Raw genomic sequence first — 72089 nt, 5'->3', positions numbered from 1 at the left:
TTCTCGGGAGACACCATCTAGCCAATAGGAGCTATCACCCTTCTGGTGACCACCATGACCGATTTCTTGGTGGTAAAAGTTCTCTCTTCATACAAAGTCATATTGGGAAGACCAACACTCAACCATCTCAGGGAAGTGACGTCCACATACCACCTTAAGATGAAGTTCTCAATCGATAGCAGGGTGGGGGAATCATGTGGTGAACAGGCTCTAGCCCAGGAGTGCTATGTGCAAGAGTTAAGAAAGGTTCAAAGTGAAGTTTGTGTTGTAATAGAGCAGAACAAGGCATCTGCACAACCCCTTGCACCACCGTTGGAGGTGACTTTAGAAAAGGATGTGGAGGTTAAGGACAATTAGAGTTAGCAACATGCTGAAGTCAATGAACCATTGGAGCTTGTGACATTATATGCAGACCTCCCAGGAACTACCACACGCATTGGGACACAAGTCCCGCCACTGGATAGGAAGACCCTGAAATAACTGATGATAGAACACAGGATGTCTTTGCGTGGAGCCACAAAGAAATGTCTGGTATAGACAACGATGTCATTGAACACTACTTGGGTGTGGACCTTATGCACAAGGCAGTTCGCTAGAAAAGAAGATCGTTCAGTACGGAGAAGTATGCTGCCATTAGCGAGGAGGTAGAAAGGTTATTTGTAGCTGGTTTTATTAAGGAAGCCCACTATCTAGAATGGCTGTCCAAAACTTGCCCAAAGGACAGCTTCCCATTACCATGCATCGACGTTATCGTGGATGCAATGGAAGGACATCATATGTTGAGCTTCATGGATGCATACTTGGGTTATAACCAGATACGGATGCATGCAGCAGATGAGGAAAAATCCTCATTCGTAACAGACTGAGGATTGTATTGCTACCAGGTCATGCCTTTCGAGTTGAAGAATGCAGGGGCAACCTACCAGAGGTTGGTAAATTGGATGTTGAAGGAACAAATCAGGAAGTCCATGGAGGTTTATGTAGACGATTTGTTGATAAAAAGAAAAGAGCCCGCCCTACACCTTAACAATTTGCAAATGGCGTTCGGGATCTTACGCCACTATAAAATGAGGTTGAACCCAACAAAGTGTGCCTTTGGAGTCCAGTAGGGGAAGTTCTTGGGTTTCATTGTGTTTGAGAGAGGAATTGAAGCCTCCCGAGAAAAGATAGAAGCCATACTCAACATGAAGCTGTCGAGAAGTCTGAATGAAACTCGGCGACTGGCAAGTAGAGTGGCCACCCTGGGAAGATTCATAGCCATGTCAACAGACAAGTGCCTTCCTTTTTTCCAAGTACTGTGGAAAGTGCATCCCTGGAATGAAGAGTGTGATAAGGTGTTCGGGAAGTTGAAGCAGTACCTGGCTAGTCGGCCCCTTTTGAAGCGGCTAGAGAAAGGTGATGTGCTTAGTGCATACCTAGCACTATCCCCGCATGCCGTGTCCACCGTCCTGGTAAAAGAAGAAGGGATCACACAACATCCCATGTACTACGTAAGTTTGGCTCTCAGAGGAGCAGAAATAGGGTACCCTCGAATGGAAATGCTAGCCTTTGCCTTGGTAACGGCGGTTAGAAAGCTCCGCCTGTACTTCTAAGCCCACACAATAAAGGTGTTTACGAAAGCCCCATTAGCAAAAACCCTAGGAAGCCAGATAGCACAGGAAGACTAATAGGATGGGGAATCGAGTTGAGCGAGTTTGATCTAGAGTTTGAACCAAGAAGGGCAGTTAAGGGTTAAGCATTGGCAAACTTTGTGATGGAGTTCTTGGGTTTTCCCCACGAAGACACGGTAGCCCCATTGGGAAAGCCGTGGGAACTTTTCATAGATGGCTTATCCTGCCGAGCAGGCAGGGGCCTAGGAATACATCTGTTAAGCCCTAATGGCCAGGAATGGTATTACATGGCCACACTGGCATTCAAAGTGACAAACAACAAAGCTGAGTATGAAGCACTTATAGTGGGACTTTATATAGTTGCCAAGATAGGGGCAATCGAAATAGAGGCAAAATCAGATTCGTAGGTAGTAGTAAGTCAGGTGTTGGGCATGTACGCTACAAAAAACGAGAAATTGAAAAAATATCTAGCAAAAGCCTGGGAGGTGTGCGATCTCTTCTCATATTTTACTATAACTCAAATACCAAGTGCAGGCAATGAAGTCGCAGATAAATTGGCACGAACAGCGTCGAGAATGGAGGAGACACCCCTCCCGTGGCGAATCTAAAGAAGAGTCATCGAGGTCTCCACCATTGGCACAGAAGTAGGCGTCTTGGGCTCCAACATCCCAGATTGGGCAAGCAGGGTGGTTGAGTACTTAGACGAAGGAAAACTACTTGAAGCAAAGGAAAAGGCACGGAGGATGAGAAGGAAATTGGCAAGATTCCTGCTCATAGACGGAGTTCTTTATAAGAGGGGATTCTTTGCCCCATTGCTACAATGCATTTCCACATAAGAGGTACAGTATGCATTAGCAGAGATACATAAAGAAATATGTGGAAATCATTTCGATGGAAGGGCCTTATCTTGGCCTTATCTTGGGCACCGACAGTTGTAGAGGAGGCACCACCACTAGTGTCGCCCCCAACGATCTCCCTGGGGCTAGAAACCACCCCAAGTGAGGATGCCTCAACAAGCTTCAGAGGTGAAGCTGCCACCTTTTCTGATGGACCTCCAAGGCATGTCAGTGAAAGGGTGGGCAGTGTGTAAGTCAGGTCGGCCTTAATAAGGTGGGCATCCTCTTGCAGAAAATTGCCCCACTCCTCCTCGAAGGAGTCAGTATCTCCCCCAAAAGATGAGGCGTGGAGGGGAGGAAGAGAAAGTCCTTCACCACTGCCAATTGGCGAATGAGTGCTTCCCTCAGAGACAATGGCTGGTGGGGTCTCTGGGGTGGTTTGCTTTACCCCGATCTCGCCGCCTGCATCCTCGCGGCATGAGGGGATGTACTTTGCTGCATCGATATGGTCACCCTCTTGGAGTGAGGAAGCTCCGTCCAACCCCATCTGTGAACAAGGCATTGGCCACCTCTCCATGAATAGCACCAGTCAAGGGGGGGAAGAGAGCCCTCACACCCATGATAGAATCTAGATTGAGGGCGGCCACCACTTCAGAGTCCAGCTTGCCCTCCCTCACTGGACCCTCTAAAGCAGGAAACTTGAATGCAGGTTCAGATGCCAGAAGGAGTGCCTACGGGGTGGGCACGACTCGGAGGGAAGCAGCCAAGTCAAAGAGGGCCAAGCTGGCTAAACCCTCAATGTCCCTCAGACCGGAGGAACGCGACTGGGCGGGGGACAAGTGGGGTGATGTGAGAGCGACAGTAGCTGGTGGGGTGGACGTTTGGACCTATTCACCCCTTGATGGTGTGGCAGTCTCCTCTAACTACGGCGTAAAGAGCATAGTGGCGATTGGCTATGCGAGCGGGTGAACTTGAACGTCCTCCAAAGGCGTTTGGACCTGGGCGCCCTTTGAAGGGGAGGCAAAAGGGGAGAAGAATCTTCAAAATGAGTCATTTTTTGTTGGCTTTCATCCTCGTTCTTTTTCTTGCTCCTTTTCTCCCTTTTCTCGGCAGTCTCCTCCTTCTTAGATTGCCTCTTTTTCTCTTTCTTCCCTTGAGCAGCGTGGTCACACCTCCTACTCTTTTCATAGAGTTTTGGTAGAGGATGGGGAATAGTTACCAAAATCATGAATGAACACCCTTGAACATAGGATCGATTGGGAGACATCAAGAATCAATCATATAAATGGGCGTCAACAAGAAATAGGTCCAGAGATCATCGAGATGAGCGTCAGCTCAAGAATAGACAGTTTCAATTTGGGCGAGTTCTCAGTGAGATAAAGGCTCCATGGTGGCCCACAAGCTCTTGTCATCAGGTAAAGGGTGCCAGATCGCCCTAACTGGAAAATCCCTGAAGATCTCTTCTTGGGCGGGAAACTCCTAGCCCTAACCAGTAATAAAAAAGAACTTGGATATCCAAGCTTTGGCGTTGGAATAATGAGTCTCAAACTAGGCCAACGTTTGCCCGTTGTCTTTCTGGCAAAAGCTGACGACATTGCCCTTGGTGGTAGCCCTCACATTATAAAAGGTCAAAAATTCCCAGGCATTCAAGTTAGGATGGAGGTTACCAAGGGGCTCCAGGACCATGCGAAAGATGATGATGCAAGCACAGAGATACACCTTTAATGCAAAGGGGTGTAGTTGAGCCGGTGCCAAATTAAAGAGATCTAGGATATCATGAAGAGGCCGACAAAAGGGGAGCCTCAACCCATGCGACAAGTGGGATACAATTATGGCCACTTTACCAGCAAAGCCCTCGTCATCACAGTATCCAGATGAGGGGACCTCCATCACAGTAGTTTCAGGGATACGATATTCCTCTCGAATCCTTGGAAATGCTTTTCACGGAGGCCTGAGAGCCACCCGTATCCATCAAAGGTCGTGCCTTCAGGGACTTGGAAGGGTTGTACAGAGCCTTCACCTTGGTCAGCCATGGAAACTGGAGGAGATAAAGGAATCAAGGAAACGAAGGAAGACAAAGTAGGCAAGAAGCAAAAGCAAGAAAGGAAGCAGAGAGAAAGAAAATATGGTGGAGGAAAAATTAAAAGAGACAAAGAAGGGATATTTAAAGAAGAGTAAATACAGAACGCCAATGGACGTAGACATCATGGCCTGATACTGAAGCAGAAAAGTAACCGTCGCATGAAAGCTCCCCTCCCTTTCTGCCATGACAGCGGAAACATAGGGGCTCCTCAATTTATGAAAAAGAGAAACGGCATAGGAAAAGAATATGAAAGGTTAGTGGGCAACTAAAGATCATGGATGGGCCAGGCTTGTACCCATAGTTATTTGCTTTCCACACGCCCAAGCCCATGGTAAACCGTCAAAAGATATAAGGTTTGGAAGCAAAGAGGAGGCCCATGGTGAGGTTCAAAACATTTACAAGGCGGTAGGAATAATCAATATAAATTCCCTCTTCCCAGGGGCGAAGAGAATTAGTAGGGTAGCTTGAGGACCTATTTAAATCGAGAGCCCATTCTATTATAAAAGCCCAAAGTAAGAGAAGCTCATAGGAGAGGTCCTTGGCTGATTGAAGGGAATAAGGGAGTCCAAAGTGCATCGAAATTGTACATGCACCGCGTCATCTTTCACGAAAAAATAGAGACCTCATGCAGTTGCATGATCATTCAAGGTATTAAGTGATGATTCGCACTAATAAATTCTGAATAAGATAAGTATTGTGCATGAGCCTATATATATCAGGTAACCCTTAATAGTAGGGAGTAAAACTCTCTTCTTGATTTCTGAATTCTTTGGTTGCATTTGCTGACTTAAAACCATTGGAGTTCTTCCAGGTGGATCACATCGGAGCCTCTTAACAGTACGTGATCGAATAGTTGCAAAGGGGAAGTGGGACATGTCCTTAACAATTGGGTTTTTCTTTTTTTTTTTCAAAATTAGAACTTAAAAAATGTTTGTTGTAATCGTTGTCAGAACATATTATTATGATTGATGTGGATGATGGGTGTGGATGATTTTGGATGTGGTTGTGGTTGATAGATGATGGGTGTGGATGTTTATTGTAGACTTGAAGTAATTAGTTGGATGTGGATGATGGATGATGCATTGATGGGAGTGAATGTTTATTGCAATGATTAGTCATTTTTAAATTTGTTTTAATTTTTTGAAGCATGTTAGTAACTTAGTATGTTACTTGTTATTATTTAGTTTTATTTTTTGTTTTGTTTTTAGTAAAAAGTAAATTATTTACTTTAGATTGTGATTTTTGAAAAAAATTAAATTTAAAAGCACACACAAAAAAATCTTTTTTAAAAAGTGTTCCAAATATGAAGTTGAAAACAGTAAAAAAAAAAAAAAAAAAAAAAAACCCCTAATCCGACTCCACTCCGACAAGTCGGAGTTGGAGCGGAGGATGAACATGTCAAAGTCGAAGTCGGAGGATGTCCATACTGACTCCGACTAGGTCGGTGCTCAACCCTACTTTACATTAAGAAAGCTTGTATGGATTTCTTATATATTAATATATCGCTAAAGATGGACGATTAATATGACTAATGGTACTTATTATTAAGGATGGTGGCTTAATAGTTCTTGAGTTACTCCCAAATAGTCATATAACTACCAGTATCAACTTTCAAAAATTTATTGAATTCTTTAATGGGGATGGGGTCTGGGCTATATATGGCTCAAATTTGACTTCATGGAGCACCTACAACTTCTTCCCATCTAAGTTTATACTATGATGACATCTAAATAAAAAGGTCACAATTGGATCTAATGATCAATATTGAATGGCTGTTATTTATTTGTGCGATCCGACAGCTGAGATTAAAAATATGTTTATCGACAGTCATAATCTATATTTAACTGCTAAAAACTGCTTATTCGAAAGTCACATATCTTGACTGAAGAGGTATATTAATGTTATTATAAAGATACACCTAATCAGAAAATCATATAAATAATTGCTTTGTCTCTTTCTTTCGTTGTTCTTTGTCAATGGTCATTAAGTTATTGCCAGAACAGCAAATCTTAGGGTGTTTTGGTTTGACTTCATTAAGTGTATAATGCAATCAAACAACAGAATAGCTTTTTTGTGCTTCATTATATCAAGCAAAGATACAACTTCGTTTCTCTTTTCAGCCACCTCTCCAACAATTACAATCATTATGTTTTTCATTCCTTAACAGATTGTGTGACTTTCAATGTGTTAGCTAGCAGAGCTAAAAGGTTCCCTTGAAAATTGAGAACATTTGTGTGTGAATATGCTTTGACCCATATTTTCAAGGGTAACCCATATCCTTAACACAAGGGTTCCCAATATTACTACTCAAAACTCAAGCAGCTCGAATTCTATAATAGAAATACTTTAGCCATAAAATAATTACACAAAAGTAATTCTACAAATTGACGCCGTTTAATGTGATTTATCAAATTGTAAAGTAGATTTAACAGATCATATAAAATTATATTAATTTATGAGATTCCTTTATATAATCTTTTTATGACTATAGCATTCCTTATTCTATATTGATTATTGACTAGGGCTATTCATATGGGCCGAGTTTACCCAATCCAATCCAGAACTCGAGAAAATCAGATTCCAGTTACGGGTTCCAGCCCGCAATAAATTCGGGCCGGTACCCGCATCTTTAAATTCAGGTCTATCCAGCCCGAATGCAGTTTTAAAGCCTGGGTACCGGATTTAAAACAGGTATCGAGTTTAATATAAAAGCAAAATGTTCATCAACTTACGCGTGATGGTGATGCCCTAGCCGCTGCCCCCCCCCCCCCCCCCCCGCCCCCCACCACACCCCCCAGGTTCACTCAGACTGCTCTATCTCCTCTCTCTGCTCTGCTATGCCCTAGCCCCTACCGAAATCTATCTAAATCTGTCTCTCATATGCTCTATCTTCCTCTCTGCTATCTGTGATGCCAAACGGTGGAAGTGCTTGGCAAGATCTACTCTATCTCTCTTTGTGCTATCTGCGATGCCGAACGGTGGAAGTGTTTGGCTAGATCTGCTCTTTTCTTTTTGGGTTCTATTACGTTTAGGTATGTATTCTTTCTTCTCTCTTTGTTGATTTTGGTTTGTTTCAATGAGAATTTTTTGAAGGTTTGAGGAGTATTTTTATGGGTTAGATCTGTTTAGTTGAACAAAGGAAAAATAAACATTTTTCTAAGCACTAGAAGATTGGGTTTGTTGCTATGTACATGTTTAGATCTGATTAGTTGCAAAATGCTAGAGTCGTGGGTATCGAATCCAAGAAGGTTTTTGCCCTTCTGCTGCCCTGCTCAAAGATAGCATACTCCACAACAAACCCGAGTAGATTTTTCTTCGATCTTGATGTTTTTTAGTTGATATTTGAATTAGTTTATATGATTTTTATTGGTGGGATAACCAATTTCACTCGAGTCAGAAATTGGGCTGGTGCTAGCTCTGCCATCTAGCCTTCTTCATCCATTCCTTGGCATAGATTCATTTTTTTTCTGGCAGCATATAAACTAATTTTAGGCGCCATGTATCATTTTGAGAAATTAATTATTTATCTAATTCATGTGATGTAGATACACTAAACGAATTCAGGGTTTAATCAAATGAAAGATATGTCGTGTTTATATGATTTCTGAGATTTCTCGTAATAGTCTTGCTATATGTATAATGCCTTAATAGGCTTTGTTGAACCCAAGATTTCAAGTTTCGTGTAATTATATATTTACATATGGATTTTGATGATAACAAATGAATTCAAATAATAAATGAGTCTCAAGCTCAAGTTATCTACACAATGAAATCAAGCACATCAAGGAACCAAGCATGAGCAAGAGGGGAACAAGTTCACATTAAAGTCATAGAGTAATGTTGTAAATCTCTTAAAAATTTGAAATTAGGATTAAGGCCTAAAAATTAATATTTTATCATAAAACATTAAAATACATTTTCAACATGTGCATGAATATTTTGAAAATTATGAAAGATGATTAATTGTCATCTTTCACATGTGCATTACATGATTAAAGGTTTGAACTTTGAAAATATTAAAGATGATTGATTGTCATCTTTCACATGTGCATGTTTTATTTGAATATTTTCAAAAGTGATTGATTTTTTTTTTTTTACTTATGCAAAAGGTAGATGTTTTTGTCTGAAAAATTTGAAAAGTAAAGTGTGTTCATTTTGTCATATGCAAAAAGTAAAAAGATTAGGTTTGAAATATTTGAAAAGTAAAGTGTGCTCCTTTTGTCATATGTCAAAAGTAAAAGATTAGGTTTGAAGTTTTTAAAAAATGAATAATGTTGTCTTTGACAATTGAAAAAGAAGAACCTTTTATTTGAATTTTTTGAAAAAGTGAATGATGTTGTCTTTGACATGTGAATATTTTTAAATTTGAATATGAAGTCTCATATGCCTATAACTATAAATAGATCATTTGAGAGCTTCACATTTACAACATCCAGAGCATACAACATTCATTCAAAGCTTTCATTCTCTCTTCTCTAAGCATTGAGCCTTAATCCTTATTCATTTTGATAGAGATATAGTTTGCGTTGTATTGTTCTTATTTCACTTATTGATGAGTGTTTTCTGATAACCTACCCACTATCAGCTCTTGTATCAGTAAAAGGGTGTGTATAACCCTTGTGCGTGTAGAAAGTGTTCTATACAGGGAATAGTTGAATCACCATGTGTAAGGTGATTGCAAGTGTAGAGGGTGTTCTACACGGATCCTTTGTGGCGGTGTTGTTCAAAGGTATAATAGATTTCTATCTCCACCTGAAGGAGGTTGAATAGTGAATTTGGGGATCCTCAAGGGGTAGCTTGAGGCGAGGACGTAGGCAGTGGGGCTGAACCTCGTTAACATAATGAGTTTGCTTCTCTCTTACCCTTACACTTTATATTTATTGCTGTTTCGTATTTTATTTATATTTTATATTTTATATTTTATATTTTATATTTGATTTATAATTGTTATTTTTTTTAAATACAACTCAATTCATCCCCCCTCTTGTGTTAGTCATCTGGGCAATAGGCTTGCATTGTGAACGGAGTCTACCAGGCTAAACTGGTGCTCAAATCATGGAAGCCATGACTATTAAGTATTCTCTACCTGTCTGTAAACAGGTTTAAGTTTTTGTTACCCTTGGGATTACCGATTACTCTCTTGTATAAACAGGTTTAGTTTTTGTTATGTATTTCCAACATCGACATTTAATTTAGTCTTATCAGAGTTCGTTTCAAGGCTTTAGGCCTATTTACCTGTACATATAACTCAGCTGCATGAAATATCCATTAGGAAATGTAACAAAGTGTAATGGTTTTCTTTGAGATTCTGAGCACCACCACCAAAAGTCTGGGCATTGATTTTCTTACCTATTTCTCTTTCCCTCATCTTTCAATTCAAACACAAACCACTAATCTCATGAAACAAGGATGGCTACACACAACTGAACAGAACAACCAAGCCGAAAGAAAATATGGGACTCGAATGATCAACTGACCCTTTTGGTTTTTTTCTCTCTCTGCAATGTTGTGTTAACTTCGAGTGTTCCCATTTCTTTAGACAAAATCTCTCCACATCCCTTATCATCTCTACCATTGACATAAATATGTTATGAATTAGAAAGCATGAAAGCACTAGGTTTTTGATTGATTTTTCTGTACTTAATTTGAATGGAAGCATTAGGACTACCAGTACCTAAGACTGTAGGTTGCATCTCCCAGCTCAAATAGAAGATGTCAGGTAATACATTGACCTTAATGTAGTTGAGCAAAAAAAGATGAAGGGTCCTAGTTTTTTCTTAAATCGTGTGCGCAATGGGCGAATGTATATTTGTGTTCATATATGTTTCCAATTTATTTGATAGAAAAGAAAATAAATTAATGTGCTCATTTAATTTGCATGCTAACAAACATTGCCAGAAAATTTGCACTTCCAAAATATATATATATTATTTTTCTTGCTAAGTAATATGGTTTTGTGATTTTAGGAGATTAAAAAAATTGTTGTCTTTGAAGGTGCGTTCAAGAAGATTTTCAGCATCATCAAAGAGGAAGGAGGTCTAGAAGATTTTTCAAAGTTGTGTTTTGTAATTCATATATTGTAATTTTGTGTTTGTTAATGTAATGTAATGTATAAATACTAAATAATCTAATATGTAGTTTGCATTGTATGTTGCATGTAATATGGATATATTTTCTTTTACATACATTTAGTTAGAAAGGTAATTAGTTTCTAACTTTAGTTTCTTTTACATGATTTTCTGAAATATATGCTTTTAAACAAAAAAAAATGTCTTTATTTTTGGTAAAATTTGAACAATGTTCAATGCTATTATGCTTTCCAACATGATTTCTTAAAATAGACATAGGTAAAAAAAAACGTTTTCGACATTATTTTTTTATTAGAGAAAAATTTAACCAAATGTTTGAGGTTTCTGTTATTCCAAAAAAAAAAAATCAGGTTCAACCCGGAATCCAGAATACGGGTTTTGAAAAATCCAGATCTACCCAAGTTCTGGATCTGACCAAGGTTAAGCCGGTTCGGATTTCGGCTTGGATATACACAAATTTTTTGATTGGAACCCAGATAAACAGTCCTATTATTGACTACATATTCAAGCCATAACACATGGTCTCAATTTTATAGGCTTGGACATATGAGATCAAAGGACTTTTATGCTTAACCCAAATTTTAATTTCCAGACCACAGCCCAAACCCTACAAGCCCAAAATCAAACGAGAAAAAGTATTTACCCTCTCATGTACAAAATTCAGCCGCATCCCAGCCCAATAATCAAAGCTGTCCTCTCCTAGGTGATGCGCTCGCAGCGTCGCACGGAGTAAAATGAAGGCTTAAGACCATCTTTGGGGTTTAGAAATAATAATTAAAACTATCGGCTTAGAGCATTGGCATTAGCTTCATCAAAAGCCAATGTAAATGCATAAATTGATGAACGTTTACGAAATACCGCTGCATTGGTCTCGGTAACCTTCAAATTTGAAGTTTTGACATACAGTAATTCTTCCGTTTCCTTCAAATTTGAAGGAGCACTGCACATTCATCTTTAACTTATTTTATTCCTCATTTAATGCCCAACCACTGGTTTTATTCCTCATTTGTTGGTTCTTTAAATTATTATATATATATATATATATATATATGATTATTAGGTAGAAGAAGGGTTGGCAAAATGTGTTTGTTGGTAATTAGGTTGAGGAAAAAAATTAGTTGGAAATCAATAATTTAAATATCATATTAAATTATTAATGTACATATAGTTAGTTTAATTTTAAAATATGAAAAAAAAATTATATTATTATTAATATATATTTTAATTAATCCAATGTGAGATTATGGATAGGGTCAAAAGTAGATATTTTAGTTGAAACAGGTTAGATTAGATTATGCAAATGTAAATCTAATAAAAAATTTTAATTAATAGAATTTAAAAATGCTTTATATTGGATTATTTAATTTTAAAGATTTTGACTTTTAACTACAATCAAATTAAAGTTTTTAACTAAATTTAATTGTTACTGTATTACAATTAAATGAATAAAAAATAATATATTTATATACTCTCTTTATTCTCTCTCTACATTCTCATCTTTTCTCCAGTATTATTTCTTCATATTATTTAATAAAAGATAATAATATATTTCTATATAAGCTCTTAATTTAGAAAATAAATTAATAAAAAATAATTGAAAAAAATAGATTATTAAATTTATAATATTTTATTATAATTTTGTCTAATAGATAAATAATTCAATATAAAAATAAGTTTTAAATAAAATATTCAAATACAAAATCGTGTCATATTATATAAACTAAGGATCCTCTAAGTAATATATTATTCATAGTTTCTTTGTAGAACACAGATGGAGGTAGCGAGGGTTTAAGGAAAACCTGTCCTGACTTGTTTCTCGGCGGGTCTGTGAGAGAAGTTAGGAAGATGCCTCGTACGACCACATTAGAATGCCCTGGTTGCCCTCCTCTTCGAGCAGTAACCTTCGACGCACTTGGTCTCATCAAAGGTTAATAATTTTGTCGTTACATTTCTCTAAACCAATCGAAGTCCACTTTCTTTCTCCTTTTTTTTTTTCTCGGTGCATTCCTATGCTTATATACATAGGTTTATGTATACATAAATATCATGCTTTGAATAATAGTTATCGAAGCCCATGGCAAACAAGGAGCTGTTCCTAAGGTAGTTGAGAGGTGGGGTGAACCGGACTCCTCGAAATGTGTGGTCGCCGCTTCTATCGTTGACCGTAAAATCGATCCGGTACGTCTTGAGTATTACGAATTCTTGAGTTAATTGAATATTGAATTTTAAGCATGTGTATATCGGCAATATGTTTCGGTTTATTTGTTTCTTAAACATTTTAGTTCCGATTGTTAGATTTTTTTTTTATTGGTTAATGGTTCAAGGAGTTAATGTAGAATTGGGTTTTAAAAAAAACAATTATATAGATTGCGTTTCTGAGCATTTATATCATGACAGCTGTTTTGATTTTCACTGGGTTTCTTTTGCTGTTGAAGGTTTTGCATTTGAGTTGCTTGTTATGAAGCTAATAGAGTTCAGTTCATTTTAGTAAGTTAACAAATAATATGCGACTTCAACATTTGCGTTAACTCTGGAAAAGGATCTTACAAATTGCATTTGTAATTGTTCTCGAGTTTTCGGTTTTAAAGCATTGCACACTCATGCCACTGTATGTGTGAATGCTCTAACCATTCCCTTGCCTAAATGTGGTGATGATGATTAATGGCTGGCTTGCCAAAACAGTGGCGCATAGGTTCCTTTTATTGCTCAAAGTTTTAGCTTGTATGAGGACGATATAAACTTTCAAACTACATGTGGGTGTGAATTAAGAATGTTTATCAATCAACTTTTAAAAATGTGATTCAGGTTCTTAAATCCTTTACTCTGCTACAGTTCTTCCATCATTCACTCTGAATATTAATGTTGTCAACGGTTCTCTTATTAATTTTCTTTCCCATTGCAGTTATTAGCAGTGGCAAGAAAAACTGGTATGGTGAGTTTCCTTCCAGGACTATGAATATTTGGGACCACATTTTGGTTTTTAGGCTTATTGGAGTGTCCTCTGATTATTTGTGTTCTTTATTTCTACTACAGATTGAAGTTCTAAGCCCGATTAGTGGGGATCTTCGTTTCATGGTTTCTAATGTTGACGATGCTAGTCTTCGACCCGAAGAGGATGCTGTTGTTGGTTTACATTTATTTGCGACACAGAAATCAGAGTCAACATCCAGGTACTGCAAAATCGTAGGCTTTTGGGGTTTTGTTACCTGGTTCTACCATATGTTTTTGTATTATTGGTTTCCAGAAGTTGCTTTCTTCATATGTGCATTAACTTCTGATCTTTGGGAATTCATGATCAACCATTAGGTCTTGTGCTTTGCTCTCTTGTACAACAAAAGGAAATACAAGTATGAGGTCAATTCAAGTTCCTGATTCACCAGAAGGTTCTGCATCTATTGGTTCTTCTAGAACTTGGAGTGTCTGTGCTTCTGGCAATATCTCATGTTCTAAAGTGGATGGTAGTGAAAATTATGCTTTATTTGGTGGGTGAGTGCTCTAGGGCCCGTAACTTTACATTGTGGAGTATAAAAGTTTGAATATTAACTACGTCTTCATTCAGTACTCAGATATCATAGCGTTTACAAGCTTATTGATCTAAAAAATAATGTTTTTCTTTTGACTCATCACAGGAAGGGTGTTGAAGTTAACGTGTGGGATCTTGAAAACTGTGCTAAGATCTGGACTGCTAAATCTGTGAGCCTTTCCATGATGTGTTATTGAAAGAAAGTCACAAATTGATATTTTTTTAACATGCATTTTCCTCGCATTTATTTCAATTACTTCTACCCTGTGCAGCCTCCTAAGAACAATCTTGGTATTTTTACCCCAACTTGGTTTACAGCTGCAACATTCCTGAGTAAGGATGACCACCGTAAAATAGTGGCTGGCACCAACAGTCATCAGGTACACTTTCAAGCAAATTATTCTTTCATGCTGGAGTGGATTACTTGATATTTCAAGCAGAATAGTGTCTGAGCAAATGGAGATTGAGGTGACGTTTGGATAGTGAGTTGAGATAAAAGTTGAAAGTTGAATAAAATATTTTAAGAATATTATTTTTTAAATTATTATTGTTTTGGGATTTGAAAAAGTTGAATTGTCTATTATATTTTGTATGGAAATTTAAAAAAGTTGTAGTGATGCAATGAGATGAGATTAAATAAGATGAAATACTTTCACTATTCAAATGGGGCCTGATTCTATCGGGCATTGGGGTTTCACCTATACTTGAGTTTTCTCCAAATGAAAGAATATTAAATGCCTACATATTTTTTATCATGAAATATTAAACTAATAAGGGCTGGTAAAACCATTATCTTATGAATAAAACTTTTTTATTACATATAAAAAATGGCTGGTAAAAAACCACTGATGGTTATACAGTCTATATAGGGAATGGATCTGGTTGATTCTGTGATATACATTTTTTTATTGCCTTACCATTTTCAGAACTTTAAATGTCTTCATATTGTATTCATCCTTGTTGTTCTGTAGGAGGAAGTGCAATATCTTGTTGTCTACTCTAGTTGCTCTATCTCAATTGTGATTGTCTTGCCACCCAGAGACTTATATTCGTTGTTCTTAACAGGTTCGCCTCTATGATATTTCTGCTCAGCGAAGACCTGTTATCTCATTTGATTTCAGGGAGACTCCCATCAAAGCAGTAGCCGAAGATTTAAATGGTTATACAGTCTATATAGGGAATGGGTCTGGTGACCTTGCTTCTGTTGACATGCGAACAGGTAAGTACCGTACCATCATGTAGTTGCAATTTATTTACATTCGGAGGATGGATTTAACACTCTCTCAATGCAATCAGTTAGTATAGGTGTCCTCTTCTTTTAAATAATTGGTTCTCTTGGACTAGAAAAAGCAGTATTTTCTTTACCATATGCATTTGTATACTTCTTGTGTACTTGTCTTAAAAAAATTTTCTTGCCCATACAAAAAATTTCTTTACCATGGCTCATGTGCATTGATGCTTATCCTATCCTTTCCAAATGCTTGCCATATAGTAATACAAATTGTTACTTAAAAAGATTATATTCAATCGGGATTTTTTTTTTTTTTGGGGGGGGGGGGGTTGGGGCAAGGGGGTGGGGGGTCAGTGGTTCAGTGTCTATGTGGGTGGGTGCACATGAAGTGGGTTCATTCTTTTGTATTAATAAATTTTCTTTTTTCCTCCATGTACACTCAGATGGTGATGTATGAACTCATGCCCTTATGCTTGCTTATATGTGTGGAAAATGGTATTTAAGTTCTAAATCCAAAACATGAGGCACCTACATCTTATGGCTAATATGATCATTTTCATTTAGCTTCACTTCAATTGTTCTCTTCAACTTACATGTATTCTGTGTTCTTTAAACAACAACCTGATAGTTTCATCAACATAGGCAAACATTTAAATGAGTATTGAAGTGCAATGAAAGTAAACTCAAGTCATCTCTAGAATTTTATTATCTCTTGTTTAGATTATGTATGCGTTTCTGATCTACTCAAGTTTATATGGATGTTTATGTCAGTAATGACCCCACATTGGTCCTTTTCCTGTTTATATGTGAGAGAATTCTTTTTGAACTTCAAACATGTTAATCGTGTTATGTATAGATTTTTCTGTACTCATAAAAGAAATGTATTGTATTGTTTTCTAACTATTGCATTGCATAAAGTATCTGTTGAAATTGATATTTTGCATTTGCTAATTTTATTCTCACATTGGTTACTTTGAGTGATCTTTCCTGTAATTTTATCGATAACGAAAGTATTTCATTGCAGGGAAATTGTTGGGGTGCTTTTTGGGCAAATGTTCTGGAAGCATCAGATCTATAGCCAGGCACCCGGACTTTCCAGTGATAGCATCATGTGGTGAGGATGCTATATGGTTTTTCTTCTGTGTTAATTTACGTAGGAACTCATAGTGAAACACATTCATGCAAACCCCATTCACGCACAAAAACACACATACACAGACAGAGAGAGAGAGTTTAAGAAGAAGTTTAGTTATCTGGAGAAGCAGGAAAGAAAAATAGGAAATGTTGCTCTTAGTTTATACTTGAATGACTAGTTATATTATCTCCTAATCGGTGACACTTTCTCAAAGTCATTCTTTTTTTTATATATTTTAACTGAAAAGGGTGTAAGCAGTTAACACTTCATTTTTGCTTTGCTAAACATTGATTAAATCATGCTTTAGCCTTTTGAAGTTAGAGTACATTTTTTGAGAAACAAGTTTTCTTGGCTACAAAAACTAAGAACTTGACTGATTTGTAGGACTGGACAGTTATGTACGCGTTTGGGATGTGAAGACAAGACAACTTCTTTCTGCGGTATGTATAATATAAATTTCCTGACCAGATTTACAATTTTGTCGTTTTGTTATCGGTCCATTGTTTTGGCATGTCTGCACTGTCTGTCCCGAAGGTCAAAACTCTTGATTCTGTTTCGAGGCCAATAACAAATTCCGTGCTCTGATATAAATGAATCTTAAAACTTGTATTAGAGCTAATGATTGATGTTTTAACCATGTCATCTTTCTTCTTTTCAAGGTATCAGTTAAGCCATTATCTAAGAATTTATCCGTTTCCTTGTGGTTATTAGGCCAATGGGAATGTATTACTTTCCTTCTTTTATAGACAGATTCAGTTCATTGCTTCTACCCCACATTTCAATTATATGTTAATTAATATGTTGCCATCATTTCTGTAATTTGGCTCTTGTTGAAGAGGCATTCTCCATCTGTGTTTGAAGAATCAAAAGCGAGATGGCCAATCAACATGATATTGTCATAAATTCTTGGTTAGTTCAAGATGGAAAGCTTGGAGCAAAAATGTTCAATGGCTAATATATGCTCACCAATCAAACACTAAGGGCATGTTTAGGGTTGCGTTAGGAGTTTTAATAAGTGCTTAAATTGCCTTAAAAGCTCTTTAATAGAAAAATTAGGTTGTTTGGATGTTACATGTTAAAGTACTTTTTTTTTTTTCAAATAAATTAAAAAGTACATTTAAGGAAAAGTATCATTCTAATGCTTTTACTCAAACATACTTTTCCAAATAATCCGCAATATAGTTCAAATTTTAAAAAGACTATCAATGGGCGAAAATGCTCATACAGCTTTAAGATAATTATAACTTTCAAACTTTTAAAGATATGATCATAATTTTAAAAAATCAAATAATCGTCATTTATACATCGGAAAGCACTTATTTAATTTGTTTCCAAACAAATGTAATATGTTTGAAAGTGCTTTAAATATATGGTTACCAAACAATAAATAACTTCTTAATAGTAGAAATTATTACTTAAGCTATAAATTATAAGCTATATTTCGTACCGTAATCCCAAACATGGACTAAGCATTCTAAAACTGGCTCTTGGTCCATCAGTCTGCTGACAGTTATGTTCACACTAGGGTCTATTGCTGTCTGCTTTGAGTTGTGCGTCCTTCCACTTTCATGGTTGGAATATGTTACCTCTCTAAGTTAGGTGGACACTTTCACAGAGATTGTGCAGTGATCAGAGTTTGATTTTCATTTGTGGTTATATAAGCAAAAAATATTATGGAGTTTACAGCTATGAGTTTCCTTGTTTCAGTCTGGTATCCCTGTAAGTAAACTGCATTTGTTTGCATCTAATCATTTTAATCTTTATTGTTGGGTGTAGGTTTTCCTGAAGCAGCACCTTACCAATGTTGTCTTCGATTCCAATTTTGATGGTGAAGGTTAGTTTTCCGATTGTCCAGTTATGGTAGCATTCTTAACCCTTGCACGGTATTTTATACTGTGTTGCTCTATAATTAAATGATTAGCGGTATTCTGCTGTGTGAAACATGAAGTGATTGCATTTTCATTTGATGACTAGAACTTATAGTTGTTCTTTTGGTAAAATGACTGGAGATATTTTATTTTCATTTGAGGTCTAGGTACTACATAGCTAATATTATTTAACAAGGCTTTATACCTTAAAAGAATTAATAGGCTTTCTAAGGATCAGATATGCTTTCAGTTTACTTTTCAAAAAGATATGCTTTTAGTTTGATAGTAACATATGATGCCAGTTTCTGAAGTTGCTTGGCCCTGATGTTTGTACACCTTTGTCTTGTGATTTACATGATGGTCTAAGCCTCCTACTTATACATTTCTTGTTTCTAAAAGCAGGAGTTAAACCTTCTGTGGCAGATCCATCTCTAGATGCCAAACAAATTGCAAGTGAGACTGAAATTAGAGATAAGGAAGAAACATTGCCTGTGAAAAGAAAGAAGGCTTTAAAAAAAGATGGAGCGAGCAAGAAGAAAAATGCAACAAATGAAAATGAAGCAAGCAAGGAGGTATCCATAGAAAACGATGGACTCAATAAGAAGGCATCAAAAGAAAACGAGAGCAGCAAGATGCTAAAATCCAAGACAAGAAGCAAAAGATCAAAACACGAGGTTCTTGACGATGCATCATGATTCAGACGAATTCCATGCTTGTGTAAATTGCAGTGGCAGAGTCAAACCTGACATGCATTGTGATTAAGGAGGCACAATGAAAGAAACCAAAGAGTGGAGGACAGCTGTTGTGAATCCAATTTTTGCCAAGAAATACATGAGGGGTAAAGTGATGATATTGTAATTCGTTCGGCTACGAGGTGAAAATACTGCTTAGCGTTTAAACCATGCCGAGGAAAGATGTTAATTTATTTGGTATGGTGACGTGTCCTAAGATTCCAGACTACATATATGCAAAACAAGATTTTTGGTCAATAGCTCCATCTTCATTTTGCTTGATTATTTAGGACAATGTTTCATCCTTGCTTGCTTACCTTTAAGCATCTAAGTGCAGATTAAGTTGGTTGGCTGCTAATGGAGGTTAAAATATTACTTATCCAAGTGGAATTTGAATTTTTTGTCAAATCTTACCGGCCTATGATACTTAGAAAGTTAAATGTTCATCATTTATTCCTTCTTTGATGGGAATTGGAATACACGAAAGGTAACAAAACCACTCTTTTTTGGTACCACAATTACTTATAAAGAGAGAAGATATTTGCAGTTGTGAATTGTGTAACCACCGTGTAATTACTTTAAAAAAAATGAATAAAACATGAGACTCATATGAAAAAATTAAATTTTTAATAGTGGACTCCACTCATTTAGAGCTCAAACTTGTAAGTTAAGCATCAATTTCCACATCCGATGATAAAAACATCATAGTACAAATAAAGATAATAGGCAAAAGATTCACTTAATAGTGATTTGCTCAATAATGCTTACACTGTCAGAAAAGATTAAATGCAACTTGCTTCAAATGAGTATGAGTTCTGCAGAAACCGCAAACCAAAAGCAAGAGCATAGGTATGGAAAACATGGTGGCAGCAAGTTACTGAGATGCAGCTCTCTTTCTTGTCTGACAAGAGCCTATCAAAAAAAGAAGCCACACAAAACTAACTTCATTATTGAAGTTATTGAACTGCAAATGTTTGGTTAAAAAACAATGTTTACTATCAAATTGACTTTCTGGTACAAGAAAGTAAAACTAACGAAAGGAACTCTGAAGTTGCATATGCATACAAGCATACCATTTGAGCTGTCCCTGGGCCTTGGAACAGTTTATTAAGAATTTGGATAGGGCAAAGATGCCTCAGATTCAAAGAAGACTATTTGAACAAATGAAAATAAGAGTTGATGTAATAGTACTTGAATAAAATGATATCTGAAGCTCAAACAAAGAACAAAATAAAGGTGCGACAGAGATTTCTAATCATTTTTCTTTCTCCACCCCCGCCTAACCCTCCCACTCTTTTTTGGGGCTACATAATGAACTGAAATAGACTTTCTTGAGTTCGGAAATGAATGGTGATTTCAATGGAAGAAGGTCATATCTGTTTGAAATTATGCTAATAATTTGATTCGATTCACATTTCAGCGCTTTTCATTTACACTGAAAACTTACGTCACAAGGGTACAGGCTTACAGCATCTTTCTCGAACATCTTTAAGTAAGACAAAATTATATAGGAGAAACAGAGAAGGTGAAATTATAGTAATCCAACTTTAATTGCAAGCTAGTTGTTACTTACCCCTGACCCCCATCAAGAAAGTTGATAGAGTTGGACGGTCTCATTCGAGGCATGGCATGTCAGAAGTAGATAATTGTGGGGCTTTACATCCACGCAAATCTCATGAACAATGCCGAGTAGATACACATTGCTACAAGCACCCAATTAACAGCGAGATTAGAATCTTGACCAGATAATATACATGCCAAGAAAATCTGTCTCGTACCTCCTGCTTCCCTTGACCTCTAAGGAAGAACACCACCGAATGCAAATGAAGTCAGAACAGTGTAGTGCAAGATTGCACACACTGTCACACAGAATCAAGAACGTGAACACAAGAATGAACCAAGAATCTAATATAATTCCTGACAGAGATTTTTGAGCAACCTCTAAGCTCCACACATTCCCTCTGTAACACTTACAAGAATTCCGGGGTAAGTTAAGCGGATATAACAAGATTGCTAATGAGAGATAATGTTACAAAAAATGCTATAAAAACATTTCATGTAAATATTAGAAGAACACGTATATGAATGGAGAGGAATCACCCTCACTCTTACAACTATGTGCATCCTCAAAACTTGGCGAGCAATCACCCTCTTCATGAAAAAATATATATGTAGGCATGGAGAAGAATCAAACTCTCAGGACGTTGCCCTCTCTTTACGCAAATATATTAATAAAAAACACATTAGTAATATTATGACAAGGACTTACCCATCTCCATATGAGTAGAAAAGCTATAAGAACTAGTATTCAGTCTATTTTACCCAAGTAACATTTTTTCACCACATAGTTGCTTGTCACTTAGATATATGCTCATTGGCTTTGTGCATAGGTATTCATTCGCCACACAAGCACACACGTTTTCTCAAAGGCACACGCACACACACACACACTGAAACTTATTGCACCAAGGATAATTATTTATGATTGTAGAATGGGGGAGAAGTTACAGAAATAATGCAATGCTTCTTACACACAACATTAACCCTACATTACCAAGCATTGTTGTAGAAGCTAATATACCTTTATACATCGGAAGTTCTCTCGTTGGCTCTCTACACCTTACTTTCGGCAACTGTCGCATTCTCGAGCTCCTTAGCAAATAAAGTCTCAAAAGTGAGATCTTGTCCCATGTTGATCCTTTAAGTAGAGTGGGATTGCCAAATGCCCTTTCTAACGTATCTCTGACTCTAAGCATGCTTGGATAGGAGTCAATCATCATTGTTTTGTCATACTGTAGGATGACAAAAATAGGTGACCAGGGTATGGTTCACACACCCTACAGTCTACCATTTCCTAAGTCCTCCCTTAAAAGAGGGTTCTCCATGTGGCATCGGGCCATACTTCTCAGTCCTGAAGACATAACTTGTCACGCATTCATTTTTCATTGTAGAGCCACTCTATATGTGACCTTTCAAATGAAGCGTAGGCTTCTACTTCCATGTTATCTTAGAAAGTCTCCATGTCTGGTTTGGGTCTAACCGTTGCTCTTCTTTCTAGTGAGTATCTCACCCGAGCTCACATGTCCCTTTAAGTCGTTGTTCTCGTCCTCACCTTATATGACTTTTTTAGCTCGTCCACCATGGTCAAGATGCTCATCTCCATCTCGCTCTAGGACATGTCAACCGGCCTCTCATAAGGTGCTTACTCGCCTAGATGTTGGACAAGCTTGCTTGCCCAAGTGATAGAAATAGAGGTCTGTCTCCTCTATCAGTTATTTGTATTTTGTGGAGATATCATTTTTAGTCAGACAACAAATCATGTTCAGTCTATCATACCTGGATGTAATTGATGAACAATTTGTGCTTTATAACATTATTTGGAAAGTAGTAATGAATATTATTGTTCTTAATTAATGAATCTTTTATTAGTTTAGATGTCTAGTATAATTAACATTTAGTTTCTAAGTAAACTTTTACTTATTCCACTATGATTTACTCTACTTACTGTGTATTTAATCCATGATTACGCACCTAGATCAGATAGTAACACCAAAGTGTTGCCGACCAGCTAACATCCCTGACACTGTAGATACCTCCATCAAAGTCTATGGTTCTGAGGTAAGTTAAGCGGGTATAACAAGACTGCTAATGAGAGATAATGTTACAAAAAATGCTATAAAAACAGTTCATGTAAATATTAGAAGAACACGTATATGAATTGAGAGGAATCACCCTCACTCTTACAATGTGCATCCTCAAAACTTGGCGAGCAATCACCCTCTCCAAGAAAATATATATATGTAGGCATGGAGAAGAATCAAACTCTCAGGACGTTGCCCTCTCTTTACGCAAATAGATTAATAAAAAAACACATTAGTAATATTATGAAGAGGACTTACCCATCTCCATATAAGTAGAAAAGCTATAAGAACTAGTATTCAGTCTATTTTACCCAAGTAACATTCTTTCACCACATAGTTGCTTGTCACTTAGATATATGCTCATTGGCTTTGTGCATAGGTATTCATTCGCCACACAAGCACACACGTTTGCTCATAGGCACGCGCACACACACACACACCGAAACTTATTGCACCAAGGATAATTATTTATGCTTGTAGAATGGGGGAGAAGTTACAGAAATAATGCAATGCTTCTTACACACAACATTAACCCTACATTACCAAGCATTGTTGTAGAAGCTAATATACCTTTATACGTCGGAAGTTCTCTCGTTGGCTCTCTACACCTTACTTTCCACAACTGTCGCATTCTCGAGCTCCTTAGCAAATAAAGTCTCAAAAGTGAGATCTTGTCCCACGTCGATCCTTTAAGTAGAGTGGGATTGCCTATAAGGGAAACATGCGTGGATTCTACTCAAATCAAAACAGAGCATGTTTAGCCTAAAATCATGACAAATATCCGGTCATCAATTCCATACTTGAAGCTGATTCTATTTTTGTATTATATAGTTGTCTGCTGTAACTTTAGCACAATTCTAGCATTACCGTATATGTATTTCCTATATTAGTTTCTCTTCATTTTGTATATAACAACACAGAATTTCTATCAATAAGAGTGTGGGAATTTATTCATTGAAACCTCAGCAGTGCTTATCTTCTATATGGTATCAGAAGAGCCGATCTCCACCGAGCCACCGATCCAAGTAACTACAATGTCTTCCTCCTCTGATCAAACTCCCAACTTTACCCTCAACACCCAACCCCCTTCCGCATCAGAAAAACCCCTTATCGCTTTCAACATCACTGCCCAAATCAATGAAAAATTAACTCCCTCCACCTTTCCTCAATGGCGTGCTCAATTTGAAGCACTCCTTATTGGTTATGACCTCCTCGACTATGTTGAAGGCACCTTTCGGTGTCCCTCTTCAAATGGCACCCTGGCTGAAGAGCTGCGCAAGACCCACTGGGTCCGACAGGATAAGCTTATCCTGAGTGCGATTTTAGCCTCTACCTCTCCTTCCATCACACCCCTCATTGCTACAGCTAAATCCTCCCATGAAGCTTGGAAAAAGCTCACTCATCTTTATGCTAACCGATCTCGAACTCGTGCAATGCAGTTAAAGGAGGAACTTACCTTAATCCAGCTTGGAAATAGGACCATCACTGAATATCTCCATGCTGTGAAGACTTTAGCTGATGAACTAGCCATCATAGATCATTCAATTTCGGATGATGACCTAACCCTTTATGTGCTGAATGGTTTAGGTCCAGACTTTCGGGAGATTGCAGCACCGATTCGTGCCCGAGAGTCATCATTGACTTTTGAGGAGTTGCACGACCTGCTGGTTGGCCACGAGGCTTATCTGAGGCGCCTGGAAGCTGCAACGCAGAACTTAGTTGCGTCTGCCAATTTTACGAAGACGAAGACGTATGCAAATGGGGGGAGTCACCAGCGTTTCTTTAAACAACATGACAATTCCCGTGGGCCTCAAGGCTCCAGTCCAGGCCGATACTCAAATGGAGCCCAATGTGATGGACGACGCCCCAACACAAGTGTTGGTAAGCCCAATAATTCTAATCGGCGCTATCAGCCCAAGTGCCAACTGTGTGACCAGTTGGGCCACATTGCCAAGGCCTGTCCTCAATTTCATTTACAGAATGTCTCTATCAATTGTGCTACCACTTCTATGGGAAAGGATAAAAATTGGCTACTTGATTCAGCCGCTTCTCATAATATCACGGGTGATCTTTCCAATTTATTTATTCATTCCGAATATGATGGAACTGACGAAGTAATTATCGGTGATGGTTCAGGTTTGGCTATCTCACACATTGGTTCTTTGTCTTTACACTCTCTGCACCGAACATTTACATTACGTGATACTCTTTACATTCCCAATCTTTGCAAAAATTTAATTTATGTGCATCATCTCACCAAACAAAATGATGTCTTTATTGAATTTCATCCCTTTCATTTTCTTGTGAAGGACAAGATCAGGGGGGCGATCCTACTAAAAGGAGCATGTAACAATGGCATCTACACCTTCCCAGAATCATTGGCGGTGTCCAAAAAGGTTGCTAATGTGCATGAAAGGACCTCCATTGATGGATGGCACAAGCGTCTTGGGCATCCTTCTCTTAAAATTGTCCATCATCTTGTTAAGAATTTTTCTCTTCCTATTTCCTCGTATAAAAATTTGTCTTCATTATGTCGTTCATGCTCTATTAATAAAGCACATTAACAACCTTTTCGTGTCACAAGTCTCCAAAGTCATGAGCCCCTTGAACTTATTTACACGGATGTGTGGGGACCCGCTAGTTATACTGGGATTGATGGATCACGATATTACCTTATTTTTGTTGATCATTATACAAAATATATATGGTTTTATCCAATGGCCACTAAATCCAGTGTTTCTACAATTTTTCCGCATTTCAAAAAATTTGTTGAAACCCGCTTTCAAAAATCCATCAAAACACTATATTCCGATAATGGAGGTGAGTTTATTGCTTTAAAAGCATATCTCTTACTTCATGGCATCACTCACCTCATCACTGCCCCTCACACCCCACAACAAAATGGTGTCTCTGAACGTCGTCACCGTCATCTAGTTGAAACGGGCATCACGCTCCTTTATGATGCAAATCTTGATTTTTCGTACTGGCCCCACGCTTTTCAAACAGCCTCTTATCTCATAAACCGACAACCCACGTTTGTCGGTTTATGACATCACTCACCTCACCACTGCCCCTCACACCCCACAACAAAATGGTGTCTTTGAACGTCGTCACCGTCATCTAGTTGAAACGGGCCTCACGCTCCTTTATGATGCAAATCTTGATTTTTCGTACTGGCCCCACGCTTTTCAAACAGCCTCTTATCTCATAAACCGACAACCCACGCCTCTCCTAAAAAACAAATCACCTTTTGAAGCTCTTCTTGGTCAATCACCCAATTATTTAAAATTTAAAAAATTTGGGTGTATTTGTTATCCTCTCACAAGGGCCTATAACTTAAACAAAATGCAGCCCAAATCCAAAGCCTGTATTTTTCTCGGCTATTCACCAACTCAAAATGGCTACAAGTGTTTTGAGCAGTAAACAAAAAAATACTTCATCTCTCGCCACGTGTTATTTGATGAAAACCAAAAACACTTCAGCCCATCCTTACCCGTGCCGTCCGTGCTCACTCAGTACCTTCGAGAACCTCATCAATTGCTTCCTCTTCACTTCGGTGCCCAGCCGACTGCAGTGCCCTCCTCAACGGTCTCCAACGCACCGGCCACCTTGCTACCTCCGGAAGGTTCACCTGCCATCGTTGCGTCCTCCCCAGGTAATTTCGCACCCTCTGCTCCTTTAATTTCTGATTCCCTGCAAGCTGTAGATCCCAACCCCACCCATCCGAATACTCATCTAGGTGATAATCGGACTGGGTCTTTCTTAGATTTACATATATCTTTTTCCCCTGATACAAATTCCCGTACAGCTAATCCTCTCCCCAATTCGAATCTCACAAACCCTAACCAAACAAATCCTCAACCTCAACGCACTCACACCATGACCACAAGATCAATGAACCAAATTTTCAAACCCAAACAAATCCATTCCGTATCAAAACATCCTCTCCCTCAGACCATTGAACCAACAAGTGTGAGCCAAGCCATCTTTCAACTTCACTGGCGTGAGGCCATGTCCACAGAGCTCACTACTCTAATGAAACATGGGACTTGGGATCTCGTTTTACCCACTTCTGATTGTAAACCCGTGGGGTGTAAGTGGATATTTCGGGTAAAATGGAAAGCCAATGGTTCTGTTGATAAATTCAAAGCCCGACTCGTGGCTAAGGGCTACAATCAATGTCCTGGTGTTGATTACACAGAGACCTTTAGCCCTGTAGTTAAACTAGCAACTATTAGAGCTGTATTGTCTATTGCAGTGATGAATGGATGGGATTTGAGGCAAATGGACGTTAATAATGCTTTTCTCAATGGTGACTTAACTGAAACTGTTTCTATGGCACAACCTCCAAGATTCAAAGATCTGTCCAAACCCCACCATGTTTGCAGACTAAAAAAGGCTATCTATGGGCTTAAACAAGCCCCACGGGCTTGGTACTCTGCCCTCAAAACTGCCATTCTTCAATTGGGTTTTCGAAACTCCAAGGCAGACTCTTCTCTCTTCATCTACAGCCACGGCTCCACTCTTTGCTACCTTTTGGTGTATGTTGATGATCTTATCATCACAGGAAATAATCCAACTCTAGTGACCTCCATTATTAAACAGCTGGGTGACATGTTTTCTCTCAAGGATATGGGTTCCCTTCATTTTTTCTTGGGAATTGAAGTTATTCCTACCATATTAGGATTATTTCTCTCACAACATAAATACATCTATGAGCTTTTAGACACTACAAGTATGAGTGGTGCAAAAGATGTCTCAACCCCTCTCTCTACAACTCAACCCCTTCAATTGGTTGATGGCACGGCTGCTGTGGACAGCTCTGAGTTTCGTCGAATAATTGGTAGTCTTCAATATTTGTCCTTGACACGTCCAGATATCTCTTTTGCAGTCAACAAACCATCTCAATTTATGCACAAGCCAACTGCAAATCATTGGACAGCAACCAAACGGCTCCTTCGCTGCTTAAAACAAACCATTTTTTATGGTATTCAGATCCACAAAGTTGAAACTTCTGTACTAAGGACATACTCCGATGCCGATTGGGCTAGAAATATGGATGACCGCACGTCAACTTCTGCATACATCAGTTTCTTGGGTCCTAATCCAATTTTTTGGAGCTCCAAGAAACAACGTGCAGTTGCAAGATCCTCAATCGAGGCTTAATACTGGGCACTAGCTAATGCGGCTTCCGAGACAATGTGGTTGTCTACACTTTTCAAAGAACTTGCACTTCCCCTCAAAGATTCTCCCCATCTGTTATGTGACAATATTGGAGCCACACATCTAAGTTTCAACCCAGTCAATCATTCGTGCATGGAACACATTCAAATAGACCTTCACTTTGTGCGTGACTTAGTCCAAAAAGGAAGCCTTCAAGTAAGACATGTACACACTCAAGACCAGTTAACTGATCTCCTCACCAAGCCACTGTCAAAGCAGCGTACAAAATTGCTACGTACCAAGATTGGTCTTGCCGATGGAAGCCCAATCTTGCAGGGGCGTATAAGGGAAACATGCGTGGATTCTACTCAAATCAAAACAGAGCATGTTTAGCCTAAAATCATGACAAATATCCGGTCATCAATTCCATACTTGAAGCTGATTCTATTTTTGTATTATATAACTGTCTGCTGTAACTTTAGCACAATTCTAGCATTACCGTATATGTATTTCCTAAATTAGTTTCTCTTCATTTTGTATATAACAACACAGAATTTCTATCAATAAAAGTGTGGGAATTGATTCATTGAAACCTCAGCAGTGCTTATCTTCTATATTGCCAAATGCGCTTTCTGAAGTATCTCTGACTCTAAGCATGCTTGGATAGGAGTCAATCATCATTGTTTTGTCATACTATAGGATGACAAAGATAGGTGACCAGGGTATGGTTCACACACCCTACAGTCTACCAACTCCTTAGTCCTCCCTTAAAAGAGGGTTCTCCATGTGGCATCGGGCCATACTTCTCAGTTTTGAAGACATAACTTGTCACGCATTCATTTTTCATTGTAGAGCCACTTTATATGTGACATTTCAAATGAAGTGTGGGCTTCTACTTCCATGTTATCTTAGAAAGTCTCCATGTCTAGTTTGGGTCTAACCGTTGCTCCTCCTTTTAGTGAGTATCTCACCTGAGCTCACCTGCCCCTTCAAGTCGTTATTCTCGTCCTCACCTTATGTGACTTTTTTAGCTCGCCTACCATGGTCAAGATGCTCATCTCTATCTCGTTCTGGGACATGTCAACCGGCCTCTCATAAGGTGATTACTCGCCTAGATGTTGGACAAGCTTGCTTGCCCGAGTGATAGAAATAGAGGTCTGTCTCTCCTCTATCAGTTATTTGTATTTTGTGGAGATATCTTTTTAGTCAGACAACAAATCATGTTCGGTCTATCATACCTGGATGTAATTGATGAACAATTTGTGCTTTATAACATTATTTGGAAAGTAGTAATGAATATTATTATTCTTAATAAATGAATATTTTATTAGTTTAGATGTCTAGTATAATTAACATTTAGTTTCCAAGTAAACTTTTACTTATTCCACTATGATTTACTCTACTTACCGCGTATTTGATCCACAATTACGCACCTAGATTAGATAATAACACTAGTGTTACCGACCAGCCAAGATCCCGACACTGTAGATTCTTATTAGGCTTTTTACTGAAAGACGGAGCGCCACAGGTTAGGATGCAATCGGCAACTTTTTCATTACGAACCATAACAAACAGTCTTTGAGGCCAGCCGGGGCTTAAAGCTATCCAAATTAGTGATCAATTGGCCGCTCAACTTGCATCGAGCTCCCACTATTAATGCTATAGCATATATCTTTTCGTGTAATATCAGTACATGTAAGATGGGTTTCTCGAGCTCCCACTTTTTATCTCCTGCTTTCTTCACTTTTGATGTTTACAAGTCAGGGTTCCACCTTTGTACGGGGGACTTTAATTTTATTCTGTACCGCCTTTATTCCATTCATTAACTTTTTTTTCTCTTCTTTTTTCTATGATATACATTTATACATATATATATACATATATACTAGTAATATCCAGCCGAGAAAATATATATATACTAGTAATATCCATAGCAATTACTGTACTATCACAAGGCAGCTCATTGCTTAGATTATTATAAAGTCATGATCATCACTAAATAGTTTGAAAAGAGATATATATGATCATGAGCAAGATCATAAAATTATGGTTTTTGATGAGGGGCACATACTTTAAAATAGATAGAAGAGGCCAGTGCCCTTTAAGTCACAGTTCCAATAGTTCCCTTCATGAGAGAAGAATTTTTTTTTTTTCCCTTTAAATCTGCCAATTTAGCTCTATCTATTTTAATAAAGAAGATCGAATATAATGGTGTAATCTTCCCAAAACTTTAATAAAGCCATAAAGGTTCTGTCAGTACAATTTTTCCCATTAATTAAACAATAAGCTCTAGTGGCGCACTATAGTCTATACTCTATAGGGATCTATCCTTCTTACAACTTTTTCTATACACTATTTGAAGCGACTATATATGCATCGGCGGCCATAGATATCAATCTTTCACTACCGAACGTAAAATCTTTAAACCAAAGTTAATTAATATATGAATTCTCGTGGTAAACTGATAAGGAAGGACCCAGTGGTAGAGCAGAAGAGTTTTTCTATCTAGCTCGAACGAAGGGACCTTGTCCAGATCTAAAAGTTTGTCAGAACAGCAGAGTTTGAGATTAAGGTTTGAATAGTAGATTCAGTTGAGATAAAAATTTAAAATATTATTTTTTAATATTATTATTATTTTAATATTTAAAAAAAATTAAATTGAGATTTAAAAAAATTAAATTATTTATTATATTTTATATTAAAAATTGAAAAAATTATAATGATTAGATGAGATGAGTTGGACTGAGTTGGCTAACCAAACCGAGCCAACTCAGTTGATATCAGGTGATTGATTTCTTGCACTTTCACGATCGACTTTCGAAGTTGCTCTGCCAATCGAAGATCGTTCTCGTGCAAGTCCCTGTTTCGAGTTCCTCATATCTTCTGCAAAACACTGAATCTTCTACTGCTTTGCGTGTGTCCTGCTGCCAGCCAACTCTTCTTTTCATGCGTCCATTTTTTAGTCTTCTTTTTAGTATCTTCCGACTAAAATCCCAACATAGTGGAGGTCAAGGAAAAGAGGCAGACACACACAAAAATGGCGTGCCTCGGTACAAATCTAAAGCAGATCTAGAGAACAGAGCTGAATAAATATTTACAGCCATTTAAGATGCATAAACAAAACGATGATGCATGAAAAAAATTAAAAAACAAGATGCATAAAGAAAACCAAAATTTATACCCTAACCGTAGTGGAGAAAACCAGCTCTTGCTCCTTGAAGAGGAATTGCTGTCTGGCGTTCTTCGATACGGATCTAAAGCATATCAAGATAACAGGCTAATGGAGAAAAAGAGAGAGATGAGAGAAATGAGAGAGGAGAGGCCTTTGCATTGCTGGACAAATGAACTTAACGGACAATAGAAATGGAGACTTAACAGGAAAAAGAATAGTTACTGTTCACAGTTAAATTTAACGAAAAGATAAAAAAATCAGTTAGATAGATATAGAGTAAATATATATATATATTTATATATATATAGATATAATTATTTATTTTGGATGGCCTTGGATAAACTCCTAAGTTGCCGGCCTGCTAACCTTTTGTTTAGAAGGTAACGTAGTTTCTATAGTAAAAATCATCGATCAGTGTAAATTTTTATAATCGTTTAGTTTAGATAAATTAGAGAAATAAATACTATATACAAAATTTATTCCGTTGAATGCTATTTATAAAGAGTTTTGCTACATACAAGCAGAGTCGCGCACTAATCTGTGTACCAATACTGATTTATTTATACTTAAAATTTAAATTAACACTGTTTTCAATAAAATTTATTTTTTGATCAATCACATCATATTAGTGCACAGATTAGTGTACAATTATACTTGCAGCTATATTTTTTCATTTATAAATAATGTTTAACGGGTAGTGCTAGTGGACCACCCAATGTTTACTGGTGTACTGCTAGTGGAATTTTTTTTGCACATTTCTTTAATATTCTTAATCATTACCAAAAAGTTAAAAAAATATAATTTTATTAATAATCATTTTTTAAATTATTAAAAAAATTAAAATATTTGAACAATAACTTTAAACAGTAACATTGATGAAACTAAATAGCATTTTTCATATATTAAAAAAACTGCCAAAGCCAGATGCCATATACATCTAAATTATATATAAACAAATTAAGATAAGAAATCATAGAAAATCTCTATTTAATTTTTTAGAAAAAAATAATATTTATAATTGTGAAAATGTAAATATCATGTATAATTTCAAAATAATAAATCTTAGTTTTTAAAAAAATTACATAACATTTCAACATTATGAATATATATAATATTATTCATGAATTTATATATTCCGAACAACTGTTAAGAAAATTGTGTTTGGTTAATGTATACATTTTATAAAAAAAAAAAAAAAAATACATCTATATACATGACTTTATGATTGGGTCACAGCCGCACAGGTTCCATTACCCGGAAGCTGCCAGAGCCACCGAATCTCGCTTTTTCTGTCTCTCTGTCGGTCTCTCTCTGTCTCTCTCTCCGTCATTACTTTCTTGGAGACAGAAAACTCACGCATTCTACCGCACACAACAGCTTTATCTTGCGTACAACTTCAATCTTCTCCTTCTCCGTTGGATTTTTTTCTTCCAAACGAAAGCATTTCAAAGTTCTAAACCATCCTCAACTACTCTCTCAATTTCTACACTCAATTTGACTCAACGACTCGTTGAGAACAATACGAAAGAAATATATTTCCGGAGTCTTTGACAAACGACCAAATTCATCCAAAACCACCCAAAAATCTTCCCCAGTCCCATTACAGACCCAACATCTCACAAAACTCTCTCTCTCCCAAAATATATTTCTCCTCTCTAAATCAGTAATCCTTCTATCGCATGCACATTAGATGGTAGAGATGTCGTCATGCCCTTCAAACTCTATTGTCTACAATGACAGCCTCTGCGCGTGTCCTCCCGGTCAACTCCTGAATCGAACGGCCAAATATTGCACCCTCTTCGTGGCCGATTACACCATTACCACCGACTCCGGCGTTGAGTACTCCATTGGCTTCCCGGCGAGCTTCTTCGACTTCGACTCCATCAGGAAGTTCACGCAGTCCCAGGCTGTTTTCCTCGAGGCCACACTGGTCATGCTGCTCTCCTGGCTCTGCTTCTGTTTCTTCTTGCGGTTCATGAAGCTTGGGGATGGCAGAAACGTCTGGTTCAAGATCAGGTGGAGGATTAGCAGACTGGACATTTGCTTTTCCACTAGGCATTGGCTGGTAATACTCGAACCCCGATACCACCCACACCACAACACCGCCCCCCCCCCCCCCCCCCCCCCCCCCCCCCCCCCCCCGCCAAAAGAAAAAAAAAAGAAGAAAAAAGAAGAAGGTTTTCCGTATCCATAGGTGAGATAGGTCATTCTAATCAAAATGCTGTATGGGTTATCGAGTTTACTTCGTTCTGGTGACAAATCGAGGTGTTGGTTTAGTGGGTAGCCATTTGGCAAGGAGTTTTTCCTCGGGTAACTTTTTTTTTTTTTTTTAATAAGAATTTTATTACCAAGAATAGGTACAGCCCAAGTACATGCAAAGGAAATACCTACTACTCTAGAAAGCTGGAAAACTAAAGACAGAAACAGTTCAACCAGTTCAATTGCCCCATGAGTGTGAATGCAGAGTTTTGAATCCAAATCGCCCAATTTGTATAGCTTGCTTTTGGACCACTATGCTGTCACTTATGTTGCTTTCAATAGAGATAAAAGAACTTTTACTTTTTCTCTATGTTACTACTTACAAAAATTTCTCTCTCTCTATGTAACGGATGTTAAGAAATATGCTAGAAGTATTACCGACTTTACCTTGTTTTGCTATCAAGTTTTGGCCTTATGAATCTTTATGTCAAACATCTCATATAATATCAATTCCAGTGAAGATGTGTAGGGTCAACCTTTTGGCTAGTTCGGAACATCTCACGACTTACTAATGCAGTGTAGGAGATTCATGTCAGGTTTTTTACCAGAATTATTTGTGAAAGGCGTGGTCCTAACTTTTAATCATATGATGAATGTGGTCGTACTAAATAATTTTGCCTTAAATCAATGGGGATTATTTAAAATTTGGGTAGGGCTTGCACATGCCTAGTACTTTATGGGTTAGAATAATATTTGGTTTTGTGATTAGTGATATAATTGTGATGATCGAATGATTTGTTCCCACTACTTACCAAAATGGAAGTTTCCTATTTCTTGTTGGGTTTTGTGGTTGAAAGCTTTGAAGGTTGAATATGATATGTCATCCACATTATTGATATATGTGATATGTTGTTGTGTTTAGTGATTTGGAACTATGTTTCTGAAGAAAAATTTTAAATTCTCCTGGTCCCCAGTCTTAGTAAATCTGTATAAAGAATAGTTTGCTTGATTGATGGTATATCTTGCTTATACTTCATATAGTTAAGTTTGATTAATGATAAGTTGTTGTATTTGAAGCTGCTGTCACCATGGATTGTCCAAGAGTATAAATAGATACAAAAACAAAATGAGAGGATCCCAATCCATAATTTAAGGGATAAATAAATGTATGTTGCAGTGCTGCTATTCCTTTCAAGGTGCAAGGTGCCTAAAAGTTTGACTATTTTGGAAACCTTAACCACTGTAAAGGTTCCACCCAGTGTTGATTTATTCATTTTCTCTTTGGCAGCTTTATGATACATCCTGATTCTCGATATAATATGACAATGTTTTGACTGGTTCAAAGTTTTCTTACAGAATGACCAGAAGGTAGTTGTGAAGCGGAAGACAGAACTCGGTGGAATGTTTTCAATAGCAAGTTGGATACTCTTCATTGGTTTGTTCGCTGCGTGAGTATTGATTTATCCATCTTTAAGCTATCAGCTACAATTTTTTCATGTGAATCTGATGTATTTATTAAAAATGTCATTTTTATATTGCCCTGTCTGTCACATGATTTGAGATTGACTTGGCTTTTCAGTTCCTTCTCAGGCTGATTTACCAAATAATATCAAAGAGATCTGTTGAGGTGCACAATGTCAGAGCAACAAATGCACCTGACTTAGCCTCCTTTGTCAATGACATGGAATTTAATATCACCACTCTTTCTAGTATGAGCTGTTCTCAGTTACGTAATCTTGATACTTTGGTTATGGGGAATCCTGGCTCTTTTGACCAAAGATTTGCTTCTCTCTCAGAATTTGCAAATTACTCGTGTCATAACACGAGTCAGGGGCCAACTATAACTATTAGGTGTAGCAGTTGCAAATTCATCCAAGACAATTTGTACCTATCTTGGCACTTCATTGATCTTCCCAATAATCCAGCAACTGCTGTTGGATTCCGGTTCAACCTTACTGCTAGGAATCAAAATAACAAGAAATATGTGAGCTTTGTATGTGGGACAGTAAAAAATGGAAGCAGTGTTGATGATAAACCAGTAACATTCAGAGGGAGGGTTTCAAACATTTTGAAATTCAATTTATTTCCACGGCTTTACCATAATCTACATGATCTGAGGCTCATGCAGCCTCTATTTCATGAATTTCTCCCTGGTTCATCATTTCATGAAACTAGTCAGCTCCAAGCCTCCCTTCAAAACTCCAATGATGGGCTAATCAACATCACATTGTCTATAAACCTTCTCTCTGCCTATATTGTTGAGATCAGCAATCAAAATATGGGGGGTCCAGGTAAGTAACATGCTTCATTTTGTATGTATGGTCCATTCATTGTGCACGTCCTGTCTACAATATGATACTCAAGCTTTATGCCCATGTGTTGTTCTCCAACTCTTGCAATTTTCCCATAGTTATGCTTTATTACTTTTGTTATGTCCATTATGAAGGTTTTTGCAACACCATTATCATCACTCTTTTACTAATGGCAACTTTTTGTTTGTACTGTGGATGAATGAGGTGAATATTGTCTTGTATATCACAATGTTCTTTTGGTTGATTTTTTAAATGACTGTCCGGGACTTATCTGTGTCCAAATTTTTAAGTAATAAGAATCTCATTATAAGCATGAAAGGTGCAATCCAAGTGCGACGAGATGTGTACAAGAAAGTCACCTAGCTAGAAATACAAAAGGAAAAGGATGCTAGAAGACCATGGAAACTAAACCCGAGAAAATCTATAGAAGCTGTTCAAAGAATGAGCGTGTTGAAAAAGAATGTCTTGATCTCCTACATCATCTTTTTGCAGTCCTCAAAGTTTCTGTCATTCCTTTCCCTCCAAATACACCAAATAAGGCATGTAAGAACCATTGTCCACACTGCTGAAATTTGTGAGCTACCACCTAATCCTCTCCATGAATGAAAAAGGCTGACATTGCTTCTAGGCATTATCCATGCCAAACCAACTCAGTCCAAGACATGATTCCAACATAGCACTAGCCACCTTACAGTGTGGTAGAAAGGTGATCCATAGACTCTACTTTTTTACATATACAACACCACTCCATTATATCAATGTGTCCTTTCCTTAGATTTATCCATGGTGAGAATCTTCCTAGAGATGCCATCCAAGTGAAGAACGCAGCTCTTGAAGGCGCCTTAGTTTGCCATGAGGAACAAGGACGTTATAGAGAGAACCAATGTTGAAAGGGGCCAGAGCAACATATCTTCACCTCTTATTTTCATACTAGTCTACCATATTCTAGGCATTATCCATGCCAAATCGACTCAGCTGAAGACATCATAGCAACATAACACTAGCCACCTTACACTTGCCTTGTTCCTATTTAGCACATCTGGCACTTAACAGTGTAGTAGAAAGGTGATCCATAAAGACTCCACTCTTTTACCCAAACAAAACCACTCCATTATAACAATATGCCCTTTCCTTAGATTTATCCATGGTGAGAATCTTCCCTAGATATGCTGTCCAAGAGAAAAACACCGCTCTTGACGGCACCTCCATTTTCCATGAGGAGGCAAGGCATTGTAGAGAGAACGAATGTTGAAATTTCTTCTTTTGGAAGGGGCAAAAGCAACATATCTTCACCTCTTGTTTTCATACTAGTCTACTATATTCTATTCCAAGGGAAAGTGTAGTTACCATGAGGAATGAGGATGTTATAGAAGAAACGGACATTGAATTTCGTTTCTTGGAAGGGGCTCTTCTCCTCTTGTTCTCATACTAGTGGAGTACAATGGATTAAAAAGTGACAAAAAGACCACAACCTTCTCAATCATGAGCCGCTTGGATAAAATAAACATTCCTTTGAGGGGAACCATTAGAAATCTCCAAAAGGTTAGCCAAATAAACGTCTTTGCACAAGCCACCTGTGCACATCTAGAAAAATGTTTTTCCAAAGGCCCGCGCCCACATCATAGATCATGCCAGAATCTAATCATAGATCTGTCTCCTCCTTCAAATCTAATATGTTGGAAAACTTTCCACAAGCTTTCCTTATATTCGTCCATAAACCCACCCCATAAGAACTTTGGATCTCATTAGAACACCTCCCAACCCATTCGCATCTGTATATAGCGTGTATAACTGCTTTACACAAGACCTCTCTTTTATTTTGATAGTGCCAAAACCATTTCTCCTGGAGTGCACAGTTAAAATGAAGCAAGTTATTATTTTTTAAGCTCTGGCATTGTTTTGAAATTGCTTAAGTTACAAATATATCAGTTTGTTAAGAAAATTAGGCATGGTGATTCAATGTGGATTATTTTCTTAGATTTTCTTTGTATGTAAGTATTCAAAGAATGCCTAGTCCAAATATTGGAGTTGTCCATTATATATACTGTTGGGTTAAGTTATTAAATTCTTTGTTTAAAAAACAACTTGTTAACCTTTTTACTTATCAAAAAAAAAAAAAAAAAGAAGTCATTAAATTCTTTGTGCACAAGGGTCTCAAATTATAATTTGTTATGGAGAATGGGTTTTTATGCACTTACATGTGCATAAAAACCCGTCTTACATCTGTATTACCATAAAATGGATGCACTTACATGCACTTGTTAACACGTGGTTAGAGCATCGAGAGTGATTGGTGTGGTGAATGTTAAGAAATCAAGGGGGATGAGCGCATACCAGTCTTGTTATGCATATGAGAGTATATGCCCGTCAAGATGGGTTAGTTGCACATATCATTATTCAACTTCTTTAATGGGCAGATCATTTTCTTTTTGATAAAAGCTATGGCCATAGCTATTAGGTCTCTGAAGACACTGTAATTCTTCAGAACTGTGATAAAAAATAAATGTGCACTTGGGCTATGCCTATCATATTAATACAATTGTTTACTTATCAAAAAAAAAAAAAAAAAAAAACAAATCCTAGAAGGTCTATATCTAATTTATAATGTAAATGCACGAACTTCATCATCTCTTTTTTCAAAGGATTTTAACTCTTTAAGATGCACCCATGGAGTTCCTTTCGAAGTAAACGTGTATTTAGATTCATGCTTTAAGCCACCCAGTTGTTCACTTATGCTAACTTTCCAAGGTCAGGAATTTCACTTGTTTTGATCATTCTCCAGAAATTCATGCTGTTTCTGTCCTTTACTCATGTCAGTCCTTTGTAAGGTGGATTTTTTCATTTCTGTTGCCAATTCTAGATATTTGAATGTTTCCATTTCAACCTTGTAGTGTTTGGTTTTTAGCAATATATGCATTGTGTTTCGTTGCTCTATGAAATTGGCAGACTACCTGTTCTTTCGTTTTATCTGTTTCTTCTGTTTTTATTTTATTTTAATTTTTTTGTGCTGAGTTTTTTTCTCGATTAATTTTGTTGGAGAGTATGATTTCTACGGGATAGTTTTCTTGACAAATGACCTTAAAAAAGTTTTATTTTTTAAACTTCCTTTCTTTTATATCAATAAATGGATTCTCGAGAAGAACCATTTAATGAGACAAGTTCAGTCTGCTAAAGTATGGCCTGTGCTGATGTTTTGGGAAGAGTCTCAGAATGAGGTAGATCAAATTTGCTTACTATCATGGAAAGCAATAACTCACTTGTTTAAGTGCGGTTCCTTACCGGATTTCTCTCTAGGTTTTCTAGGAAAATGCAGTTTAAAGAGTGAGAATTTAGGGTGTTTCCCTCGGCTACCTGACTCCTCGTGTCTCTCTCATTTGTGTTAGTTAAGTATGCACTACATTACAATGGGGTGGAGACGGTAGGTGGGCCCCCTTGGGAGGGGGGGTGGGGAGGGCGGTGGTTAGAGTCGGTTTTAATGTGGCTGTATGATTTCTTGGACCTAGAGGAGATCACTTCTTGTTTGAAATGGGCTACAAAAGGTGGTGCCTAAGCTACTGCAACAGGTAGTATGAGCGTATTGAGCTCTAGCTCTGGACTTGCAGCATATAACATCAAGAGATTAGATTTGTGGATCGTTGAATATATCCTACACTAACAGCAATGGATGTGCAGACTTACTACAAAGTTGGGAGCACACTCTCAAAAGACTTCAGTTAGATGATTGCTGACTGGGACAGAATGCTCCCTCATTTGCAGATGTAATAGGGATTGCTTTTTCCTCTAATGTTGCTTGCTACACTCTAGGAGAGAGACTGGTCAAACTGCTTCGTTAATTAAGCTGTTTCAGTTGAGCCTGTCACTTTCATCTGTTCGTTTCCTTTCCGCTAATTTGAATGAAGCTCCTTTTTATGGTAAAAAAAGAAGCTAAACAAACTAGCAATATGCTTTTTTATTTTTTGTATCTTTTTGTTTTATTTCTTACATTCAAAAGATTCAGCAGTGGATTGGGCAGCTAGTCAGAGTGACCTGTTTACAGCTATCTTCATATTTTCTTTTATTATTAAGCATAATGTTTTGTGGATCAAAAAGCACCAATGAATAATTTTTGTATGCATCTATGCTCCTACAACTCTTTGGTTAAAATGTATGGTTTATTGTTTAAATTACTTTCATTTCCAGTAATCTAATTTTATTTTGTTTGTTTGATTCATAGTAAGCTTCCTCGCGGATCTTGGTGGTCTATATTGCATCAGCTTTGGCATTTTCTTCTATCTTTTGGTGCAAGTATGACTTTTTCTCTTCTCAAAGCTTGCTTTCCTGCTTAAGTCCGTTCCCAGGATATATTATCGAAATACATGCATCAGAAGAAATAACCCTTATGCCCTAGATTGAACCATGCATTGAATATGAAAAGAGAGCTGAAGAGCAGTTGAACCTCTACTGATCAAAGAATGAATCTCCAGCAAAGTGGTTCATATTAAATAGCCATATATAAATAAACTTTGTTGTGGGCCCTCCTTTTGTGTTTTTTAGTGTGCACGCTTAAGTGTGGAGTACGAAGTAGAAAATGTGGTGCTGCTTGAGTTGTTAAAATCAGTAGTTCTTTTTATTGCTCGGGCATGTTGGATGGTTGTTTAAAAAGGAGGAGGCAAAGGGGGCTGTGTTGCAGAATAATCTTGAATACTTGTTGGCAGGGGCATAACTTTGTAAGCATTGTATACTATTATAATAGGTTATAAGGAAATTGAAATCTCAACAAGGTGATAGTGATTTGGGATTTTGAAAAAGAAAGTTGCTGATTTTAATTGTTATATCTAAAATGGTATAATCTTGATCCTTTCTTGTAATTAGGTATTTCTCTTGTATACTTCCTGTGTACTTGGGCTTTGCCTAATTATGTGGATTAATAAATTCTTCTTACTTATCAAAAAAGAAAAATCTTGATCTTTTTTGCAGTACATAAAACATTTTGCTGTCATTTTGTGATCATTAACAGTAATGAAGTACTGGAGCCTAGTTTGAAAAAGTAATTATATCCAGTAGGTTGTATCAGACCTCTACTGCTAGTTGACTTCTAATTATTTCAATGTTTCACACTTTCGATTTTATGATATAAAATGTTTGCTTAATATATCCTATACGATTACTTTTCTATTACTAATCAAGAAAATCTTTTCTGATTTGTAGTTCGAGTACAGGATAAAAAGACTCCGTAATGAAGACAGTATATTACGTAAGATTAGAAATCGGCGAAAGGCTCAAGAGCGCTGGGATAAAGTAACGTTTATCCTGAGGACATAGCTTTTCATCAAGGTTTTAAATTTGTTTTGGCTCTCTTATTTTAAGTGACTTATATGCTTTCTGATTTTTACCAGTTGAGGAAATATGTAATGTACACTTGGGGCCGGGGTACATTGGACTACGAGAGTCCTAAAGAGAAATCAAGTTGTGGTGGTGTTATGGCTCTATCAGTTCGTAGAAATCGATCATCACTCAAGCGAGGCCAACCAAAAAAATTGGATTCTATCACTTTCAACAAGAAACATAGCTTGCCTAGTGAGGTGATGCTTTATTATTTTCTTTTTAAAGTCGGATTAATTTACTTTCTAAAGTGAGGTTGAGTCTATGGTCCTCTCTTATAGCTATATTTTTCGACATTCCTTGGCCTTCTTTCTGGCTAAGACTTTGAAATAGTTTGACTTATGGCTCAGTTCTGGCTTAGGGCATGTTTAGGTAATGAGATGAGATGAGAATTCTGTAAATAGTAGTGAAATAGTTTGAGTGAAGCTGTTTTATTGGGTTTTGGGAAAGGAGAGAGAAAAAGTTGAATCAAAATATTATAAATTTAGAAGTTGTTTGAATATAACTTTTTTTAATAATATTTTTGTTTTGAAATGTGAAAAAGTTGTATTCTTTTGTATTTTGTTTGTAAGTTTGGGAAAGTTGTAATGATTAGGTAATGAGTAGATGAAAAAGTTGAATATTTGAAATTTAAAAGTGTTTTGTGTTTGAGTGATGTTTGGGAAGTAAATTATGAGAAGTTTTGAGATGAGATGAGATGAGATGTTCTCAACTCATCTCAATCCCCAAACATGGCCTCAGTCATGGTAGTTGCAGTTTTAGGCTATAAATTATTTCCAATTGGTTACCCGATAATAATAGGCATCAATGCAAGGGGGAACTGTCACTGCTGAATCAAATGTTTTATGGTCATGCAATTTTTGATATGACAATTTTGTTTATATGTTAGTTGCATATGACTCTATAATCTTTGCATATTAATATATTTGGTGCTTATTTGTTCTTAGAGTTTTGATTGTGGTGAAACTTTATCAATATGAGGTATATCTTCTAATGCTTATTTTCTCCAGCCTGTAAAAGGTGAAGTTCTCGGCTCTACGAATGTTGTGAAACAACATTCTGTCAGTTCAAGTGAGGGAGTTTCCTCTGAGGCTCGAGCATTTTTGGTTGCAGATGATATCATTCCCCCACCACCTATACTAGGTAAGAGCAGTGTCATCTGTCTCTCTATGCTATATAGCAGTGTATAATTTAACTAAAGATGCGCAAGACACTCCCACATTGAGCTAACGAAATATCTGACTAATTTAACTTTCAGCTACCTTCGGCTATGGCTACTGTAGCTCTGCTGAATCCATTGTTAATATTTTTTGTTTAATACTTGTACTTCAATAGTTTAGCAAAATTTAATATTACAAAAAAATTTAAAAATATTTAATGGTTTAGTGAAATTTATAGATAATCCATTGTTGTATGTATAGGAACTAGATTATGTAAAATAGCCATGATGTCTTTTCGAGCTAAATTTTAACCAGAAATTACATGATCGGATGCCCCCGCATTTAACAACGAATTATTATAAATTTGTCTTTGCATGTTTTACCATTGAAAAAAAAATTATTATACACTGATATGGTATATACAGATGTACCCCTTTGTAGATTTAAGCTATTTCAATTCATCAAAAAAAGATTTAAGCTATTTCTCTTAGAAAAAGATTTTTACCAGTGCGAGAACAACTTACATAAATTCAGTTGAAAACTCAATTCAACCAGGCTTAATTGAAAACTAAATTGACATTGGTTATTCCGAGATTTTGCTTAAATCATGTGAACCACTCAATATTTTTAGTAAATTATTCCTTATAAAATATGGGCTTCACTGTTGAACGTAAGATGGTACTCACAAACAGTTGGGGGTGAATCTCATTGCGAGCTGAATATCCGTGAATGCTCACTGCATCAAGTTTTCCTTAGGTTGATATCTCTGTGATATTTAAAATCAATAGGGGGACATATGCAAAACATGGATATGCTCGATAAAGCTTCAACCAATGCTAAGAGACTGCATAAACCTTGAATATAGAAGTTGTAAATTTATGTAACTAATGGAAATTAGATTGTAAGTTGGGTTAAGGTGTTTTATAGACTACAAGATACTGTGAATGCAACACTCCCTTTCCGTTGGGTTTTGAAAGCTACTCATACACAGCTTTGTACCAGATAAGTGATCTAACACCAAAATAATAAAACAAAATAAAAGAAAAAATTTTAACTCATTTTATTGACATAAAAAGAAAATAAAGCATAACATGAATGGTCTTGATAACTGAAAATTACAATAACCTCACAATAATTCAGACTTAATCCTGTATTGTCATCTTAGTTTGGAATCTCATCTAATTCTTTCCTGCTTTCTCATCAATATCATCTTCATCACCTGAACATTTACATAAAAGCATACAAAAGTGAGTCGAAGAGTTGGTATATAATACATCATAAAGTAAACTACTAAACAAACATATCACATATCCGATAAGTAGTAAACAATGACTAAATGAACAAGAGATCCATCATATCTAACAATGAATAGACAACCGACATATTCGTTTTTTTTTTTTTGATAAGTAAAAGATAAATATTATTGATCATAAAAAAAGGCATGGCCCTTGTATACAGGACAACCGACATATTCGTTGCATAACATTAAACTTTTCTTTCACTTTCTTTATGGCCAACACATCAACCTTTGTGTGTAAAGGTTATGTGCCAGTCCCACATCTGTGGCCGCAGGTTCGATTGCTAGATTGGTTATAAACTAACTTTTCTCTAGTAGACCACACCTTTATTTGGACTTCCATATTGGTTGCGCATCCACCCATAACTTGATGTTGGTGCCTTGCATCTCTTCGGGCCATCTTTTAATGCCTAAACATTCCTTCAGTTTTGATTTTATTTTGCCTTTTGAACGTTTTATGGAATGCGTGATGATGTCTGAGCCAATATGACAATAATTGAATTCACAAGCACTCTGCATGTTATCATATTTTTGGTACATAAAAAGAGGCTTTCAATGAAGGGTCATATGTAGCATAAAAACTTGACAACACTTTTCAAGCAAGAGGAGAATGTTTACCGCACACATAAGGGTATATGATCATGTTACTTACCTCTCTTAACTTCAAGAAGGAAAGTCATGTCACCTAGCAATCTATACAACAGCGCATCCATTCTCAATACTCATACATGCCGTAATGGTAGACATAAGGATGAATTACACAATCCTATGTTTTTGTTATCTCTTTGATGGTGGACTGCTGGAATTTCCAGCCACTGGAAGCAAGGGTTTTCCTCATGAAACTGTCCTGTTTAGATGATAGCTAGGGTGTTTAGGCTCATGGATTGCCTCTCCAAAATTATCAGGTTTAACTCATCAAGTGTGTGAGCTGTTATCACTAGGTTAGGGTCTGACAATTATCCCTGAGGAGTGGTGGTAGTGTTGCTGTCAAATACTTGACAGCAACCATTTTATTCGATACCATGCCATCAGTCTCTCTATTCACACGAGCTACATGCTGTGATGATTGTGGACATGCTATTTAGCCTTCAACATGAATTTGCTAGAAGGGAATATAGATTTAAAGGGCTATTAGGGCATTTTGTGGATTTTTAATTAAGTTCAGAATTTCAGCCACTAGGCCTCATAGAATACTACAAGTTAGAAGGTTCTAATGTAGGGGAACAACAAAGAGGGATTTTCTAGGGTTTGTTCTTAATTTCTCAAGTTTGTTGAGAAGGATTCTTTTTTTTTTTTTGATAGGTAAAAGAAGTTTTATTGATCCTCGTAAATAGGCAAAGCCCGAGTACACAGGGAGTATACAAGAAAAGCCTAGTTACAAAAACTATGTGCTACAGATAGTAGCATACAAATCATTAAGACCCGTTCCATTCCATGCAATAGAATGGGCCCAAAGCAACCGAGTATGAAAAAAAGTAATCCCTAAAGCTGTCCGGGGAGGGTTCCTTATCCTCAAAACAACGGCCATTTCTTTCGTTCCATGTGCACCACATTAGGCATAAAGGTATCATCTTCCATATAGCAACAATCTGGCTATTGCCCCTAATCCTTTGCCAACAAGACAAAAGGTCTATCACCCTCTTGGGCATGACCCACGCAATGTCAAGCCTTGAGAAGATTGCTTCCCATAAAGCCATAACTATTTCGCAATGAAGGAGAAGGTGATCCACTGATTCGCCATTACGTTTGCACATGTAGCACCAATCCATTATATAAAATCCACGCTTTCTTAGTTTGTCGATTTTAAGATTTTACCATGGGAGGCCACCCAACCAAAAAAAGCGACTTTGAGGGGAACATTACTCCTCCAAATACTCTTCCAAGGGAAAGCATTGGAGGAATGGGTCGACAAGGCTTTATGGTATGAACGAATTGAGAATTTCTTGTTTCCTGTGCCAGTCTAAAGTAGTTTGTCCTCCCTTCCTGCCCTTAACTTCAGTGAATATAGCACTCTATAGAACTCAGTGATGTCCCCCATCTCCCAATCTTGTATAGCTCTAGTGAAACTCACGGACCAAGTGATGGAGTCAGAATTATTGCACATATTATCAGCCACTGAAGAACCTTGGTCCAACATGATCCTATAAAGAGAGGGAAAAGCGTTTTTCAAGATCACGTCTCCACACCAACAGTCATGCCAAAATTTTGTCCGCGTGCCTCTTCCCACCTCGAACCTGCAGTTGTTGAGAAAATCATCCCAGCCCTTCCGGATATGTTTCCAAACTCCCGCACCATAGGCCCCTCTGACTTCATTTGAGCACCAACCTCCCCATACATTCCCATATTTGATCTCTAAAATATTTTTCCAAAGGGCGTCTCCCTTGAGATGAAAGCGCCATAGCCATTTCCCAAGGAGTGCCTAGTTAAAGGTTCTCAAATTCCATAGGCCCAAACCGCCACAAGATAATGGGGTGCATACTTTTTCCCATTTGATCAAATGGAATTTCTTTGTATTCTCTAGCCTTCTCCAAAGGAAGTCATGAAAGATCTTTTCTAATCTATTTGAAACCCCTGCAGGCACTGGAAATAGTGAGAGGAAATACGTTGGGAGATTGGATAATGTACTTTTAATAAGTGTGATTCTCCCGCCCTTAGACAAGTAGATTCTCTTCCATCCCGCTAGTTTGCCTTCAATTTTCTCCACAATCCCTTCCCACATTACCTTCGAATTATGGGGGGCCCCAAAGGGAGTCCAAGATACTTCATTGGCAAGGATTCGACCTTGCATTTCAAGATGGTTGCCACCTCCCCTAAATTGTTAACCGAGCCGACGGGAACTACTTCCGACTTAGGTAAGTTCACCTTGAGACCAGATACAGCTTCAAAGCAAAGAAGGAGTGCTTTGAGGGAGCGGATCTGATCCAGATCTGGATCACAAAAAATCAACGTATCATCGGCGAATAAGAGATGAGAAACCGTCATGCTTCCATGTGTAGAACCACCCACCGAATAACCCGAGATGAAGCCTGTAGCCACTGCCCTGTCCAACATTTTGCTCAATACATCCATGACAAGGATGAATAAGTGGGGATAGAGGGTCCCCTTGTCTCAAACCCCGAGAGCTGTTGAAGAAACCTTCGGGGGTGCTGTTGATCAAAACAGAAAATCTGGCAGTTGTAATATAGTGCTTGATCCAATGACGCCATCTTGTCCCAAAGCCATACCTACTAAGAATATACAACAAAAAATCCTAGTTCACATGATCAAAGGCCTTTTTCATATCTAGTTTACACAAGGTACCTCGAGTGCCGGTTTTGACTCTGCTCTCTAGACATTCGTTGGCAATGAGGACCGAGTCTAATATTTGCCTTCCTTTTACGAAGGCATTTTGTGACTTCAAGATGATTTTCCCCATGACTTCGCTCAACCGCTTCGCTAGGACTTTAGAGATAATCTTGTAAACCCCACTTATCAAACTTATAGGTCGAAAATCATTCACTTCCACCAACCTTGCTCTCTTGGGAATGAGAGCGATGAAAGAAACGTTAAGGCTCTTCTCAAATTTCATAAAAGAGTGAAATTCCAAGAAAACCTTCATGATGTCCTTTTTGACAATTTCCTAACAAGCGTGAAAGAAAGCCATTGAAAAGCCATCTGATCCTGGGGCTTTATCTTTGTTCATACCTTTTACCACACCAAGCACCTCATTTTCTTCGAAGGGCCTGGTTGGTTGTGTGGTCGATGGAATCAAAAGTTAGGCTGTCCGTCTTGGGTCTCCAAAGGTACTGCTTTGTCAAAAGCTTCTCATAGGAGTGGACGACATGCTTCTTAATTTCATCTCTGCCTGATATAACCCTGCCCTGCTCATGAAGGACCTCTATAGCGTTGTTCCTTCTATGAGAGTATGCGACACTATAGAAAAACTTTGTGCTCCTATCCCCTTCCTTTAACCAAAGGGCCCGTGATTTTTGCCTCCACGAGTTTTCCTCCATGAGTGTATTTTTTCCAGCTCAGCAAGTACAACAATTCTTCTAGTCATATCCCCAAAAGATAATGTCATATCTGCTTCTCTCTCATCTAGCTGCTGTAACTCCGTAAAGAGTTTGTCCCCCTGGTCTTTGATGTGCACAAAGATTTCCAAAATCCATTTTCTGAGATCATTCTTCAATGCTTTAAGTTTCCCTGCTAAGACAAAACTGGGAGAGCCTGTGAGTTGATAAGAGGTCCACCACGAACGGATTTTTTCAACAAATCCGTCTACCTCTAACCACTTGTTCTCGAACTTAAAGTATCTGCATCCCTCCTGAAGACCTCCACAATCTAGTAATATGGGGAATTGATCCGAACAAAGTCGAGGAAGCCGTTTATGACACAAATTGGGAAAGTGAGTCTCCCAGGAAAGAGAGACAACAAACCTATCCAATCTTGACCAGACCCTTTTATTTGACCAAGTGAAGTCTCCTCCTGCCAAAGGGAGATCCATCAAGTCTAAGTCAGAGAGAAGGGCTGAGAAGTCAGCCATAGCTGAGCCCATATTAGAAACCCCCGACTGCTCACTTGGAAACCAAGTGATGTTAAAATCGCCCCTGATACACCACGGAATATCCCACCAGCTACATAGACCAGCTAACTCATCCCAGAGTAGTTTTTTGCTACTATCATCATTTGGTCCGTAAACTCCTGCAAAACCCCAAACAAAGTCGTCATCCACATTCGAGAAAGAGCATGCTAACGAAAATTCCCCGACATAGTCCTCCATGAAGTTGACTACACGCTTATCCCACATTAATAGGATACACCCTGAAGCACCCTTAGAAACAATGGTGGTCCATCCTGCATAAGGGCAATTCCACAAGCTTCTGATTATGTACCTGTCAATAAATTTTAATTTTGTCTCCTGTAAACAAATGATATCCGCTTTCCAATCCCGTAATAAATTCTTCACTTTAAGGCGCTTGTTCGGGTCATTCAAGCCACGAACGTTCCATGAAAGAATCTTGGGTTTCATGGATCACCAAGATTCGCCCTATCCTTGTGCCGTCCCCTGCATGCGCTACCCTCCCGTGCATCATAGTTTATGGAGCAAGCAAGTCTCTTGAGCTCCCTATCCTTCTTCATCGCTGATCTAGCAAGTAAAGGTTGGCCTGATTTTATTGCGATGAGGAGAGCTTGCAGCTGATCCTCATAGCCCTCGCAAGACATCCCTAAACAGTGACTCATATCCTTAACCTTCTGAAAAATCCAATCTACATGTGGATCAGCCGAAGGTGCTGTTGGTGGCAGTGAGCATATGGGACTTGGCATATCCCCAGCTTCATACAGATCAGTTGCAAGTGAGTCAGCCCCAAATTCCTTGCATACCAACTGAAGGTCTGATCCGTATGATAGCCCTTCATCCGAAGTACTCCCATCCACAGAGGAGTTTTCAACCTCTTCCAAATCAGTTTCTAGGATCCTAGAGAGTGTCTCAGAGAAGCCCAAAGAGTGATTAGGAGCATCAGAAGCATCTCCCATGTTTGGCCCTAGCAGAAAGGAAAATTTCAAGCCACTAGCACTGCTATCGGCAGGGGTGGAGACCAAAATAGGAGCCGAATGGTTGCCTGTGACCATCGGCCCTTTCTGTGGCAGAGGGGAAGATTCGGTGGCCTGAGAGCCACTAATGGAGTCCAGACGCGTAGCCTCTACGGAGGAGAAAGGCTCAAAAGAGGCGTTTTGACGTTGTCCTCCCAAAACTGAGGCAACCACCGTGTTCGTTAGTGGATTCTGTGCCGGAAAGGTGGTTGGGGAAGTCGCCGGCAGAATTTGTGCCGGCGGGTCGCAGTTAGCCGATATATCGGTTAACTGGTTGAAGGCCCGTGGAACCCGTGTGTTTGCGCCGATGGATGGGCATGGGTTCACAGCCCATTGGGTCGGGCCTATGTTTTGGATGGACCGGCACATGGAGGGGCTTAGAGCCCCATCTAGTATTCCAGAAGTCTCAGCCCGTGGGCTTATGGGCCGTGGGTCATGTGAATTAAAAACAGTGGCCCGTGACTGATCCGTGGTTTTAAAATGTGACTGTTGACCCAAGCACTCCCCATCCTTTGACCCGTGGATGACCAACTCCCCTTCCTTTGACCCAAGCACGTCCCTTCCCAGAATAGGAGTGGTGTCTTCGGGAATCCGCATAGCTACAGCTGTGTTAGACATGATCACCTTGTTCAGTCCCAGATCAATCTTTTGCATTAATAAAGAAACTTCTTCTAGTACACCAGAAAGTTGTGCTTCGACAGCCCAAAACACGCCTTCTACCTCTCCCAACTTTTCACCACTGTCAGAAAATGTCCCCACGTCCACTGAGTAAAGACCAGCAGCTTCTTCCTTCATTTCCATGGCAGAACTACACTCTGCTGCAGAATCTACAGCCATGGCATAAGATTTCGAGGCATGGACAGACTTGCCATCCCGTCGCGAGACTATCTGGTTGCACCACCGTGTGCTGAGCAGCCTTTTTGAGGTTATAAGTGAAACCCTCCCAACCACTACCCTTTACACCTTCGGGAATGATTAGAGAACCTCTTCTCCTGCCATTGTTAAATTCCTCCAAGAGGAGATAACTGCCTCTAGAGTTTCTGAGAAGCTGCAGAGTCAGAATTCCATTGCCCACCATCTGTTTTTTGAAGAAATCATTTCGCCACCTAGTTTTGATGGCTTCCCCCACCATTTTAACCACCCATGAAGCTGCCGAGCCATTTAAGAGAAGAAACATGGTCAAGCGTCTGTTTCTCTCTGTGATACGAAAACTATTGCCACCCACTTTCGAGAAGAGGAAAGTTTTTGATTCCACTGCAAAGCGTCTAAGTTCTTCCATCTTAAAACTTAAAACTAAGAACTGGAAAAAGAGAGGTCTAGGAAAAGATAGAAGGTCTGGGAAAAGATAGAGAGGGTATCAGCTCTGGTGAGGAGCACCGGAGTGGGGGTAAGGTGCATGCATGCAGGCACGAGGTTTTCTATCTAGAGAGGTTTTCAAGGCTTCAAAAAGAAAATGCAGGAACTTTGCTTAAGATATGAGATTTGAGAAGGATTCTTACCCAAGACTTTCCAATCTCCCCCAATTTTCTTTATTTTTTGATACTGTAAAAACATGGACAGCAACTTATTAGGAGAGGGACAATCTTATTATTCGAGTCACATGGAAGAAAGTTCAAAAAGTCTTGTGAGAATTCACCTAGGGCTTCAGCAATTAGGGAGAAACTAGGGGAAAAGTTGTTGCCTTGCCTTCCTGGAACCTGGACAGCCAACACAGATGGATTTAGGGTGTACCCGATACACATTGAAGGAACAAGAGAGAATTTTCTGGATTTTGTCTTACCTAGAGTTGCAACAACTTTGTAAGGGTCTCCTTTAATATTTTGGCAAGAAAAACTCAAAAGGAAAAAGGTACAGCAGGCGATCTTCTTTAGGTTGGGCAGTGTGACACGGAGGAAGATTTCTGGGCTTATTTTCTTTAGGGTTGGCACTACAATAGATTGATTATAAAGGAATTGGGAATCTGTAGGTTTAATAATAGAAAGTGGCAGCAGTTAGGGTGAGATTCAGAGCCGTTTTGCTTTGAATATGACTAATGGTTGTTTTACTTTGAATAGACTTCTAAAGTTCAAGAGGTAGCCGTTGATGTGGGTATCTTGGAGCAGGATTGGGCTCCAAGTTTCAGTATATAGGGTTTTACCTAGGCTGACGGCCTTTTTTTCCTGGGGTTTCTCGTGATCTATGTGGAGTCTAAGGAAAGCTGTCCTAGTTTGTGCAGAGTCTCAGCAGCCTTGAATGTGTATCTTTCGGTTTAGTCAAAGGGAACAGAGTATTGACTATTAACAGCCCTTTTTCTTGGTGGTCTCTAGGACGTTTCCTGGTGGTCTTGGGTTTCTTGAAAAATTATGATTCCTAGCATAACTAGGAAATCTAGGCAGCCTTTACTATAAGATGTGTCTAAGGAGAGTAATGCTAGATATAGTCCTAAAGTGTACAACCCTAGCGCACTCCCCTTGAAAAAAAGTGGGGTCCACCATTAAATATATATATATATATATTTTAATGTGCATCTCGGATTTTCTCACTTTTTTTCAAAATGAGTGTGTAAGGCTTGCATACCTTAGGACTGCAAATATCGTCTATCATTTCAAAATTCATCCCAACCCTAGAGATTCTATTTCTCGGGTGTGACTCTGGAGTTACACATTGTTGACAATTGGCTGAATGGGATGAGGGTTTCAAACTTCTTCGCCTTATGGCTTATTGAGAGAGCACATAAAGTTTGCAGATTATTATTGAAGAAGATGGTTAATTTCCAGAATCTATTGCTTTATGGATTATGTGATGTAGCCATATCCGTGGAGTGATGCCAAAGAACCCTAGGCCTGAAGCTTAGGTTCTATGATTTTCCAGAAAACCCAATAAATCTTGACCTAGTAATTTTCTACAGAGTGATACCCAATCTTCATAAGCCCATAAGCATAGCACTGTTTTTTTTGTTTTTGTTTTTTTGGTAAACAAAGTTTTATTGATCATAAGAGTAGGCAAGAGCCCAAGCATAGCACTGTTCACGAGACTATGCACGATACTGTTCACACAGCCTTTGTGCTACATAATTATCGTCAACTTCTAATACCAACACCAATAACCAAGTAGTATTGTGTGATGTATTATGCTATGCTCTGCGATAGTCACTTCTTAGGATTGTGAAGCAGGTTATTTTTTATTTGAAAGTAAATTATGCAAGCAGGTTATGCTCTTCGGTAGTATGCTTCTTGTTGAGTATATATCTAATGACAAATGTTGCTTGAAATTACTTGTTGGAGCACTTAAAAGTGTCTAACAGAAGCAGTAATCTTTATCTGTGAAGCAACAAGGATCTTTGACTGAGGATTACGTTTATTAACTCGTGCCAATTCTTACTACCTAGTATATATGATGTTTTACTTTTTCATTGCAGAATTGAAGCCTAGTTCTGAAATGGATATGTCTGATGTCCACGAGAATCTCAGAAGTTTATACGAGTATAATGTCATGCTGAGAGAAAAGCTCGCGGCTACCCAAAGTTTGCTTCATGTTTTGGCCACAAAATCTTCATCTCCTGTAACAGAGAACATAACTTAGCATTTAGCATATAGGATTCCTTGTTGCTTCCATCACTCAAAACTCACACCAGAAGTAGTGGAGTTTTTTCTGCAGACCTTTGAACCTAAAATGCTGGAGTTATCATCAGATGACCTTTGTGTATATAGACCACGAGCAGCTGTAGAGGCGAGTCTACTCTAACCCCTTTTTGTCATATCCGAGGCCACTGCTTAGTGAAGGACTGATCAGTGACTTTTAAAAGGTGAGGATCACTTCTTGTTCTTATCCATGTGATGTTTCACAAGGACATTTCCCTTGATATGATTTTTCGGTCGGTTTTCCTTTTTACTTGGTCACGGATGGCTGCGAAATTGATTATGTTTATTGACTGCTAGTTTAAAGGCATTTAATTGCAAAAAGGAATATGCCCTGCAGCGTGTACCATAACTTCCAGGTTGTAGTTTTTTCAGATTTTGCTTGTACAGCAAAGAAGGAAAGGGGGGGCAGAAATCGTGTGTATTGGCTTGTGAACGATTGTTTCCATAAACCTTAAATTTGTTGATTCTTTGAATGGGACTATTATCTTACTTATGGCAACATTACTATCACTTTTTTGGGACTTTCTTTACCTAGACATACCTACAACGCAATGAACCTGTCCGCCTGTGAGGATTATTGCCCAACAAAAGCTGAAATCTGCTGGTCGTATGGAAATTATAACATCGGTAATGTGGTCCATGCCTTGTCCACGACGAGTAGGATCAGAGAATCCATTTTTTTTTTTTTTTTTTTAATCTTTTGACTTGAGAAATAAGATAAAGAGGTTGCGGGTGTTTAACTACAACAGTTGAGTGTGGCGATTGGCGTATTGGATTCCAGTCCTGATGAGAAGGCAAGGTAAAAGAAAAATTGAAGAGCTGGTTGATCAACCTTTGAGGGCCAAGTATTTTCATGCTAAGGGAGAAGCGAGGAAAGGTTTCCGATCCAATATTCATTGGAATATGACCGTTTTCTTGGTCATTCATCCTAACAGAAAAGTGTCTTATAGTCTTAATCTGCTACCTTCTGTTAGTCCTCTCATTCCATTAGTTGTGTTCTCTTGGGAGTAACAATACTGGATCTCCTACCACACTTATATCATCTCACCTATTTTCACCATTTTAAAGATTAGAATTTGACGAAGCATGCTATATAAAACAAGGAAGGTTGCCACAATTTCTAGATTTTATATTAGCAGTTGTAGGGTAAGCATAACTTGTGCAAGCTATGGTACCGTGCTTGGTGAAAACTTTAGTTGGGTATTTAGATTGACATAGAAAGATTCCTTTCTCGAAATGAACAACTTAAAATCCAAGAAATTAAAGAGCCCTTGGCTATCCATGTGGACATGCATAAGGTCGGGGCTTCCGGAGGGACTCGTGTAATAGATAAGCTTCAATAAAATCCAAGAAATTAAAGAGCAGGGGGAAGTCTAAGTTAGACTTCCCCCTGCTCCGCCCGAATTAGACCTGGGGCAAGACAATGTTTTACTTGTCTGGATCCGGCAGCTGGTTTTGTTTTTAGAAAAACCTATTAATGTTACAAAACAACTTTGTTTTGTTTATGGAAAACGACGTTTTGAATTCCTTATTAGTTCCCCAGCACTATTGCTACACACGCACATCAGTTTGCAATTGGGGTTATTTCAGTGGATAGAATTGACTTCTGTGATTTTTTACCAAAGGTAAGAAATTGACTTTTAACAATCTCCATCCAACAAGTTTTTAGATGCGGATAAATTGAAGAAAACTTCAAGCAACAGATTATCTATTTATGTTTACGTAGAAACTTCTGTATAATGGTCATCTCTAAGGTTTCTCCTTTGTAGGTGTGTCTTGTATCAGTCTTCTGTAAGGGGATTTAGAAGAGCTAGACCGTAACTTATCATTATCGCATAATGAGGAGATTTTTATCCGTACAAAGTTTATAGGACAAATTGCATTGAGGGGAGAACTTTGTCAAATCACAAAATTGCTGACAAACACTTACTAGAATGTGGAAGCTTTGAAAAATATGTCACGAAACCTAAGGATACTAAGGAAAGGAAATAGTCTTCAAGAATCCATGTCAACATATGATGTTAGAGGAATTTGATTATAAATGAGACAAGTCAAGTCTAAGGGGCAATGGTCGTATTAAGATATGAATATTTAAATCTACTTCTTCCCATTTGTTTAAATTTTTGGAATAAGTGGTGATTTCATATGGTATCAGAGCATAAGTTCTAAATTTGAATCCAGACTCTGACCTACAAAGGAGAGGAAGAGTTAAGATATAAATAATTAAATTTACTATATATATATCATCTTAACCTTTTTTACAGGTCATTCCATCAACATTATTATTATTATTTTATTTTTATTTTTGTGAGAGATTTTGAAGGCAAAACACAACTTTCAAAATTTTAGCCAAGAGAAGCTTCATTTTGTATAAGATTATGACTTGCCACTACAGGGGATGAATAAGAGAGTGGGGAAGGTCACTAGGGGAAATAAGGATGTGGACATAACTGAGCATGTAACTAATATGGACTTCAAAACAGCCCATATTATGAAAAAGTCCTCTTTATGGTTTATCCTTAATTATGTGACTCTAGCTGACCATGTAACTAATATGCACTCTCAAAGATTTAGAAACTTGGAACTTGAAACTCCTCTCGCAGGTTCTCCCTGACGTAGGGGTTTTCTTCTATCTTGTATAGGAACCAACAAAGCACTACCTCATAGATTTTTTTTTTTTTTTGGATGTGTGTTCTTAAGGAGTGGACGTGGGGGTGGTAATGGATTTGGAGGGACTTATCAGCGTCTCTCCCTTACTGAACAAGAAGAGGAGGAGATAACTATTGATTCAACCAAGCTCGATGTTGTGATAGTAAGAGGTGGAAAATGTTTGATCTTCAAACTGCTCACTCATAGGCATTTCAGTAAGATGGCTTTCAAGCAAACTATGAGGAAAATATGGAGGCCTATGAAGCCAATGCATATTAGTGACCTGGATTTGACTTTGTTCATAGCTGAATTTGAAGATGCTCGGGATACAGAAAGGGTGCAAAGAGATGGGCAGTGGACGTTTGATAAACAACTTGTTTTGGTGAGTGAGGTGGAGGGATTTAAACAAGTACATCAGATCAAGTTGGTAGAGGCTCTTTTCTAGGTTAGGATTCATAATCTTCCTCTAATGGCTAGGAATGAATACACGGGCAATCTTCTTCAAATTGCTATAAGGAGGGTAGATGAAGTCAATCTCGAAAAGGATGAGATGGCATGGGGGGAGTTCATGCGAGTCAGGGTCAATGTGGATATCACTAAGCCTTTACTACAGCTAAGAAGATTAACCTTGGCATGGTCACAGTCTGTGTGGGTCAGTTTCACGGTCGAGCGGCTTCTGAATTTTTGCTATGCATGTGGCATGTTAGATCATAATCTTCGTGATTGTGAGTCTTGGTTAGTGGAAATGGAGTCGCAAGCAATTTATATGTTCCCATATGGCCCTTGGTTACTGATGGCTTGCAAAATTTCATATTGCAGATTTTACAAGTTCGCTCGAGCGGAGGCTTTTGGCCGCTCGAGCGAATTCAGGCAGATTCAAACGCTCGACTGCCGCTCGACAGGGAGCTCGAGTAGGTTGCTGAAAAACGAAGATCGCTCGAGCGGAGACATTGGCCGCTCGAGCGAAATCAGGCAGAGTCGAACGCTCGATGTGCGCTCGATAGGACGCTCGAGCGAAATCAGGCAGAGTCGAACGCTCGACGCGCGCTCGACACCCCGCTCGAGCGAACATCGTATTTTGACAGATTTTAGGTTTTCCGCCGTGGGACCATATAAAAGGCCATTCTTCACTCTAGAGCCGCGGTTTTTGACTGGAGAACACTCTTTGGGAGAGAAAAATATAGCTAGAGGGATTCAAATCATTTGTTTTGGAGACGGAATTCCAATTTATTGCACGTACGTTGGATTCATACACGAGCACGGACGGGAGAAAGGCGTTGAATCGTTCTCTTGAGCTTTTGACGACCAGTTGAGGCTGCAAGGAGGATTTTTCAGTGTTTATTTTCTTCTTCCCATCTTCTCAGAACAATTATGGTGAATTCGTTTATGTTGAATTCCAATTCTAGTATGAGCTAAATTTTCTTCTTTCTAGGAAAACGATGTAACCTAATTCCGAACTATGCTTGTTTGTCCATGCTAATTTAATGCAATTCTCTCTTTGTTTATCTGATTTATTCTGAGTTTAATGCTTCTAATTAACTGGCCATTGATTAGATGATTATTAATCTTGTGATTTGCTATCGAAAGAGGGAATCATAGGGTAGATCTTGGATATTTCAGCATAGGTAAGTATAGAGATCGAAAGACTTGTATGAACCTGTGTAGTAATTAAATCATTGGTCTTATTGCGTTCTTGATTATTTAATTTGCATACTCTTGTGTGAATTGATAAACTAGAATCAATTCCAATTGACTATCGAAAGAGGCTTTTGGATGAATTAGAGATTTGCTAATAGACAAAAGAGGTTTAAGTTAAATTAGCTGGATGAGAAAAGCATAGTGAAGAATTATGGTGAAATCGATTTCCTAGAAGTTTTCTTCCCTGTTGAATTTGATCTTCAAACATCAGTTTTACTTTCTTTGCTTATTTCTCTTGAGTTGATCTAGTTTTATTTGCTACTACAAAAACCTTAGCGATTCCTCTAGATAGAATTGAGATTAGCATAATTTTGGTATTTGGCAAGAGTAAGGTACCAATCCCTGAGGACGATACTCTTCTTATTACTTTACTATAAAACTACGATACTGTGCACTTGCAGTTTTGCACCGGTCAGTTACGTACAGGGAACAATTGTGGTCTGCAAAAAGAAAAGCAGGATCAGCTAAAGGAAAGGGTGTAGCCACCAAAGTCGGTAGAAACCAAGGTGGCTAGGAGCTCAAGGGCTAAGGAAGTTTCCATTCCGGGAAGGGTTCTGGAAAATTTACACTTGGAGGGATTTACGGAGGAAATTGTGGAGGGAGTAGATGTTGGGTCTCAATCCATATCCAAACCATTACATAAGGCAAACGTTTGGGAGGAAAATCTGGTGATTCATATCAATCATGAGCCTGAAAGTAAAAAGTTAGTGGATTTTGAAAATGGCAGTAACGTGCCGTTGAAGACTGGGTCAGTGGCTGGGCTTCAACATGGTAAGATGGAGACCGAAGGCCCGTGGGTTGATGGGCTGGCCCAAAGTAATGAGCTGGATGCTGATGGTCCGATAGCATGTCTGCTAGTTCCTCATAACAAAGAAGGGTCACGTAGATGGAAAAGGAAAGTGCTGTTACATGCTTCTCATGACCAACCATTTCGAAACTTAAAAACATTGGGGAAATAGAAGTTAGAGGTGGGTGATGAGGAAGATCTTCAAAGTGACTGAATGCTCAACAAAGGAAGGTGATAGAATGCTCTAATGAACAACAAAGTGAATCGATGGAGGTTGGTTCTGTTGTGAAAATTTGCAAGTGCAGAAATCGTAACAAGTAATATAGTGATAAAGAAGGTTGTCGAGCCCATGATGACTATTTACCTGTTAATTATTAAAATTATTCTAATTCTAAATTATTTGAAAATCAAGAAAAGTGGTGGATTTTGAATCTGAAAAAAAAAAACAAATATAATTAAATCAACAAATGAAAAATTGACCAAATACTTAAAAAGAAGAAGATTTTACTCAATAAGAAAACATTAAGGCATCTGACTCACCTAACCAATCCAATCCCAAATCCTAATCATGCAATCAATCAATTATCATTCTAGTTGACGGCGAAATATCTAGGACCCTCTCTTGAGTAAAATTAGAACTACCCAACATACGATAACCCGCGATACGCCTATACTAATTTAAAAATACTTGAGCACATTAAGATTTATAATATTTCACATAAAAGCCACATAAATCACGTTGGCACATTCCTGTCTTTCGTTCAATTCATGACATACATCATATGAAACTACATTACATGCATCATCTCTCGAATTAACATGCACAACAAATCACTCAACTATTGGCTAGATAATTAAAAACATTAAACTCAATGATGTATAATCAAAATGAATGATAAAATTATGATCACGTAAAAATAAGATTCGGAATTGTCATGGAGAGGCTACATCTTAGTCTTAGCATTAGAAATTAGCTCATAATAGAATCAAAACAAATCATAATAATTTTGGAATTCATAATGAAAATTATACAAAGAGAATATGAAAGAGTTAAGAAGGAAATTGTATGTAGATCGAGAATCTCAATCGTCAACAACTCCAATTCGGCCTCTGTCTTCTTATTCTTTTTCCAAGTTTTGAATTCCTCTTCAATGGTGAAGAAAATCCTCCCTTTCAAGGCTCTAGTCTTCCTCCCTCTAATCTCTCCAAAACAAGATTCTTCTAAAATCGGCTGTTTTTCTACCACCTCTTTGATGTGCTTTTTTCTACATCTAGATCTTCTTTTTTTCAAAAGTCTTCAACATGAAAGTTGTAGGGTTTTTTCTTAGCTTACCGTAGATACTCAGATCACCCTTTTTGGAATTTTCTAGAAAACGTTATGCTCAAAATATTGAAGAGTATTTTAAGAAATTCGAGAAAGGAAATTTTTATTGGACTCTTGATGAAGGGAATTTGAATTTAAAAAGGAAAGTTTCTCCTTAATTCCCATGACTCTTTCAATTTATTTATTCCTAAAAAAAGAAAAAAGATAAATAAAACTTCAATAAATAAGAAAATTAAACACAGACTAGCATAAAAATAAGAGTAAAAATATGACAAAACGTATATAGAAATTAAATCCATCAGGTTCCTAGCGAGGCTGGGAACCATGAAGCTTCTAAGCTAGAATACTTGTGGGCTTGGGAACTCACATGGTATTCAAACCCTTCTTGATTTGATCAAGAAGGAAGATCCTAATGTTTTGTTTCTCCAAGAAACAAAACTTGCTGCTCATGATACTATGGAAAGATGTAAGTTTCTATTGTGTTTTTCTAATTGCTTATCTGTTGATTGTGTTGGATGAAGTGGGGCAGGCCTTACTATAGAAATAAGAGGTTAACTTGTCAGTGTTGAATTATTCAAAGTATCATATTGCCTTAATGTTGGCTGAGTCAGGCCCTCATAAAAAAATGGTTTCTAATGGGTATTTATGGCCAACTTGATTGTAACGCCCACCACAAGGGTGGTCCTTTATAGAATAATTTTAATAAAAATAGACGGAAATTACGGTTCCTTTTAAAATTTCTTTTCCTTTCATGCTAGGATACAAAAGACTCCATGTTATAAATAAAATTCATTTTCTTAATTAAAAGATTATAGCGGAAAACATTAAATTTTATAATTAAAGTTTCTTGTACAAAATGTCTTGCCTAGGCCTTCGTGCTCTTCCCATTGGGTTGTGCCTGTCCTGACCTGTCATGCTCATTTTGTCCCTGGGAGGGCACACATAAAAACTAAAATGAGTCAATGACTCGTAAGCATTACCTCATACAGTTAAAATATAATAACATAGGTTTTCAGTCATGCATTCATCACTCCATACATACATATCGTACTTATCATGCACGGACATGTAGTTCATTTTAAAAATGTTGCGAGGTGAGGTTTTTCTTTAAAAACGTGCTTTCTTTTCTTAAAATAGTTCCCCACGCCTCGTTGCCTTCATTTCTTAAAGAGTCTTTTTATGCATACATACATTCATGCATTCATCTTTTCTTACATACATTCATGCATACATATTTTCATACATACATGCATTCATTCTTAACATGGATTCTTTCTTTCTTATTACTTTCATGGGCCATTGTAGCACACTGTTACACCTAGTGTGCTAGGGTTAGCGGTCTTTTGCACTTGATTCCGCCCTTGGCCACGGATTGGGAATCCATTCCGTCAGGGTGCAGCACTGGGTGCACTACCAGCACTACTTACCTGGCATTGCAATCTGCCCAGTACAGTCCATTCGGTACCATTTCCATTTCAGTTCATGTGGCCGGCCGTTACGTATTTTCATACATCATCCATTCAGTCCTTTCATTCCTTTATAGTCATTTCCTTTCCTTTACAGTCCTTTAGTCCTTTACAGTTCTTACAGTCATTTCTTATAGTTCTTACGGTTCTTCAGTTCGTTTCTTTAGTAAAGTCATTTTAAAAGAAAACTTTTTCATAAAAGTCATTTTAAAAGAAGTTTCTCTTTTCGTAAAAGTCATTTTAGAAAAAAAGCAGTTTTCTTTCTTTTCATTTTAAAAAACTTCTGTTCTTGCATCTTTTAAAGCTTCGTTTCATTTTCTTTCGTGAACATACATACAAGACGTACCATGTATAGCATCTATCCACATGCATACACATATGATACTTTGGGTGCGTGAAAATGGGCTGCCAAGGAGGGCCGCTACATACTTATACTTGAAAACTTATGCTTCATTTTCTTTTTTGTAAAACGTGTTTTCGTGGAGAAAAGTTTCATTTTCCTTTTAGAGAAAAGATTTCATTTTCTTCTTCGTTTATATAAGAAAACTCTAGAAGAGTATGAATGCAATACTTACATGGACTTCATGCCATACTCATTCCATGCAGTCCACTCGTGTGCGTGTCAGATAGCAACCTATATGCATACACATAACATTACGTCATCATCCATCTAATGCATAAGTAACTATACTAAAAATGGAACTATGCCTCACTTTGAACACTCTCCATCCATCCCTGGGCTCTTATGTGCCATTTACTATACTAAGGGTCCTATTTCTTAAAGTGAACCTCCGTGATTCACCTTAGGGTTAAGACACTAAGACCTCTGTCTCATTCTTATAGTTCCATATTCCAATTCATGATTCCGACCCACAGAGTCATGCATTCCAACCTTAGACAACTTACTCATTACTACCTTCACTTATCTTGGCCCATACTAAATCCTCATTCTCATCCAGACAGGCTACATGAATTCAAGCCAACTCTGGGGCTAAAACACCACGTAACCATGCTGATGACAGATTATCCATTATATATGGTGAACCTGTTCGGCACACGTGTCTCACCAAAGGCACATGTACCTTATCCCTTTATCACCTAAGACCAACTTATAATTCCAATGAACACCCACTTGTATAAACAAACTCCATACTCCAATACCAACTTTCTCAGACCTGGTCGATAGGACTCTGCCTACTTCCCAGTCTTATACAAGTTCATCCCAACACTTGACAGAAGAGGACTGCATCCACAAATGCCGCTCTGTCACGTCACGTAGCTAGAGACAAATTCCCAAGTTACAGCACGACGCCCGTCATGCTTTCGCTGCACTCTCTGATACTTTTCCACCACTTCCATATACTCTCAGCCATAAGTCAACCACAAGGCAACACTCGTCACCCCGGACTATATGCCACATCAGCACCACTTCGGGACACTATTACACAATTCCCGACACTACACCATGTACTCCACACTTCTTAGCTACGCCATCCAACCCTTCGTGACATGCCTTCTGGTGTATCATGACATAGCACAAAGTACACTCACGTGAACTCTCTTCCATCCACACTACGACACCATTGCTATGATGCACACCTTACGGTGCATCGCTACACAACATGGAGTACGCACCATGCATACTCCCTTTGCTACATCACTTATTATCACAACGCACATCACACGGTGCGTCGCTACATGACACAACACTTGTACTCTCTTCATTCTATGCCACACATCACTACAGCACACGTCACACGGTGCGTTGCTGCACTACACAAAGTACGCTCCACGTGTGCCTTGGAGAGTGAGAGCTGTGAAAAGCTCTGTTGGGCATGAAAATGGTTGGGGGAAGGTCATGGTGATGAGAGGAACAAGATGGTGGTGATGACACGCCGTGGGTAGCCATGTACGGCGGTGTACAGTGATGCAACCGAACGTGTGTGAGTGTAAAGACCCATTGGAGAAAGTGAGAGGTAGGGGGAAAGGAGAACATAGGGGGGAAGCCCATGATGTGGTGAAGCCATTGGTGGTGCTCAGTGGCTGATTTGGCCGTGTATGGCCACACTACGTGGAGAAATAGGCTTTAAGACCCATTCGGTTGGAGGAAGAAAGAGAGAGAGAGCTACCGGTATAGCTCACCACCGGTGGGGTAGAGCTCCCCGGTGGGAGAGGAACACGCAGGTGGGGGAGGTGAGGCACAGTGGCTAGAGGTGGCGCCAGCTGGAAGAGCAACCCACACAGTGAGGAAGAGAGCAGCGTGTATCGGGCAGGGAGGGAGAAAGATGAGAGAGAAGAAGGAAAAGAGAAAAAGTGAGGAGGAAAGAGAGGGGCTTGGGTATTTAATCTAAGTCCTTCATTTCGGGATCCTTGCAATGATCTAACGATGAGTTTAAACACTAATTTGAAAACATGTAAGTGTTTTATTTAAACTAAAGTTTAAAATAAAACGCTGAGAGGAATTAAGATAGAATATTACTTTATAAACTAAAGTTTATAAAGTAATATTCCTTCATCATTATTTAAAATGATGAAGTATCGTTAATTATTCAAAGAGAATAAAATCATTTAAATTTAAGTTAGAATTTTCAACGTAAAGTTAAATCTCTTAATATTTTAAAATGACTAAAATATTTAATTTAAATAATTATCCACAATTATAATATTTTTAGAGCTCATTAAACTATTATAATTGTGTTACTTTAAAAACAAGCTTATCTAATAATACTGGAAAGATTTCATATAAATATTTCCAGAATATTTAAAATATCCGTAAGATTTAAAATATCTATCTTACTTTGAAATTTGCTGGATAACTTTCAGAACACGCCATCGAGGTTCGGCATGTAGAACGAGGCTCAACACGTAAAACGAGACTCATACTTAAAGAAAGAAGAAGGGGCAGATTATCACATTGATGCTACTAAGAGATGGGAAACTTGGCACCTTATTCATACCTTGTGGAGAGGAGAGGATGAACCTTGGCTTATCTTTGGAGATTTTAATGAAATTGCTACTCAAAGTGAGAAATGGGGAGGTAGAGCTAGACCTGAATAACAATTAATTTGACTTTAGAATGGTTTTATCTGAATGTGAACTTAGAGATCTGGGATTCATAGATCCTATGTTCACTTGGTGTAATAAAAGAGGTGGTTCATCTTCTATTAGTGAGAGGCTTGATCGTTTTGTTGCAAATCATAGTTGGTGTCAATTATACCAAAGTGCCACTGTCATTCATGGTTCGGCAGCTTATTCTGACCATTTGCCCATATGGTTGGAATTAGATGGTGTACGTTGGTTTAAAAAAGAAGGAAAAAGCCTGATGGGCACCAAGATGGACCTAGTCTTAAAGATCCATTGCAAGTTTCAGATGGGCCAATTACAAGATCAAGAGCTAAGAAGATCAAGGAGGCAATACAAGAATTGGTGCAATCCACTTGGGATAAAATTAGCAAGAGCCCAACACTCAAGATGGGCCTGAAAGAGGGAGAACCAGTTTTGATCCAATTGATACAAGCTATGGAAGAGAGCAACATGCCTTAAAGGCTTTGGGCACTTGAAGGCTTTGGATCTGTTTAATTCTTTTAAAGGGCTCATTTTATTAGTCATAGGAATTAGTCTATAATAGTTAGGCTTGAGGATGCTTGGCCCACATATGTCTTATGTTTTATTAAATAGGATTTTAAGGGAAACTTTTTTAATGTAAAACCTAATGGGGCGTCGGCCATATAAGAGAGAGCTTGGGATTCTTTTATTTTTATTTAGGGTTTTCGGCCACTCGAGGGTATTTTTGGAAAGGGGCCTTATTTTGGCCTAGGGTTATTTTTGTTAGGGAGTATTTAAACATCTTGTGGCCGCCCACTTCATTTTTAGACAATTTGGTGATTATTTCATTGTGAGTTGGGTTTTATCTCCTCTTGTTCTTGATGAACTTTTGAACTTATCAAAGGTAAATCACAACCTTTGTGGTGTTCCTCCTTATAATCTGGGTTCTTGAGACAGGTTCTTTAACGGGTCTAGATTTTAATATAATCTAAGTTTTTGAAATGAGTTCCTTAACGGGTCTAGATTTTTCCATCCATTGGGTTGATTTTGGCTTTCTTGGGTGAGTTTTCAAATTGATTGTGGGTTCAAGGGGTTCCAATCCTATGGGTTCATATCAAAGCCATCCAGATTTGAGGCTATGTGGCTTGGTGAGAAGGGTTGTACACAGATTGTAAAAGATACTTGGAAGCTTGGGACTCCACATAGTAATATGGGCAAAGTTATTGATATGATTAAAGGATGTAGCCAATAATTGGATTTGTGGAATAAAACATAAGTTTGGCAAGGTGCATACTCAGCTTCAGGAGGCAAAATATAACCTCAAATTGCTACATGAGAGTGATCGTAGAGGTGTTGATAGAGAATCTACTATCTTAGCAAGGGATGAGGTTCAACTATGGCTAGAGAGGGAAGAGATTAGGTGTAAGCAGAGATCAAGAGCTATGTGGTTGGAGGAAGGAGACCAAAATGCAAATTTTTTTCATGCTAAAGCTTCATAAAGAAGAAAAAAGAATAGTATTATGAAGCTACAAAATGATTGTGGTGTATGGCAAGAGGGGGAGGATTTGGATAGGCTTATCATAAGCACAGGGGCTCTATGGACATCATTGAGAATGTGGAGAGGAAGGTGACCAGCAATATGAATGAGGACTTGATTAAAGCTTATGATGGGCACCAAGGTGGATCAAGTCTTATAGATCATTTGCAAGTTCCAAATAGGCCAATTACAAGGTCAAGAGTTAGGAAGATCAAGGAAGCCATACAAGGATGGGTGCAATTCATTTGGGATGAAGCTAACAAAACTCCAACATTGAAGATGGGCTCAAAGGAAGGAGCTCAAAGGAAGGAGAACTAATTTTGATCCATTTGATGCAAACTATGGAAGAGTGCATCATGACTTAGGATCCATCTTGAACGGTTGAATTTGGTGTCCAGGGAAGTGAGGGATAGGATGGATAAACGAGGTGTAGTGATTAGAAATCTGCAAGGTGGGAGAGATAGGAGGAGACGTGAGCCTAGTATTGAGAATGGGTATGGGTATGAAGAGTATGGTGAGTCTCTTATTGCCAGACGTGCTCTCGATACACAAATCAAGGTAGATGAAACAGAGCAGCAGAGAGAGAACATTTTTCATACTAGATGTCACATCAACAACAAGGTATGTAGTATGATTATTGATGAAGGGAGCTGTACTAATATGGCTAGCACTACCTTAGTTGATAAATTGAATTTACCTACCTTGAAACATCATAGACCATACAAGTTGTAGTGGTTGAATTTTTGTGGGGAGGTTAGGGTACATAAGCAAGTGATAGTTTCTTTTTCAATTGGGAAGTACAAGGATGAGGTGCTTTGTGATGTAGCGCCTATGCATGCTGCCTATATGTTTTTGGGGAGACCGTGGAAGTATGATAGGAAAGTGATCCATGACGGGTGGTTAATGAACATGTACAATTTTGAAAAGGATGGAAAAATAATCAAGTTTGCTCTTTTAACTCCAAAATCTGTCCATGAGGACCAACTGAAGCTGAAAAGTAACATTGATCAAAAAAGAAAGAGTGGGAGTGAGATTGAGATTGAGGAAAAAAAAATAGTGAAACCTCAAGAGAAGGAGAGAGTGAAAAGAACATAGAGAGTGAAAAGAAAATAGAGAGTGAAAAGAAAAAAAAGAGTAAAAAGAACAAAGAGAGTGAAAAAAAATAGACAGGTAGCTGAGAGTCTAGAAAAAAGAGTGGAGTCACGAGAAGAAAAAGAAAGAGAGATTGCAGAGAGAAAAGGAAAAACAAAAGTGAGTTTGTATGCTAAGGTATGCTTTTATACTAATGAATTTAACGACTCGTTGCTTAGTGTTGTTGTTTCTTTGTTGCAGGGATATGAGGTCATAATTCCTAGCGGTATGTTTAGGGGATTGGCACCTATTAGAGAGATAGAGTATTACATTGATTTTGTGCCAGGTGCGACAATTACTACCCGACCTTTCTTTGAAGAACATAAGTCCTTGATGCACTTGAAAGGACAAGATAAGTTGACTAGGATGCATGTCAAGTGGGAGGAATGTATTGAGACTTTTCCTCATGTAATCAAGTACACACATGGTAAGAAACATTTTATGGTTGATGTATTAGCAAGAAGGTATGACCTTATTTTTATTTTAGATACAAAGTTATTGAGATTTGAATATGATAAGAAATTGCATGCTAATGATAATGACTTTGCTAGTGTGTATGGAGTACGTGAGAAAGTATCGCTTGGTAAGTGCTATAGACTAGATTGGTATTTGTTTAGAGAGAATAGACCTTGTGAGCCTGCTAGTCTTATGCATGAGATGTTTCTACATTGATGTAGCTTGTTGGAGCATTTTGGTGTAAAGAAGACTTTAGATGTGCTGCTTGAATATTTGTGGGAGTACTATTTGCCATTCATTGAGTTTACAAATAATTGGAGTGGTCATTTTGGTGAAAGGAAGACTTTAGATGTGTTTCATGAAAGTTTGCAGAAGTATCATTTGCCATTATTAGAGTTTGCATATAAGAGGACCATGCATACTACTATTTCTTATTCTCCTTTTGAAGTTGTTTATAGTTTTAATCCACTTACTCCTTTTAAATGCTTTTGCTTGTTGATGATAGAAGTAACTTGGATAGACTTTTCCAAATTCTTGAAAAAATTAATGATACTTCATATCAAGTGGATCTTCCAGGTGAGTATCATGTGTCTGCTATTTTCAATGTTACTGATCTTTTTCCCTTTGATGTAGGTGGAGATTCGAGGTCGAATCCTTTTGAGGAGAGAGGGAATGATGGGCACAAAGATGGATCAAGTCTCAAAGATCATTTGAAAGTTTCAGATAGGCCAATTATAAGGTCAAGAGCTTAGAAGATTAAGGAAGCTATGCAGGATGGGTACAATTCACTTGGGATAAAGCTAACAAGACTCCAACATTCAAGATCGGCTCGAAGGAAGGAGAACCAATTTTGAATCATTTGATATAAGCTATGGAAGAGTGCAACATGACTTAGGATTTAAAGATTTATTATTTTGGGAATATTATTATGTTTATTGTTATTGAAGGCATTGGACTTGTTTATTTTATTAAAAGGGTTTTTAATTAGTTATAGGAATTAGTCTAGAATAATTGGGCTTGAGAATGCTTGGCCCACATATGTTTTATTTTATTGAACTAGGGTTTCAAGAGGCTAAGTTACTATAGCAGTACTGTAGCCGTGCATTATTCACTTGGGGTATTTTTGGAAGACTTCTATTTTTGTTTTGCTAGGGTTTGATTTGGGAAGGCATATTTAAATACTCGTTTTTGCCTCATTTGAAGAAGTTTATGAAATTTGATGAATTTTATTCTTTGTGAGTTGAGTTTATCTCCTCTTGTTCTTAAATGAACTTTTGAACTTATCAAAGGTAAATCATAACCTTTGTGGCATTCCTCTTTTGTAATCCGGGTTCTTGAGACAGGTTTTTCAAGGGGTCTAGATTTTTATATAATCTAGGTTCTTGAAATGAGTTCCTCAACTGGTCTAGGTTCTTTCATTGACTTGATTTTGGCTTTCTTAGGTGAGTCTTCAAATTGATTATGGGTTCAAGGGATCCATTCCTGCGGGTTCATATCAACTTACATTGAGGAAGAATTATACATGGCTCTAATGCCGATGCATCCCACCAAAGCTTCTGGTCTAGATGGTAATGTCACCAATCTTTTTCTAGAGATACTAGTAGACCATTGGCAAGGTAGTATTATCAGTTGTTCTTAAAGCACTCAATTCAGGTGAGTTCCTTTAGACTATAAATCATACTTTTTAGACTATAAATCATACTTATCACTTTAGTGCCAAAGAAAAAAACCCCTCTAAAAGTGATAGACTATAGACCAATCAACTTGTGTAATGTCATATACAAACTTATCTCAAAAGTGCTTGCAAATCGACTCAAAGTGGTTCTACCACATGTCATTTCTGAGTCACAAACTGCCTTTGTACTTGATAGGCTCATTACTGATAATATTTTAATTTCCTATGAGTTGATTCATTACTTGAGACATAAGAGAAAGGGGAAGAAAGGCTTCATGTCTTTAAAACTAGATATGAGTAAAGCCTATGACAGGGTGTAATGGGACTTCATTACGACTATTATGGAAAAATTGGTCGTTGAGAGTAGTTGGGTCCATTTGATCATGATGTGCATTCAGATTGCATCATTTTCTGTTTTTATAAATGGTGAACCCAAGGGTCATATTGTTTCTACTAGAGGCTTGAGACAGGGGGATCCTCTATTTCCATATTTGTTCATTCTTTACACTTAGGGTCTCATTGGCCTCTTGAGGAAAACAAATAGGACCAAATCAATCCCAAGGATACAAGTCTACTGAGGGGCACCAAGACTCAACCATTTACTCTTTGCAGATGATAGTGTCATATTTTGTAAAGCTGAGATAGAAACTAATAGAAGATTACAAGCTTTGATAAAGTATGAGAGGTCAAAGTCTCATGCTTTCTCAGAGATTAAACATAAGGTTTGGTTGAAGCTTCAAGGCTAGAAAGAAAAGTTGTTTTCTCAATAGTGAGGTATTGATCAAAGCTGTGGCTTTGTCAATTCCAACCTATGTCATGAGTTGCTTCAAACTACCTGGAAGCCTATGTACACAACTCAGATCAATGATGGCCAGATTCTGGTTTGGGCAGGGGAAGGAAGAGAGAAAGATTCATTGCATTAGTTGGGCTAAGATGTGTGAATCCAAATATAGAGGAGGCCTGGGCTTTAAAAACCTACGTGTGTTTAACATGGCGTTGCTAGCAAAGCAAGGGTAGGGAATTCTGTAAAAGAAAGGAAGTTTGTTGCACAAAATCTACATGGCTAAATATTTTCCAAAAGTTCAGTTTTTTGATGTCCTCTAGGTGCTAATCCCTCTTATGCTTGGAGAGGAATTTGGGAGGCCAAGCATCTTCTTCTCAAGGGGGGCAGATGGAGTATTGGAAATGGCATGACTATTAGGACTTGGAAGGATTGGTGGGTCCCAAGCCATCAAGTCTTGTAAAGTGATACTACTTGTACAGAGTCTAATTCCATTGATGCTACGGTGGGGGATCTAATTGATAGCAACACTAAATGGTGGGATATCAACAGAACTAGATCTCTATTCAATCCAAAATTAGGTGTAAAGATCTTAAAAATTGCTCCAAGCCCAAGTGATGAGGAAGACAAGTGGATCTAGGATAAGGAAAAAAGTGGCAAGTTTAGTGTTAAGAGTGCTTATAGATTCTTCAAGGCCAGCAAAGAGGAAAATATTGGAGAACCATTGAATGCAAATCACCACAATCCACTACAGCCTACTCTATGGAAGCTGAAGGTCCCTAACAAAGTTAAAAGTGTTTGTATGGAGAGCATGCAGGGATGGATTGCTAACCATGGAAAATCTGAAAAGAAGAAGGCTTGATGTGAAGGACAAGTGCATTTTCTGTAAAGACAATGTGGAGGATATGCAACATGCCCTACTACATTGTCCTAGTATTCAAGCTCACTGGTCTAAGTATCTGCCTATGGTACATAATGTGGACCAGACTCAATCCTTCAGGGGAGTAGCATTGAGCATTAAGAGTTATGGCATAGTGGATGAGTTGACTACATTTGTACTGATTGCATAGGGTTTTTGGTTTAGAAGGAACAAGATGATGCATGAGAAGGTTTGCATGGATCCTGCCCAGGTGACTGATTTTGTGTTTTCAATGAAGAAGGTGCCTCATAACAGAAGACAAATCCCAACCCCCAAGCAGCAGCCAAGCCATCAATGGCTTCCACCACCTGTAGGCTCCTGCAAACTCAATGTAGATGGTGCTAAGTTCAATGATCAAAAGAAGGCTGGGGTAAGGATTATTCTTAGAGATTTCAGTGGGGATGTTGTGCTGGCAACTAGCAAAAGGGAAGAAGAAGTCGCTGATCCATCCACTGTTGAAATCCTTGCTATGTTTAGGGGGTTGCAGATATGTGCTAATATGGGAATTCAAAACCTCATCCTTGAGAATGATTGTTTAATGATGATATCTAAGCTACAAACAAATAGTGATTCTTTTGTCCATCAACGAGTGTTAGTGCAGGAGACTAGAAGACTAATGCAACTATTCCAAAATTGTAGTGCTCAACATGTCAATCATCTTGGTAATGAGGTTGCTCATAGGCTAGTTAAACATGCGTGGAATGTTGAAGAAAGTTGGTGAAATCAGATGTGTCCCAAGATGACAGAGCGACTGCATCACTAACCTCACATGTTGATTTATGGTTTCACTAAAATGTTCAAACTAGTCGCCACAATTCCTTGTCCCTGTGCATGGCCCAACACAAGGCAAAACATTGCTATTGATTCTTCCACCGCCACCCTCGTATAGATTGCATAATATGATGTCCATGTAACATGTTGCATAAAGCGTGAAATGTCTTGACCTCCATTTGAAATAAGTCTTTGTAATTTTATGGATGTCCATTCAAGATTGCTATTATATACTGATCTCTGTGCAAACCTATGTTGTATTGTGGCATTCTAATATTCCCTCCTGAATGATAAGATGTGAGCAACATAAGAGCAACAACAGTCATCTCCTAGAATTGTGCATCATCACCACTAGTGTAGAAGTTCGTCCCATCCTCTGTACTGGATGCAATAGTACCATATATGGTCTCTTTGCTGTCGTAGTTCACTTCGATGGATAAATCATCAGTTGACCCACTGCTAGTGTCCATTCTCGATAACCTTATTTGAAGTGAGAGAAAACAAATGTTAGAATAATATATTCAATTTAAAATTTTTAATATAATGCCATTTGATTCGATTTAAAAATTTGGAAGGAAGTTAAATAGAAACTATTTTTTAAAATGTTGTTTCCAAACATCGACTCAAGGAAATATTCCTATGCCTTTCATGAAACAAAATTGGGTCAGATATCAATACTACATAAATCTAACAATGATGAAATAATAGCGCCAATAGATAATAACTCACTCTATATGTAGTGAAGAAAAAACATCTTCGGATAAATAAATTGTTAACCTAGGTCAGGATTAAATGTTTAAACATGGCACACAATTGTTAGGTAAACCAAAGTTAATCAAGAACAACATTTTAAACCAAAGTTCAACAACTACCGTAGGTAAAAATTCAAATTTACAAAGAGAACCGTTTATAGCTCATAGTGATAAATGTAAAATACCCTAATGAACACATTCAACAATGACCTAATCTACCAACTCAAGGCAAACTATGTGCCTAGTCACTTCTGCAACCTTCAAACATTGCAAGGAAACCTCTCTGAGCTGCCCGTCAAGGAATCATTACTATTCACAATTGAATTGCTCCTTTGGAAGTGGAGGTGTCATCACTTCCAGTAATTGGACACAACAACTGTGGCAATCAAAACTACCATCAGACTCACTGCTTGTTAACCTAATGTACCTAGCATGCATATAACATTATGCAATGATTGAGTTGAAATATTGCACATTTCATACATTTAGAATCAAT

The 72089-nt window shown here is 38.0% G+C and overlaps 3 protein-coding genes and 1 long non-coding RNA gene across 4 annotated transcripts; 3 read left to right on the top strand and 1 right to left on the bottom strand.

Annotated features, from left to right (window-relative positions):
- The first annotated feature begins 12366 nt into the window (after positions 1–12366).
- Positions 12367–19364, top strand: LOC122274268 (WD repeat-containing protein DDB_G0290555-like). The gene is made up of 12 exons (XM_043083299.1): positions 12367–12545; positions 12681–12796; positions 13521–13550; positions 13652–13788; positions 13925–14104; positions 14248–14311; positions 14414–14521; positions 15207–15360; positions 16397–16486; positions 16892–16947; positions 18284–18341; positions 18778–19364. The coding sequence occupies exons 1-12, from the start codon at positions 12464–12466 to the stop codon at positions 19068–19070; spliced, it is 1368 nt and encodes a 455-aa protein (XP_042939233.1). The 5' UTR covers positions 12367–12463; the 3' UTR covers positions 19071–19364.
- A 352-nt stretch (positions 19365–19716) lies between these two features.
- LOC122274223 lies at positions 19717–21317 on the bottom strand. The gene is made up of 3 exons (XR_006228255.1): positions 20885–21317; positions 20680–20809; positions 19717–20018 (listed from the first exon to the last, which is right to left on the bottom strand). It is a non-coding gene; the product is annotated as an uncharacterized LOC122274223 (long non-coding RNA).
- An 11007-nt stretch (positions 21318–32324) lies between these two features.
- LOC122319251 lies at positions 32325–53101 on the top strand. Its single transcript, XM_043137232.1, has 8 exons — positions 32325–33147; positions 34638–34729; positions 34872–35572; positions 39807–39877; positions 40781–40870; positions 40969–41154; positions 41965–42097; positions 52380–53101. Exons 1-8 carry the CDS (start codon positions 32773–32775, stop codon positions 52541–52543), a joined length of 1812 nt encoding a protein of 603 aa, XP_042993166.1. The 5' UTR covers positions 32325–32772; the 3' UTR covers positions 52544–53101.
- A 16883-nt stretch (positions 53102–69984) lies between these two features.
- LOC122274504 lies at positions 69985–70791 on the top strand. The gene is made up of 2 exons (XM_043083540.1): positions 69985–70119; positions 70222–70791. The coding sequence occupies exons 1-2, from the start codon at positions 69985–69987 to the stop codon at positions 70789–70791; spliced, it is 705 nt and encodes a 234-aa protein (XP_042939474.1).
- The last annotated feature ends 1298 nt before the right edge of the window (positions 70792–72089 follow it).

Source organism: Carya illinoinensis, chromosome 8 (genome assembly GCF_018687715.1).
Source record: "Carya illinoinensis cultivar Pawnee chromosome 8, C.illinoinensisPawnee_v1, whole genome shotgun sequence".
NCBI lineage: Eukaryota > Viridiplantae > Streptophyta > Magnoliopsida > Fagales > Juglandaceae > Carya > Carya illinoinensis.
The sequence above is the reverse complement of the archived record's forward strand: the minus strand, read 5'-3'. Positions and strand labels throughout refer to the sequence as shown.

Coding starts and splice junctions, on each gene's coding strand:
- LOC122274268 (XM_043083299.1), top strand. CDS start 12,464: ATGCCTCGTACGACCACATTAGAATGCCCTGGTTGCCCTCCTCTTCGA. Junction 12,797..13,520: donor TTGACCGTAAAATCGATCCG/GTACGTCTTGAG, acceptor TTCCCATTGCAG/TTATTAGCAGTGGCAAGAAA. Junction 16,487..16,891: donor TCCAGTGATAGCATCATGTG/GTGAGGATGCTA, acceptor ACTGATTTGTAG/GACTGGACAGTTATGTACGC.
- LOC122319251 (XM_043137232.1), top strand. CDS start 32,773: ATGGTAGAGATGTCGTCATGCCCTTCAAACTCTATTGTCTACAATGAC. Junction 39,878..40,780: donor TCTTCTATCTTTTGGTGCAA/GTATGACTTTTT, acceptor TCTGATTTGTAG/TTCGAGTACAGGATAAAAAG. Junction 42,098..52,379: donor TCCCCCACCACCTATACTAG/GTAAGAGCAGTG, acceptor TTTTCATTGCAG/AATTGAAGCCTAGTTCTGAA.
- LOC122274504 (XM_043083540.1), top strand. CDS start 69,985: ATGGAAAATCTGAAAAGAAGAAGGCTTGATGTGAAGGACAAGTGCATT. Junction 70,120..70,221: donor GGTCTAAGTATCTGCCTATG/GTACATAATGTG, acceptor CTGATTGCATAG/GGTTTTTGGTTTAGAAGGAA.